A 72,089-nucleotide genomic window follows, 5' to 3' on the forward strand; every position below is an offset into this window, starting at 1 on the left:
TGTAATCTTACAGGTTTCAGTCATCAGACTTCACACTACAGGCACTAAAGAACCTAAATTAATCACAATCTCTTCGGCTAGAGATGAGCAAGGCTGAGGCAAAATTCGGAATGCCATTATGCAGTGTATTAGTAAATTAGCATGTTACTCAGTCTATTAACCACTTAACTGACTTTTTTTTTTTTTTCTAAAAAACGCTCAGAAATTGGTGGCTTTTTTTTATGAGTGAATTAGGTGAAGAAAATGTATTTCAACTTATCCAAAATGATTTCATTAAAACATTTTTAAAAAAAAAATAAATTCGTAAAAAAAAATTTTTTTTTTTTTTTTCAAATATTGGGACATTGAATCACCACCATCAGAACATTGAAAACATAACAACCATCGCAAATTTCCTTTTCACAGCGGTTTCAGCCACCAGGTACACTCTAAGGGGTGAGGGATTTACTTTTGCTAATCACTGCAGCCACTGGGTGGGGGGATTCTGCTGTGCTGAACGATCAGTGCACTGATCGGCAGCATGGCAGACCCTGGGGTAGGGGGCAGGTGAGCAGAGGGACCGGAAGGTCCCTCTCAGAGCAGCAGCTGTGGGAAGATTCTCTTGATGCAGCCGCCCACACTGTTTATCTGACTGGTCGCATTGTTGGCGATCAGATTGGACAACGCACAGCCTGGTGTGGTCGCAAAAAATGGTTAATAGTGCCAGGAAGACAATGGTCAATTCTATTTACTCCCTATAGCTTGTATGTTTGCAAGCAGGGCCCCTTACCCCTCTGGCTGTCTGTTAATAACCAGGGACGAATTTACTAACCGTCGGTTTCTAAACCGACTAACACAGACGGGTATTTACGGCATGTTTGTGTCTAAAAAATGTGTATTTGCTATCCATTGGTTGGTTTTCAGTGTCAATTGAAAACCGATGGCGATGACTCTTGTTTTTTGTTGGTGTGAAATCTGTCGGTTTTGTAACTTCCAATGGAAACCAACGACGAACAGAAAACTGACAAACACTTCCTCGTGCTTTCCTATTGGCCCAAACGTACCACATGCTATTTCTACATCTCAAACCCTTTTAAAAACGTCACAAACCGCCCAAGCAAATTGTGAGGTGGTTGGAGGTACAGTAGTTGGCTTTCGGAGAGTTTAATCATGAGAGCTGTTTGGTGAGTTATACAGTATAGCGATTTCTGAAAGTTGTCTGGTCTTTATGTGTGTAGACTTGTCTTAGTAAAAGGTAGAGTAGACAGCCCAGGAGGTGGAGCAGGAGTCACACTCAGAGGAGGAGAGAGATGCGGCCAAAACAAAGTCCGAATATTCGCTGGGCTGAGGGGCTCACAGCGCTCCCCTCCCAAGCGCTGCAACAAGGTTTTTTTAATTGTTTTTTGAGGGGGCGTGGCTAAGCCTCCCGTGATTAGTCCACGCCCCCTTCACCCGGGCCTGGCCCGGCTCTTGGCAGCCCTAAGTCCGCGTATAGCAAGCACTTCTCTGACATCAAGTGCAAAGTTAAGGAGAAGATGGCACAGGAGCGCAGGTGGTCTCAGCCCAATGTGTGTGCAGTCTATAGCTCCCAGGACATTAGGCATGCCTGCTAGACTATAGAAAGCTACCCTTAGGACATATCTCTGTGACTCCAGGCTGGGAAAGCAGATATAGGTGTAAGAAAGGATCTACAGTGCTGCCACTATCTGGGTGAGATAGTGGCTGAAAGTTGGCTGTTATATGCCCAGCACTTTTAAGCTGACTGACTGGATGGAGCCAGTGGGAAAAAAAAATGCAGAGCACATAGCAGTTTGTGCAAGTCTTAAACGGCAGGTGAGCACACAGCGCTGGCTCAGGCTGATCCTTGAAGAGGTCACCGTCACACAGGTCGGTACAGTTGAGTTGGAACATCTGTATGACCTCGCCATCAGACACTGCATTGAGATTTAACAGCCTACGGAAGAACTTAGGTCTGTGTTGGCTCTGCTGTACCTCATGAAGCTGCTGTTGGTCCTCTGTTTCTGCTTCCTGGTGTGCTGCATATCTCATGGAAATGCTAAGCATAGACTATCATTCAAAAGCCATAACTCCTACAGGCACAGTGCACCTCATGGTTAGAGTGTTTTAGAACTCAAACATGCCTGTCAGTTGGTAGTCTATTATTTGGGCGGGTTGGCAATTGTTTTTTGGTTGGTTTGCAAACTGACGCTTGATAAATCTGAGGTTTTGAGATAGGCTCCACCAATCCCTGCCCTCAGTACATGTGACATCATAACGTTACAAAGATGGGGCCTGGAGCCAGAGCCGTAACTAAACTTTTGGTGCCTTGTGCCAGAAAGAGCATTGGAGCCCCCTCATTTTTCAAAGGGACATAAAGCACCCAAAAAACGGCCATGGCCTCATGGGAAAGGGCCAGGGAAGAGATAGGAAAGGCCAGGAGATGCTGGGGATGAAATAAGAGGAAGCTACAAGCAAGAATGATAATAAATAGAAATTTGACAGGCCCAAACAGCACCCCTTGACCAGTGGTGCCCTGTGCGATGGCACCGGCCGCACTACCCTAGCTACGGCCCTGCCTGGAGCACAGGTAGCTGGGCGCCAGGCATTTCCTAAGGACGTGCCAAGCGCCCCTCCAGGCATCAGGATGCCATTACAGGAAACCCTGCACGACAGAGCAGAGTGCCACTGGGTCAGTGGCAGTGTTGCCTCATTGGCTTTGCTCCCTGGGTTTTGGCACCAGTTGCACGCCTATCCTGGAAGGCTTTCCGGTGTTTTCTAGATTATATCTACTGCATATATTTTTATGTGAACATTTTTTTTTCTAAAAATATTTATGTACTGTATATATTCTATCAGTGAAACAGCGATAAAATTTATGTTAAATTGCAGCAGTGATTTTTTTTTTGATTGTTCCTTAGACTTATTGTTGCAATCAATGATAATACACTCCTTAATATCATATCAAACTGTTGTAATGAATGATTAAAGCAATGATTTTTAAACAAGCATTCTATATTACTATTTACTAAAATGCATATGTACTGTAGTCTAAAGCTGGCCACACATCTAAAGATTATCTGTCCAACCAGCCAACTAGTTGATTGGTTGGAATAAAAATCTGGTAAGGTATGACAGCAAATGACAATCAGCAATTTGCTCCTAAACGCCGGAAAATGGACAAAAACTGTTGTTTGAACAAATTGTTTAGATCAAACATTTAACAAACTTGTCTGAACGACCATTTTCATCTGCTTTCTGTTATTTAGGAGCAAATTGCTGATCATCAATTACTCCCATATGTTAAGAGATTATCATTACAACCAATCAACTAGTTGGCTGGTTGGACAGATAATCTTTAGATGTGTGGCCAGCTTGATAAGTATCAGTAGTACCTGGACTTCCTGATAAAGTGTTCTTACAAACATTGCTTTTCTCCTTATGGCGTGGAGTAATCACTCTTCCCTTTCCTGAACTTTCTTGTGCATTCCTGCAGGATTACTGAATGAATGATCATGATCTCTGTGGATTACTCACCCGAGCATTCTCACAAGTCCTATTCTATCAATAACCATCACACGTGAGTATCGGTGATCCAGCCCATTCCTGTGTTCGCTCTCATGTCACAAGCAGTGAAGCAGAGGGCACACCTGTGTGCACACAGCTTACAAGCGTCAGAGTTTAACAAAGGAAAGCTGTTAAATATATGTCCAAGTCCTCAGTAACTGGTCTTAGTGCCTTGGTCACGGGGATTTATTTATAATAATGCAATGCAACCGCAACTGCGTCTCCGTACGCAACGCAGTTACAAAAATATGATAATGTTAGCAAAGATCACCCGAGCATAAAGACGCCAACTACTGCCTTCCCACCTAAGTACAACTACGCATACCTACCTAGAGATCTGTACCATCGAAGTTCATCGGCGGCCATTTTACCCGTGCGGCAGGTCTGACCTGACGCAGGCCAGGGAGCTCTTCTGCCATGCAGAGCTGCGTATGCACGTCCACGTAACGGCGTTCAAACGGCCAGGCAGGCCTGCGTTTCGCTAACCACCCCCTGTCAACACCCCCAAACGGTCACTGCCTGTCAATCAATCTGCAATGGGCCTCGGTGGTCTGCGTGAACGCACAGCGAACGCACTGCTGCCTTCACGCACTGCGATGCATACACAATGGTAAATAATCACTCGATCTGCGTATGATTTGCAGTTAAGTTCATCTCTGAATCAGGCCCGAAGTGATGTACAGTGAAAATGCACGTGCTTGTGGTGCAAGATGGCGATGTTCTGAAGGATTGAATCAGCTGATAGGAGATGTGCGCAGTGGCGCTGTGTTTTGCACAATATAAGGGGTCTATGTACTTATAATCGCAGCATTGCCGCAATTATTATATATCCATCTCGCCGGGAATATTTTAATTTTTTATGAAAATATCCCCGCTATGTACCAAGGGGAAGTCGCAGGGACTGCGGTTGCGGTAACCGTTGTCCTCGCGAATTATATCCCCGGCATTTCCGGGGCCAGCCGGAGACTGCGAGAGAGAGATCGAAAGATTTCTCTCCTGCCCCTGGAGCCCCGATAGGCTTACACCAGTTTACACCATCTGAAGATGGTGTAAACTACTGGGGCTCATAGGCAAACGCAGGGGGGTTTCCGGTTGCCTGGAAACCCCCCTCCCCAGCCCATAACCACAATAGAAATTATAATTTAATAGGATTTTACTGAATGTTCTTCTCAGAATGACAAATGAAATAAATAGCACCCCTTTTAATATGTGTCAGCCAGTATAAAATACACCTGTGCACCAACTAGGAGATCTGGAAAACATGCACTGTTAGGGGTGCAATGCTACAGACCATCAATAGGGTAAATTAGTAATACAGTATAATACACTATTCAGTGCATAAGAAGACCAATATGTACATATATGTCCAGGGCAGTGCTAGGTTCTCCTGCTGCTCTCAGACTCCCGGACTTGATCCAATGCTCTGGAATGGTGCCCACTTCTGAAATAAAAACATTTAGCTCAGGCAAGATGGCCATACTGCCACATTTAATGGCTTACTGTGATTGCTGGTCTTGGATATGCTGGAATTATGACACACAATATACTTTGTATGATGCATATTAAAGCTGGATAATTCTACCCTCTTCATGGACTGACCACACTCACGCTAAAATCAAGCATTTGGAAACCCCCCTCTAAAAATCCTGCGTTTGCCACTGGGACTAAATGTTGAAAAGGTTCACATTTTGGAGTTTAGGGGGTCATACAGACCCGCTTGCGAGCGCAGGACGCTCGCAAGCGGGTCGATGTTCCCCCACTGCGCATGCGCACGACGGAGGGAGCTCCGTCGTGCGCATGCGCGAGACCCGGCGAGCGACGAGGAATACGTCGCTCGCGGTCTCGCACCAAAGGGGCCGTGCTGTCGATGTTGATTGACAGCACGCCCCCTTTAGTGGGCGTGCCGGGGGCGTGCCTGCCAGACGGAGGCGTTCCCATGGGAACGCCTACCGTCTGAAGCCGGCCCCACTGACATCACTAGTGATGTCAGTGGGAGTGATTTTGGCTCTGATAGAGCCAAAATCACTCCTGGCCTTGCGGCAGCGAGACCCTACCGCAGGGTCTCCGTCGCAAGCCTGATGGCCCATCATCATGGACGCTCGCATATGCTGTGGGTGGTCACCCACAGCTATTCGAGCGTCCAGGAGGACGCTCCATTTTCATGGAGGAGGGCCCTGATTCAGAGCGAGCACTCTGGTCAGAGTGTTCGGCTCTGAATCAGGCCCTTAGTACATAGGGGACAGATTGTAGTCCCCATTGATAATAATGGGGACTATGAACTGAAGTGCTAATTAGCACTAATCCGGAGATTTCTGTGAAATACCCTGCATTGTGCTATTAGTACATAGGAACAATACATAAAATTATGCAGAAACTGCAGTTTCTGCATAATTTTATGTAAAAATCAGCTTGATACATCGGACCCTAATGCACCTAGTTTTGTATAGCAGCATAAAAATAGGATTTCATTTTGCGGTGCAAGATCACTGAAAAGACCAAAAAGGGGTGGATGGGGCTGATTGTGACTTTCGTTGCTTGCTGTGCCGCAGAGCTCACAGTTATTTACTCTTTGTATAAGTCTTTCGTTTTTACCATAGTATTGAGCAGTTGGTGATCGGGTCTCATTCTGTACTTTGTAACATTTTGCATCTGATTCTATCATTTTATACATTTTATACATTTGGCGCCTCATTACGTGGGATACAGTTTTCTGCCCCAAATCGCAGATTTACTATTCTGCAGGGCCAAGTCTGAAAACTCAAACAGCTTGTGATGTGCAGCCATTCGTAAGTCTCTAAACCCCACGCAGTTTATGACACCCGCATGGTAACACCGGATATAAATGAGACGATTTTACCCCTTCCATTCTGTAAGAAAAACCCAGAGCTACACAATATCAAGCCCAGTCGTCAAGACATACCTCCCAACATTTAGATAGGCAAAATCAGGACAAGATAACATGATGTGGGCTAATAAGGTAATGCAAATACACAACAGACAATAATAATTCATTAATAAAGTGAAAGTTGCATTTACCATATTAAGGGGTCTATTTACTAAGCTGTGTTAGGAGGAGACAGAGTGAAAAGTGATAAGAAAGTGATAAGGTGCCAGCCAATCAGCTCCTAACTGCCATCTCACAGGCTGTGTTTGAAAAATGACAGTTGGGAGCTGATTGGCTGGTACCTTATCACTTTTTACTCTGTCTCCTAACACTGCTTAGTAAATAGACTCCTAAGGTCAGTCCACAATCGGCCAATTAGAAGTGGCGCTGCTGATAGTCATTATCATAAATGTGTATATTTGCATCAGCCATCCAACACCAGCAAGAGACGCTCCATCATACATAATAAAAGTAGGCAAGCGTGAACGTACATATGTGAACCTTATGCTAAAAATGATGCCCTCTAAATGAGCCCCATGCGCTTCCATGTCAGGTGGAAAAACCTTTAGCGTACAGTGGGCCTGATTCAGACCCGCTCGCGAGCGCTATGCGCTCGCAAGCGGGTCGATGGTGGCCCAGTGCGCATGCGCACGATGGAGCCGGCTCCGTCGTGCGCATGCGCGAGACCTGGATAGCGACAGGCAAACCGTCGCTCCGGGTCTCGTACCAAAGGGGGCGTGCTGTCGATGTTGAGTGACAGCACGCCCCCTTTGATGGGCGGGCCGGGGGTGTGGCTGCCCAGACGGAGGCGTTGCCATGGGACCGCCTACCGTCTGGGGCCGGCCCCACTGACATCACAAGTGATGTCAGTGGGAGTGCTTTCGGCTCTGTTAGAGCCGAAAGCACTCTAGGGCTTGCGGCAACGAGACCCTACCACAAGGGTCTCGTCGCAAACAAGCCCGATGGTCGCGATGGTCTTGACCATCGCAACCATCTTCCTGGCCGCTCGCTATAGCTGTGGGTGGTTGCCCACAGCTATGCGAGCGGCCAGGAGGCCGCTCTAAAAAAACAGGAGGCCGGCCCTGATTCAGAGCGAGCGCTCTGTCAGAGCATCCGGCTTTGAATCAGGCCCAGTGTGTACAAGTATAAGCTTCACGTCAAATTCCAAACTCCTTCCCTTTAGTGGGTGTGGCATAAGAGATCGTCAGGTATTGGGTCGTCAATGTATAGGTCAACACCAAATAGTTGACAGGCATTAGGTTGACGAGGTCAAAAGGTCTACAGGTACAAAAATGTCGACAGGGACAAATGGTCGACATAAAAATGGTCGACTTTTTTTATGTACCTTAAGCCTAAACCTCCACCTAGTGACTAACCCTAACCCTCCTACTGGTCCCTAACCCTTCGTCAACTGCCCAAACCTAACCTGTCGACCTATTGCATGTCGACCATTTGGCATCGACCTATTCATTGTCAACCTTTTTAATGCCGACATGTCATCTGGATACCCAGATAAACCCTTTGGTACTCTCCCTTTTAATCAAAGAACATTTTCTCCTAATATGGTCATTTAGTCTCATGTATGGTTTATACTATTCATGAGATTACAGGGACATGGGATATACAGCATCAATATTACAGCTGACAATTTTGTATGCGTTAAGCATTAGTTACATCTCCGATGGTTAGGCGCCTGTGCAGAACGCATTCTGGGCATCTGCAGGACAGGTCCTGCCATTACGCTTGCAGACCCTCCCAAGCCGCAGCATGTTTGGGGGGCTGGAGTGGGGGCGTGGCTGGTCACCATTCCTGGGACGAGGGAATGAGTCTGCCTCGATGGATGCAGATTCCTGGCCTCTGAAGTGACCAGCACCCGGTCAGGCTACAGCATACCTGCCGACTTTCTGGCTTCTCCTTCCGGGAGGGAGCAGCCAGATCGGCAGGACAGGGGGGGCGTGGCCGGTACAAGGGGGAGTTGCTGGGCTGGGGACATCACTTGAAGGCGTGGTGGGGGCGGGGTCACGCAATCGCGTCAGTTTGACCCCACCCCCCTATGCAATGCCGATAAAATAGGCATTGTGTTGCAGGGGGCGGGGCCAAAATGACGCGAATCGCGTCACCGGCCTCCTCCACTGCGGGGGTTGCAGAGGTCATTGCGGGGGGGACAGGAGGGTTGGGCGGCAGCCGGGAGAATTGCCTGCCTTCCCGGGAGGTCGGGAGCGGCACCCGATTTTCGGGAGGCTCCCGACCAAATCGGGAGGGTAGGCAAGTATGGGCTGCAGTAAGCTTGAGCCTCCCTAGGTAAACAGTGTCTTGATACAGTATGCAGGAGATATGGAAGCATGCACAGTGCCACCGGGACGTATTCGCAGTACAAAAAGCATCAGACAACTGCGCAGACATTCTCACTGTCTCCACCTCTGATTCAGGCCCAAAAGAATGCTTCTGAGTGGCATTGTGCATGCATCAAGTGTCATTACTGATGTTGCTTGCAGCTGAGGTGCTGGGAGGGGTACTGATCATCCAGGCTGAAGGGGCTTAGTGGGGGCCTGGGTCCGCCGCTCCCCCTCCTCTCAATCCTGTCAGCAGCAGCAGTGCAGTGAGTACAGGGAGGCAGTCTCCTCTGCCTATACCAGATAGGGATGGGGGAGAGCGATTGCATTGATCACCCCCTTCTGGATTTGCCCCTGGCAGAGGGGCACAACGGCTCCCGCCTGTGAAGGGCGCTGCACCACGTTGCGATGCTGCAGATACTGTTTTTGTTTTTTTAAGGAGGTGTGACCACTCCTCTCTTTTTTAGGCCATGTACCTCGTCATTACCTGGGCCAGGATAGGCCTCTCTACAGCTTTGACTCCCAGTAAGGATTTATTCATAAAGTGATTGACAGACAGGGGGGCAGATTTACTAAGCTCTGGAGAGTGATAAATTGGAGAGTGATACTCTACCAACCAATCAGCTCCGAGCTGTCATTTTTCAAACACAGCCTGTAACATGACAGTTAGGAGCTGATTGGCTGGTAGTTATCACTCTCGAATTTATCACTTTCCAGAGCTTAGTACATCTTCCCCCAGGGACTTTTTCTGGGCGGCAACGTCTCAAACGGGGTGGTGGCGAGTCAAGCATCCCAGTTCTGGCGCCCATTCTGCATGACCATAGGGATACTCAGAAGTCCGATACATCGACTGATCTGCAGCCGAGCTCCGTCTTTGTAAACAGTCGGCTAGGATTTGTGAAGCCGCTGGTCAGTGTCTCAGTACAAATCCCAGCCGGTGGAACATTTGCATATATTCGCACAGTCGCCGCGTACATATGGCCTGGTTCAGACCTGCTCGTGAGCGCATAGCGCTTGCAAGCGGGTCGATGGTGGCCCAGTGTGCACACCGCACGTGTGTGCAAGCCTCGGAGCGAGTGAGACCTCCACTCGCTCCGGAGCTCGCAGCAAAACGAGGCGGCTGTCGATATTGATCGTAGCTTGCCCCGTTTTGTAGGCGGGTAGGGGGTGTGGCGTACCAAACGGATGCGTTCCCGAAGGAACGCCTGCCGTTTGTGGGCGTCCCTACTGACATCACTCCTTGTGATGTCAGTGGTGGACTTCCGGCTCTATTAGAGCAGGAAGTCCACTTGGGATTGCGAGTGCTGAGACCCTACCACAAGGGTCTCCTCGCAATGCCGATGGTCACGATAATCGCGACCATCGCCAGGCCTCTCGCACAGGCTGTGGGTGGTCACCCACAGCTGTGCGAGCGGCCTGGAGCCCGGAATTTAAAAAAATAGGGACGCCTTATGCGATGGGATGTTTTATCATGAGTGGCTTTGAGCCGCAACCTAGAGTTCTACAGAGCATCCAGTACGTTGTTCTCAACTCGTGGTTTAAAGGCTAGATTCAGAGTTTTACGCATTGCAGCTATTTATGGAATGATATACGAAGCACTTCAGCTCTTACTAGCCCCAGTTTCATGCTGTCCGGCAAACTTAGGAGCGGTTTGACTTTACCACCCACTATATGAAACTGCAGCGGGAATTTTGTAGATTGCAATGTGTCCAGGCCCCTTACCTGGCCACCGTAAGCCATTAGGTTCACAATGTGAGAACAGTCAGTAGGTGTTTTGGGGTTTGGGGGCTGCTGGAATGAGCAGAGTAAGGTTGTCTGTCATCAGCTTTAGGCTTGGACCTGCACCAGCGTGCAAAGTGATTATGTTTGCCACAAGCATTGCAGCGTTTACTGAAAGCAGGACATTTGTGGTGTTCATGGAAATGGCCACATCCACAGTTCTATTGCACTTCGTAGCATGAATACTGTGTACAGCTGTGTCCAGTGTTCATTCCTTCTCACGTAATAATGTGCACCAGTTACATCCTTATAGGCCCACACACAATCCTGTCCTGATGAGCACACTTGTTAATGCACCATCATTACATTATATTGCTAGTAGTATCAGTCTGGAAGCATACAACTGGGTACTCTCAGAGGGGCTGTGCACAGTAGTGATAAAAGCACGTCTGTCCATTATAACATTTTTCACTAGTGAGCATATCTCATACCTCAGCATTGGCTAGGTTGAGCAGGGTCACAATTGCCTACTCTCCCAGAAGGTGCGGGAGGCTCCCGATTTTTCAGGTGGCCCCCTGCACCGCTGGAACAGTGGGCCTGATTCAGACCCGCTCGCAAGTGCTTGAGCGCTCGCAAGCAGGTCAATGGTGGGCTCTGCGCACGCGCAGCGGCCGCACTGCGCGTGCGCAAGCCACGCAGCGAGTGAGAAATTCTCTCGCTGCGTGGCTCACTACAAAAGGGGCGGCTGTTGATGTTGATGGTGGCTCGCCCCATTTTGTAGGCATGGCGGGGGGATGGCTTCACAAACAGAGGCGTTCCCAAGCGTTCCCAGGCGTTCCCAAGCGTTTGTGGGCGGCCCCACTGACATCATGAGTGATGTCAGTGGTGAGCTTCCGGCTCTATTAAGAGCCAGAAGCTCACTACCGCAAGGGTCTCGTCGCAAGCCCCGATGGTCGCGTCAAGACCATTGCAACCATCACCTGGCCGCTCGCAATAGCTGTGGGTGGTCACCCACAGCTATGCAAGCGGCCAGGAGGCCGCACGAAAAAAAAAAAAAAACGCCCTGATTCAGAGCGTACGCTCTTTCAGAGCGTCCGGCTCTGAATCAGGCCCAGTGGCCAGATCTCCCACATCCCTTCTTAGTGAAGTGGGTAGGATGGGGAGATAATACTGGGAATCGCCAGTCCGTAGGGAGGGGGCACGGGTAAAATAACGCGATCCCCACAGACCAGTGGCATAACTACAGTAGGTGCAAGGGGTGCGGCTGCTATGGGGCCCGGACTGACCCAGGGCCTAGACCTCCCCCTGCACCAACGGTGCCAGGCCTCGGTCCAGGCCCCCCCTGCACCTTCCTCACTCCCCTCTCCTCGTCTTACCTGTTCCATGGTCGCATCCTCCCGGTCTGCTCCGCCCCCGGCTCTCCTCATTGACTGATACTGGGAGGAAGCGTGGCCGCCTCCTCCCAGCATCAGCCAGTGAGGAGAGAAGGAGCCAGCCGGGAGAGGAGGTGTGCCTGCCCTGCGTAGCACGACCACGGAGCAGGTAAGTCGAGGAGAGGGTAGTGAGGAAGGTGCGGAGGGGGGTGGGCTGAGAGGAGGGGACAGGGGTCCTAGGGGGGCCTATGAAAATTTTTGCTAAGGACCCCCCCTAGGTCTAGTTACGCCCCTGCCACGGACCCACAATTTGCGGCAGTTTGCTCTGACGGGGGAGGGGGTCTAATGACGTGGCAGTCCGGCTCCAACTCTTAAGTGGTCAGCTGTGTCTCCCTTCCTGGCTTCTCTTTGTTACACTTTCCTCCTAGCAGGAAGCTATAACTGTTTTATAATTGTTTACCGGTTTGGGAAAGTAGTGCACCTTAGTGGGGCTCTGGCCCTGTTTCAGAGTTGTGTGCTACCGCGCAGCTGCTGCGTCTTTGTTTGCAGTAATATGCTAGTGCCGCAGGAGGCGTCTAGTGTAAAAAGACGTTTACTGCTGGCATTGCAGATCCGAGAACTGCGTCCAGAGAAGCAGCATCGGATCACTCTGCGTGGCCATTGGTTAGCTGAGTAACCTTCAGATTACTCAGGATGGGTGGTGTTTCCACGCTGCCGGGGCCAGTAAAGCTGCGTCGGAAGACACAGACACTGGCCTCGGCGCGCCTCAAGGGAGGGGTCGACGGGCCACCATTTTACCGAGAATGCTGTCCGTTGCCGCCCAGTCACAGTCCCCAAATGGCCTGAGGCTTAGGGTGGAACTTCGAGCAATCTTGCAGTACAAGATCTGCACTTGTGCAGTGCGGCATCTGCACGTGCACAGATCTCGCACCATCGGAGATGTATGTAAGCCATCGGGTTGGCGTACATCTCTGAAGAAGGCCCTCTGATAACTAAAATGTAAAGAAGGTAAGGAATAGAAATCCAGGTGATCCCAACGAGGCATACAGTACTGTGGCAGCATTGGTACTAAGGACCCGATTCAGACCCGGTCGCTATGATGCATTCGCATGCAGCCGTCAACAGCCAAAGTATGCAAATCCCGCGATCGCTAGAAAGACATTAGCATGCCCGCCATGTCTTTACGAGAGATCGCGGTATGTTTTTATACACCCACAAGCCTGACACAAGATGCCTACTTTCCCTTAATAACATACGTAATCTCCAGGACGTGTATTCAACAATCGGTAACATCGAGTAACATCGGACCCATACGCAGCACTTGTGGCTGACCATACCCTACCATAAACACTGCGAGTGCTTCAGTGTGTAATTCAGCCATGTGATGTGTATGCTGACGCTGAGGGCCTGATTCAGAGCCAGACGCTATTTGCGCTCGCTCGTTCAGAAAAAGGGGCCAGCTATTTAAATTGAGCGCTCGCTCTTTGCGGTCTGTTGACGCCTCTATGTCTGAGCGAGCGAACGAAACATGCGCTCGCTATTTTGTAAGGACGCCCCCTGGCCGCTCGCATCCTACGTCATCTCTGCTATTTATTTGATTAATCGAGTACATCGAAAGGCATCTGAACTGCTCGCAGTGCTTGTGGTTGGATTTTCCTACCGCAATCATGCGAACAGTTCAGGCTAAGAGACAACCAAGTGACGTGGCCAATGACGCTGCTTTGTTAATTATGCACACCCTTAAAACGCCCGTTTTGACCGTTTGGCACGCCTGCGTTCGGATCTCCACTCCCCGTTTTCAAGCACCTTCCCCTGTTACCACCCACAAACGCCTCATCCTGTCACTCAAATTAGCAGGCACTCGCTATTTTGCGAGCGCTCGATTTCCGACCACACTGACTGGTTGACGCATGCGCATTACGACCCATATGCATGCGCAGATGTGCGAACATTGCTCGGAGTGAACAAGCTGCCGCTTACGAGCGGCTCTGAATCAGGCCATGTGTCTTAATTATGCACGCCCCTGAAATTGTGTTCCGACGCAAAGACATGCCTGCGTTCGCACCACCAGACCCCCGTTACCATCGACCACCCCTTGACACCACCCATATATGGCACGTCCTGTCACTCATGCCAGCGATGCATCAGTGTACAAGGGGCGACCGCTTCCCGATCGCATGGACTAGTTCGCGCACGCTGCGTCTTATACGCTTGCGCAGATTGCAAGCATCGGCAGTCTGCGTGCGAACGCAGCCTAGCGAACGGATCTGAATTAGGCCCTAGGTAGAAAGCAAAAATATGAGTGACAGCCTTGTGAATCAAGGCAGCCTGGCCTGTATGCACTAAAAAAAGTAGGACTCCCATTCAACTTTCATAAAGGGTTCGTTATCCACTAAAATCTACATCTGCGGATCAGCGAAAATGTAAAGACATTAATATGTTGCTTGGGTGACCTATTTTCCATGTGTCACAACAATGCAAGCCTAGCAAAAGAGCAACCACAAAGAGCATGACACCTAGTTAGAGGCCCAAAACAGTCAAAAATATATTAAGTTCCTTAAATGAGAGCTCCAAGAAAATATTCAATTCTGCTAATAAGAGAAGTCATGGCCCCTTCCCCTCAATCTCACATTCTTTAAACAGTTGCTTAAGTAATTGCTTCTTTTGCCGCAGTATCAAGGACTGAATTGAATGGCACAAACCAACCTGTTATTTATTGTCACTTCAAAGACCACCAGGGGCGTTTTAAGAGAGGAGAGGGGGGCGTGTGCAGACCCTCCCGTCTGACAGCATAATAGATTCTGGCTTGGTGTCAAAATCTACTGCGCGTGCCTGGGTCTCCAGGAAAATGGCCGCCACGCTTTCTTCCCGGGGACATGTCTACTGGGCATGCGCAAGTCACCAGGAAAATGGCCGCCGCAGGGCAGCACTCTGGAGACAGCGGAGAGGTAAATATAGCTATATATGGGTGCAGAGTGTGTGGAGTGGGCCCCCCCTGGACCCAGTGACCCAGGTGTACCGCACACCCTGCACCCATTATAAATACGCCATGGTTCCCTTTCAGTTTTTGGAGTTTGTGGAATATTAGGTGGCCCATGGGGCCCCTAATAATAAAACAAATGGGGAAACTAATGTGTAACAGGCCCATAACGGATCATGAATAGGCCCCTAGGTGTGTACAGTATATTATAGGATATATATAAAGTATATGAAAATGCTCCCCTCTCGGCCACCTATATACATCTTGATGCACACTGAACGATCTCGGCCAGTTTGGAGCTCCGATTGGGGCCTGGCCAGGAATGTAGATGTTTGAGACAAAACTTTTCGTCTCTTAAAAAAAAATGAGTCCTGAAGCGCAGGAGTATCAGTCCAGTCGTGGGACTTTCTATGTACTCTCCCGTGCGTGCTAATGTGGAGGTTCAACCAAAATATGTCTGCCTATCACTGGTCAACTTGCACTAACAGAGGGCCTGATTCAGCAAGGATCGCAACTGCTAAAGCGTACGCAGACGGGCGATTGTTGCATGTGTATGCAGTGAGTGCGCAGACCCATCGCAGAGTGATTGACATGAAGTACCGTTAGGGGGTGGTGACGGGGGAGTGGTCGGAGAATCACAGGCGTGCCAGTGCGTTTGAACGCCGTTGCAGGGGCGTGCATAAAATAGCCACTGCGACGGCATACGCAGCTTGAGCTCTCACTGCGTGCAGGAAAGTTAGCCATTTAGTGGTAGGGTCAGACCTGCCTTAAATGTGTGAGTGGCTCCGATGTAGTGTACTTCGATGTTACCGATGGTTTGGCTGGAGGCATTACGGATGTGCGAGAGGGGAAGAGGGCGTCTGCAAGTTGTCAGCGAGAGTGCTTTGCGATTGCAATTATTACGATACTTTCGCAGCAGAACTGCGTGCCGCTATCGCATCAGCGATCCTTGCTGAAACAGGCCCAGAATCCATAAGTCCAAACAAGTTACAGCTGTTGGAATAAGTGCACAACTGAATTTTCTTTGCTATAAAACGTGTCTGGAAACATCCCACAAATACATCAGCAAAACGTCTCTCTCTTTCCTTTCCATTCTTGAAAATGCCCTACTTTTATTCTTTGTCTGACTCCTGAGCCGGCTGCTTACATAGCCCCCGACACCCCTCATCAGGAAGTGGTTACGTTCAAAATGTCACAAGAATAGTGAAATTATCAGCTTATCGCCTAACGTTGTGCCTTGTCTGTTACTGATGCTCTTTTTTAGACCTATGATTCCAATTTTTGAGCTACAATTGTTTGTTTATAACACTTTGATGGATTTTAAAAATAGCATAGTGCTAATGAATATGTAAAAACAAGGCGATTATGTAGCCAGTAAAAAAGATGCTATAAATCACTGTTGTATCTTCAAAGAGAAGAATACTAAATAGGGAAACCATGTTAACGACTTTCTAAAGCTACCAAAATAATCTAAAGTAATTGTTCTTTATGTAAATAATACCACAACACCAACGCTTTAAAGTGGAATATACTATTTATATATTATTGATACATTTCTCAGTACAATTTTAGCCTGACTTTACACAGCATGTTCCTGTGACACAGTGGGGCATATTCAATTGGCCGCACGTTCTTCTTTTCCGCTGTGCGGGAAATTTTCGATCAGGCGCGAGGTTTCTCCCTTTCAATTAGCCGCGAGAATTTTAGCTGCGGTAATTTGTACAGGAATTAACGCAGTTTCAGAGCAGGTGCAAAGTTGGGGAAATAAGTTATTTTAAGGTAAAAATGTTAGGACTTGGTTCAGAACCCCTGGGACACCTCCCCTAATGATCAATTAGTTAATTAGAAGTTTTCAATTATCTTAATTGGGCCAAAAGATGTGGGAAGGGTATATGGGAGTGCTGTATGAATAGGACAGGTATTATTATTATTATTATTATTATATTATTATTATTATTATTATTATTATTATTATTATTATCCTTTATTTATATGGCGCCACAAAGGTTCCGCAGCGCCTTACACAGTACATAAATGAGCACACAAGAAAAATAGTTAATAGTAATACAAAACAATGTAGGACAAGGACACGGTTTATAAACATAGCTTAGCTGCATAACACAACCAGCTGGGCCTCAGCAACCAGGTGTTAGGTGCCGTTGTGGGGAGTTAGGAGTAAATGATACTATAAGTAGGGGGAGGAGAAGCACGTGAGGGACGAGGGCCCTGCTCGTGAGAGCTTACATTCTGAAGGGGAAGGGCAGACAGACAGGGGTGAGACAGATGGGGTATATAGTGAGGAAGGAGCATGGAGCAGTGGGTTAGGATATGTGCTGCAGAATCATGTGTATAAGATGACCTGGTGTTATGTCAAGATTAAGTCCTTCATTCATCTATCTCTATGACAGATTATGATTGTGTGTTATTCACATGAGAGATGTACAAAATAAAGTTGTAGCACTTTAATTATTGTGTGTTACATTTTAGCATCTAAATACATCCTGATAAAAAATGGATATATTATGGGACTGTCCTGCCAGGTATATGGGGGTGCTGGATGGGACAGGTATATGGGGGTGCTGTATGGATGGGACAGATATATGGGGGTGCTGTATGGATGGGACAGATATATGGGGGTGCTGTATGGATGGGACAGGTATATGGGGGTGCTGGATGGGACAGGTATATGGGGGTGCTGTATGGATGGGACAGATATATGGGGGTGCTGTATGGATGGGATAGGCATATTAAACATTGCAGGTGGGAGTTACAGGTGTTATTTTGTTTAATTTAAATGGCTTCAAATGCATAAAACATCAGCCTATAGGAATTTTTATGTACCCCAAATTTAACTACATCATGTATTTTAATTAAAAAAACAAAAACGCTTTCTTTAAATTTTTTCACTGCTATTAAAAAAATGCACATATCTGCCATATGAACAATTTCAAAAGCACTAAATATTTTTCTTGGGGACAGTAATAGACATCTATACTGTTATCCAATATTATTATTATTTTTTTTTTTTTTAGGGTACAGGCTGTAAATATTGTGCACAATTTTTTTCAGTTGGATAGCGTGAGAATCAGGAGCGCGCATAGCAGCAGTATTCAGAAATTGGTCATGGTAGATGCGTTAATTTTTGCTGCAAAAATCTTGCGCCCTATTGAATATGCCACAATGACTTGTCCATGGGTACAAGGAGTTGAGCTGACATTCAAAATTTATTTAAAGCAAATCTCTCAGTTTTATTATTATTCTCTGCACTTTACATGTATCTTAGGGCTTCCGAGGTGCAGATACGCATTGCTGTGGATCTGCAGACTACTCAGTATGGCACGGAAGTTAACCAGATCGTGGCTAAATGGGTGAATCTGGGCATCAGGATGCTCACAGATAAGAGCCGTGGGCATATAGGAAGCATACATCGCCGTAACAGGGTGGCAGTGTGCCCCCTGAGCACATGACTACATAACGTCGCACCGAGGAGACGGGCCACCAGCATCGGGAAGTACAGCACTGCCCAAAATTCTTGTATTAGTATAAGGTATTAAATCAGACTGCTGGCATCTACACCCACTTTGCGTGTGACCCAGAATGAGTGCAGCCTTCTGTAAGATGAGTAGTTAATGAAGGAGAGGTAAATAGTGAAGGATGTGCAATAGCCCGCAAGGGAACAAGATATATAAGAGATGGGCTATGCATATTAAAAATTGTATAAAAAAACCCCCATAAACTGTAATACTGATCATTGTAAAAATAATAATAATAAAGATAATAATAATAATCTTATATATGATCACTGTAATAAAACAAGTTTAATAATAATCAAACAAATGTAAAAATCTGTAAATTTCTTCTACCTCAACATCAGCGCTGCTGCTGTTTAATACTGTACAGAATAAAACAAATCCCTATTGACTAATATGAATTAAACATGACAAATGTTAATAGAAATTGACATAACATTGAACATAAGCAATAATCAAATATAACCACCTAACAAGAGCTTACAATGCCACACTTAATACCAATATATGAGCAAATCTGATACTGTATTAAAAAATTGAACTCCTACAAGAAACTTGCAACAGACTTTTCCCATGCTAATAAATTAAAATGAATGCTCTTAACTTTGATAACTATATAACAAAAAATCCACCAAAACATAAATAGGAAACTGAATAATATAAATAAATACAATTAAATGAATACAATAAAATAAGACAATATATAATTAAATGTCTTAAATAAAAATAAATATGAAATATGTCTAAAACTATTAATAATAAAAATATAAAATACTTCCTAGAAATTTACAAGTACTGCAATTTCCTGTACTATATTTCTAGCAATTCAACGACTTACTAGGCAACCAATTACTCAAACTACCCTCATGGCTGTTTCTTTCTAAAAATTAAATACATCTAGGTGTTAATATTCTCTTTAAGATGATACACTCTCTTAGATATGACTATAGGCTATTGTGGGAGGCGAGTTCTCAGAAATGGATCATGGTGCAGCATTGAAAAGTACTTAACCAAATGTTTTCATTAAATATGAACATTTGTTACATTTAAAGGTCATTTTGGAATACACCTTCAAATTGTTTATTTTATTTTCAGGAAAAGATCTCTACTCAGTACCCTAACTCCTTCATAGTTTTTTTTAAGCAGAACACTAAGATATACTCTGTCTTAATTATTAGATATCTACAAACGGTTGTTCAAAGTTTGCATAGATGAACAATTGACTTATTTTTAAATCTAAAACCATATCACCAATTTATTATCCAAACTGGTAGCAATGTGTGGCAATTTTATTTGAATGCAGTAAAGTCCGGTTTTACCCGAAATTAGCTGAGGCATACCAAATTTCAGCAGGAATGACCCTAGTTGAGAGCTTTAAAGTGCTGTACGACTGGTACTGAATTGTCAGTTGGGAGATATGTTTGTTCAGAGCTGCTCTACATAGCGAAGCAGTGATGAATAGTTGGCATACGCCAGTGCCACTGGTCCATATAGCAGTGAAAGGATGGTAGCAGCGGCACGACTGGTGAAGCGATCAGGCTAGCACTGAATGCATGAGCAGCGCAATCAATAATAATAATTCAGATTCAAATAATCACACTCATATTGGCGGAAACGCCATCTTGAAAACAAGCTTCCTCTGAAGACATCATCTGCTCTATCTATAAAGATTTGGAGTAGGTCCACAGTTAGGTTGGTTTTAGGTGATCTCCGTGGTGGTTTCCGATGAACAGGGGTTCAATATTCATTCACCATAAAATGGATTTGCTGTTTTACTAAAATTCTCTATATGTAACAGTAGCTCTCTCTCCAGGCAGCAATCTCCGACATGTTTAAGTCAAGCCCAAACATCCCATTTTGAGTGGTAGGAAACAGACATGCATCTTTGGAAAAAATAGTTTCCACTTAAAAGGAAAATAATTTACTTGTTTTGAGTAAATGTCAATGTTTTTCTTCCCCCAAAAGGGGTCTGTGCCATAAATGTTCAAATTAGATGTAAAACACCAAGTTACCTCTGGTGTTTAGGAGTCTGCTCTGGCCGTTCCAAATGAATTCCACTTGATAGAACATGCAAAGAGCAAGAACGCAATAAAGACGAACAAAGATTCCTCATCAAACAGTTGGAAGCAAGGACACACTTCTGCTAGAAGATTTTGGGGCTCAGGAGAACCGTAAGTGTACTTTGATTGACCTGTTGCATGTTAAAATGTGTTTATTTAACTTTAGAAAGGATCAGAGGCCCTCATTCAGACCCACTCGCGAGCGGCTGTCCGCTCGCAAGTGGGTCGATGGTCCGCACTGCGCATGCGCACGACGGAGGGAGCTCCGTTGTGCGCATGCGCAAGACCCTACGAGCGAAGGACTTTCCTTCGCTCGGAGTGTCTCATCAAAGGGGGCGTGCTGTCGATGTTGACTGACAGCACGCCCCCTTTGGTGGGCGTGCCGGGGTTGTGCCTGCCAGACGGAGGCATTCCCAAGGGAACGCCTACCGTCTGAAGCTGGCCCCACTGACATCACTAGTGATGTCAGTGGGAGTGATTTTGGCTCTGATAGAGCCAAAATCACTCCTGGCCTTGCGGTTGAAAAACTCAACCGCAGGCTTCTGCTCGCAGTTTCAATGGTCGCGATGGTCAAGACCATCGCGACCATCATCCTGCACGCTCGTATATGCTGTGGATGGTGACCCACAGCTATATGAGCGTCCAGGAGGATGCTGCATATTAATGGAGGTGGGCCCTGATTCAGAGCGAGCGCTCTGGTCAGAGCGTCCGGCTCTGAATCAGGGCCAGAGTGCATACTTCCGGCAAGAGAGAGACATTAAAATCACAACTCACAATGGGGCCTATTCATCACTTGGGCCTGTTACACATGCAAAAAAACTAGTTTCTGCGTGTGTAACAGGCCCATAAGTGATAAATAGGTCCCATTATGAGTTGCATTTCGGAAGATGGCATTGATTCTCTGGAGTCCCGCTCCTATCTTCCACACGTATGCGCAATCGGCTAGACGGGCACCGATAAGTATCACTGCTACTTATTGATTGCAGGGCAGCTGCTTTTTAGAGCATCTGTCCCCGCATCGGAGCAATACTGACTTGCACAGATAATTGAGTATCCACCAGTGCAACTTGCGGCAAGTTGGATACTTAATCATCGGGGACCATCTGATAAATCAGCCGCACTGTATTATATGATCCTATCTAAAAATGAATGTAGGGGCGGGGCCATCGGCACAGGCGTATCTATAATGGGTGCAGAGTGTGCGGAGAACACGGACACCTGGGTCCAGGGGGGCCCTGCACCGCACACCCTGCACCCATAATATTACTTACCTCTCCGAAGTCCAACGTCAGTGCGGGGGTCCGGCGCTGTAAAACAACTGGAAAATGACCATGGCGGCCATTTTCCCGTTGTTTGCGCATGCGCAGTACAGGGAAAATGGCCGCCGCGGCCATTTTCCCGGTGACCTATGCATTCATTATAGACTCTGGGCACACTCTAGTGCCCAGAGTCTATAACTCCGGCGCTGGCCGCGCACAGCTCAGTGCGCTGCCGGACGCCAGGGGGAGAGGAGGGGGCCCGTGTCGGAGACTGCACACAAGCCCCCTCCTCTCTAGAAACGCCCCTGGCCATCTAATCTCTGTGACCTAATGAGGAGTAGTGGGTTTCCCAACTTAACCCAAAGGAAATAGAATTGAAAAGAGGAGAGTATGGTTCTCAGTCAGACCCGGTCGCAAGCGCCGTTGCGCTCGCAACCGGGTCGATGGTCCCCACAGAGCATGCGCACGACGGAGCCGGCTCCGTCGTGCGCATGCGAAAGACCCGGCTAGCGACGGATGCTCCGTCGCTACGGGTCTCGTAGCAGACGGGGCGAGCTGTCGATGTTGAGTGACAGCTCATCCCGTTTGCTGGGCAGGCCGGGGGCGTGCCTGGCCAAACGGAGGCATTCCAGTCGGAACGCTTGCCGTTTGGGGGCGGCCTCACTGACATCATTGATGATGTCAGTGGGGAACTTCGTGCTCAAACAGAGCAGGAAGTCTCCTGGGGCTTACGAGAGCCCAGACCCAACCTTAGGGTCTGGCTGTAAGCACCGATGGTCGCGATGGTGATGACCATCGCGACCATCACCCTGATCGCAAGCTAAGCTGTGGGTGGTAACCCACAGCTTAGCTTGCGACCTGGAGGCAAAACAAGAAGTGCCCACCCTCATTCAGAGTGAGCGATCGCTTCTTGCGATCGACTCTGAATGAGGGCCTATATCCGGCACTGAGAAGACCAATTTATAGATTAAAACATCTTTGTGACATTTCTGCTATATAAAACTAGTCCCAAAAGGCCCCTACACATCTAAACAATATTTTGAACAATATGGCTGATTCCGACGCATCGGAATGACAAATTGTTCATATCATTAAGTGTGTATGAACTATGCGCGCTCCCACTGTATTGTCCGTTGCAACTTCAGATCTCTACATGCAGCTCAATCTGTCAATCTCGATAATAATTTCCTGCATATCTGCAGTGTGTACGCACAGGGCTTAAAGTGGTCCTAGAGAGATGGTGGAACTCACCTCCCCCGCCTGCTACTCCACCCCCCCCACACACACACAGTAGGCGGAGCTACTCTGAGGCCAAAACAATGTGAAGACTGATCTTTATTCTTTGCACACACAAACACACGGTTGTGTAGAGGAAACTTTAAAGTGAATGGCCGGGGAACTAGGGTCCAGAAGCTTTGGGGGCTATGTCAGTGTGTAATACATTTTAACTGCTTTTTTAGCACCCCTGCCATCAGCTGAGTCTACAATGTTAGGTCGCTTAAAAAGAAAAAACAAAGTTCTCTGTCCCACCGTCTCGTCAGCACCATCTTCTTGTGTTTCACAAGCATCAGAACCCCATTCCCGTGTCTTTACTCCAACACCCCCTCGTGTCTCTCCAGCTTACCCACTTGTCTGCCTCACCATCAGTTCCCTGCCCCTGTGTCCCCCACCAGCAGCTCCCTGCCCCTGTGTCTCCTCTCCCACCAGCAACTTATACCCCGGGTCCCTCTAGCAGCAGCTCCCTGCCCGTGTCTACTCTCCCACCAGAAGCTTATCCCTCCCATGTCCCTCTAGCAGCAGCTCCCTGCCCGTGTCTCTTCTCCCACCAGCAGCTTATCCCCCCCATGTCCCTCTAGAAGCAGCTCATCTTCATGCCTGCCCTGGCACTTGCTCCTCTTCATGGCTCTTCAGTGCACTATGCAGCAGCAGTGAAGGCATGATGTCACATACGCTGTGCTGCAAAAGGAGCTGCCGGGATGCAGGGCCACAAAGTGAGTGACAGGGTGGGCCAGGCCACGAGCGAAAGAGGAGGAACATGGAGCCAGAAACCAAGGATGGGGAGGCGGCCGTCACAGGACAGTGGTACTCTGTCTGTAGGACGTGGCAGAGGGGGAACTAGCCATCACTTGACAGGCACTTCCTGGACACTCCTCTCCTCCATTTTGTTCTAGCATTGTGATGGAGATCTGCAGCAGCATCCAGGCTCGATCAACCCACACATCATTGGTATCGGTGAGTATTAAATGCCTCTCTGGGTGCTGCTGCTGACCACCAATGTAATTATATGCTGCTGAACAGCTGACCACCAATGACCCAGCTGACCACCAATGACCCTACTAACCACTAATGTTTTTATATGTTGCTGACCACCAATGTAATTATATGCTGCTGACCACCAATGACCCTGCTGACCACCAATGGCCCAGCTGACCACCAATGACCCTACTAACTACTAATGTTTTTATATGTTGCTCACCAACAATATAATTATATGTTGCTGACCACCAATGACCCTGCTGACCACCAATGTTGCTACTAATGGTCCTGCTGACCACCAATTACCTTGCTGACCACGAATGTTGCCACCAATGGCAATGTTACCACCATACTTTGCTGACCACCAGGTTACCCCATGATGTGCATTTTTATAATACACCCATTCTTCCCAATTTTGCAGTTCGCTTGTGGCTTTCTGAGGCCTGTAGTTTTGGGTGGGATGTAGTCAGCAGTATCCCGACCGGCGGCATCCCGAAGGTAAGTATCGTTGTTAGCATCGGGCAGTTGGAGGTTAGGCATTCAGGGGGAGGGTTAGGCACTAGGAGGGGAGGGTTAGGCATGGGGCAGGTTAGGACTAGGCACTAAGGGGGGAGGGTTAGGATTAGGCACTTGGGTGGGGAGAGGTTAGGATTAGGCACTAGGGGGGAAGGTTAGGGTTAGGCACAGAAGAGGGATGGTTAGGGGTGTTAGCAGTAGGACACTTACCTTTTAGTGTTGGGATTCTGGCAGTTGGGATGCCAACCCTTTTGGGTCGTGTCCCTACATGCACCACTATCCAACCTTGTGTAAAACGCTGCTGACCACCAATGTTACTGCCAATGACCCTGCTGACCACCAATGACCCTGCTGTCCACTAGGTTACTGTTATGGAAAAGTGTCTCACCAGATAAGGCAGGAAAACTTGGCTAGATGAGTTGCCTGCCAGGAGGGCAGGATTACTTGGCTAGATGAGTTGCCTGCCAGGAGGGCAGGATTTCTTGGCTAGATGAGTTGCCTGCCAGGAGGGCAGGATTTCTTGGCTAGATGAGTTGCCTGCCAGGAGGGCAGGATTTCTTGGCTGGATGAGTTGCCTGCCAGGAGGGCAGGATTTCTTGGCTGGATGAGTTGCCTGCCAGGAGGGCAGGATTTCTTGGCTGGATGAGTTGCCTGCCAGGAGGGCAGGATAACTTGGCTGGATGAGTTGCCTGCCAGGAGGGCATGATTTCTTGGCTAGATGAGTTGCCTGCCAGGAGGGCAGGATTTCTTGGCTGGATGAGTTGCCTGCCAGGAGGGCAGGATAACACAGGCTGAAAATAGTTCAGGTGTAAATGTACAGTTTGATTACACACAGTAGGGCTGAGAAAACTGTAGCTGCTGATTATACAGAGGAAGCACGGACCCAAAGGCTTGGGCCTGCATACACTGAGCACAGCATGTGGATGGTGAAATAGTTCAGGTGTAAATGTACAGTTTGATTACACACAGTAGGGCTGAGAAAGCTGTAGCTGCTGATTATACAGAGGAAGCACGGACCCAAAGGCTTGGGCTTGCATACACTGAGCACAGCATGTGGATGGTGAAAACAGACAGCAAGCTAACAGCAATCAGAGCAGAGTGGAACAACAGTCTTGAATAATTGAGCTACCTGCTGAAGCCTGGAAGGCAGCGTGGAGGGAGACGGAGAGTGGTAAATAGAAGCAGCGGCTGAAGTGTAGACAATCACGGAGGATAGCTGGAACAACCAGACCGAGCTGTAGGAGGAAACTCTATAACCGGCGAGGGGGAATGAATCTGGAAGCTACAAATAGGAGCAGCCAATCAGCAGCATATGGAGTATGAGTCACTCTCTGCAGCATCCCCGATGCTTGGTAATCAGCGGAACCGGATTCTGAGTCAGTGTAGGTCCCGAGCCGGTGGGGAACAAGCCGCTGCCACGGCTTGTGACAGTTACCCCGAGATGTGCATTTTTATAATACGCCCGTTCTTCTTTTCAATTTTGCAGTTTGCTTGTGGCTTTCTGAGGCAAACAGTTTTGGGTCGTGTCTACAGAACCGAAAAGGCATTTTCACAGGTATGTTACTGTATTTCCCTACATGCACCCCTAATCAACCTTGTGAAAAACACTGCTGACCACCAATGTTACCTAGACAAGTGAATACGTATACGTTGCACCTTATTGAACCTTGTGTAATGTTGACTAATAAGTTTCATTGACACAAAGGTCACTGCTCTTTTATTTATCATTTTATAATTTTATTTATAATGCCTTTTTTTTCTGTGACCTTTTAAAAAGAAGACAATGACCTTTGTGTGAAAGAATTTTAATTTTTAGTACTCTTTATAATTGTTGTTTACGGAATAAATTAAAATGCACTTTACATTATATGGCTATTAAAAATAGACACATGTAAAGAAATTTAAATGATATTAAAAACTTAATTAAAAAAAAATTACAAACAACTCAACGTTAAAAACAGTACAAACTGTACAAAACAGAAACGGCATTGACTCAAGTATGTTACTGTATGTCTATGCATGCACTCCTAATCAACCTTGTGTACATTCTGCTGATCACCAATGTTATGTTACTAGCCACCAATGACCCTGTTGACCACTAGGTTACCCCGTATGTCCATTTTTATTATACACCCAATCTTCTTTTCAACTTTGCAGTTCGCTTGTGGCTTTCTGAGGCCTACAGTTTTGTTTCTACAAAACCAAAAAAGGCATTGTCTCAGGTATGATATGTCCATGCATGCACCCAATCAACCTGGAGTAAAACACTGCTGACCACCAATGCTACTGTACCTAGACAGGTGCATACGTAAATGTGGCATCCCTATTGAACCTTGTGTAATGTTGACTAATAAGTTTCATTGACATAAGGGTCCCTGCTCTTTTATTTATAATCCCTTTTTTTCTTACTGTGAACTGTAAAAAAAAAAGACAATGACCTTTGTGTGAATTAATTTTGTATTGTTTTTTTTTTAGCACTTTTTAATATTTTTGTTTAACTAAACATTAAAATGCACTTTAAATTATATGCATATTAAACATTTATAACGAATCTAAACTTTATTTAAAAAAAACATTAAAAACATTAACTCCAACAACATTAAAAACAGTAAAAATATATACAAACAACATTAAAAACTGTAGAAATATCTACAAACTTTTGCAATTTCAAATAAAAATTATAGTTCAATTCCTTTAAAAAAAACATCTGTTTAAAGACATTGATTAGTAGTCATTGTTTAATTGTTTTCAAATGTTTTTTGCAATGAGTTCCTGTGTACAAAGTTTTTTTATTTTTTTTTTATTTGGTAGCTATGGCTATAGACAAAGTCCATGAATTCTGGACTGGCTTTATCGAGCTATACAGAGAGAAGCAGTGTCTTTGGAGAGTGAAGGCAAAAGGCTACTCCAACAAGCAAAAAAAGAATAATACCCTCCAGGAATTGACTGATTACAGCAAAAGTCACCACAGTGCAGCTTCCATCGATTGGGTCCACCAAAAATCCAGAATTTGCAGACCGTGTTCCATAAAGTACAGAAGAAATGTCGAGCTTCAAAGTCATCGGGAGCAGGGGCAGATGGCATCTACCATCCAACTCTGTGGTATTATGGGCTGTTACGGTTCACCCTTGATGAGAACCCTCAGCGCCCATCTCGGAACTCTTTGGATCCTCACCTTGGAGAAGATTCAGAAGATTTGGATGAAGCGTCCAGCGTTAATTTGGTAAGCAGAAACACAGTGCAAGCACACCATGCAAAATGTTCTATAATCCATAATAATGTTCAAACTTGTCCTCTATAGTTTATTATATGCAGTCTCCCTGCCATGGCACTGCCCCCACTCCATTAAAATAGGTCAGCTATTCCTCCTTGACCTGTTTTACGCTTGCGGTGCCCGTTCCTACAACCCCTGATGCTGCCACCGATGACCACCGATCCATGTCCTCTGCCTGTTCTGGGTCATCTGGCACAGCTGTGACTGTTGTTCTGTGTTGAACGGTTTTCCTTCTTGAAAATTATGCATAGCATGCCAAGATCTTGTCCACTGAAAGGTTGATGGCTGTGTGGAAGATCCTGAAGCGATTTGCCAAGGATGCCAAATGTGTTCTCCAAAATGCGGCGTGCAAGCCTGTAGTTGTAGATACGCTTCTCCTTGGTCAGTACTCTTTGTGTATATGGCTTTATAGTGTGCTTGTGTAGTGTGAAGGCCTCGTTAGCTACAAACACAAAATTAAGCCAGTGCTTTGTTTCCCCAACCATCGGTAAATTGAGGCTTTTGAAGGCGAGCCTCTCGTAGAAAGCCGTCTGTTTGAAGGACCCACCATCGGAAGCACAGCAATTCTTGGCAACAACCACAAAATAGAAATTTGTAGTTCACATTGACCACAGCCATCAGAACAATGCTGAAGTAGTTGTAGTAATAGGATCCAGTGTTAGCAGGTGGGGTTATGCGCACATTCTTGCCATCTATAGCTCCCCCGCAGTTAGGGAAGTTCCACCATTGTTCAAATTCCTCAGCAATGCTTTGCCATTCCCCCAATGTTTGTAGGGAACTAGAAATAAATAAAACAAAATTTTTTAAAACATGACCTTTATGCATAACTTTATTTTTTTTTACAGATTTCAACCCCTGGCCTGGACATTGATATCACCCAGGAAATAAGCGGCATCGTCGCCAAAAGTGAGGGTAAAAGTTCGACTCAAGCCATACCACCCACCCCTCAAGAAACGGCGAATTGCAACAAAAACCAGGCCGCAAACAAGCACTGCCGACGATGAATTTGTACAAAAAGCAGAAAACGTGCTGTGGGAGGGTGGCAAATGGTTCTGGAGCAACAGCTCTAATTTGAAAGGCTGACATATAATCTGGTGATTCGTGGCAAAAGTGGCCAACAAACGCCACGCACGTTTATTTGTGAGCCACGTCAACATAGAAAACAGAGAAGTTTTTGGCATAAATTTGGCCAAAATTTTGAGCTTACCCACCATCGTCAAGGTAACCTCATCGGGTAAGTCCCTAACACTATGGGGGTTCATGTCTGGGGCATGGGGCACCCCCAAACCACACCAGCCAAACCACCCCAGGGCACCACACAAAATTAAAAAAAATAAAAAACAGCAGTGAAGTGTGACGTGTTAGGTAAGTGACAGTTGCTGCTTAGTGTTGGAAAAAAATTAAAAATAAATGTGTGAAAATGTAACATAAACAAAAAACAAACAGAGTGATATAAAGTGTTAAAAATAAGTGTTAAGTGGTGATGCCCCAAAGAAGTCCAGCCAGAGCAGTTCAAGGGGCCTAGTGGGTCTTTTATGCAGGGAGGCTTGTTGTGCCGCCTCACGTACCTAGTGGGAAATCTAACACTGATCATGGATCTTAAAACCAGGCAGGATCAAAATCACAAACATACCAGTTTTGCTGATATTCTACTATCAACATCCAAATGGCAGGCTGACGCTGGCATGCTTCTGGGCACTAATGCATTTACTAAAATGTCCCTGTGATTATGGGAACGTTGCACTGGGGAAGTGAACAGAGGGCCTGATTCAGACCCGCTCGCAAGCGGGTTCATGGTGGCCCAGTGCGCACGCGCGAGCCCCAGAGCGAGCGCAAAAAGCACTCGTTCCGGAACTCACTACAAAAGGGGCGGCTGTCGATGTTGATCGACAGCTCGCCCCATTTTGTAGGCGTGGCGGGGGGGGAGGCTGAGCAAATGGAGGCGCTCCTGCAGGAACGCCTGCCGTTTGTGGGCGGCCCTACTGAGTAGGTGGACTTCCTGCTCTAATAGTGCAGGAAGTCCACTGGGGCTTGCGGAAACGAGACCCTACCGCAAGGGTCTCGTTGCAAGCCACATGGTCGCGATGGTCTTGACCATCGCGACCATCATCATGGCCGCTTGCATAAGCTGTGGGTGGTAACCCACAGCTATGCGAGCGGCCAAGAGGCCGCTACAAAAAAAAACAACACACGCCCTGATTCAGAGCGAGCGCTCGCTTCTTGCGAGCGGCTCTGAATCAGGCCCATAGTTCCCCTGACACAAGTATTCAATGCATCCCGACCCGCTGCAGAACGTTAGTAGAAGTGGTGGGCCAGGCCAGCCCAGGTCATCGATACAGCGGCAGCACCACGCCCCCTATGAGGTGGTGCCCCTGACCGACACTGCCTTTTTGCATAGAAACACTGGAACGCCTTTAAGAGCAGCTGCCTATCCTACTGAAAACATGAAGTACCACATTATGCAGCGCTATTCATATCGGCAAAGGTGGTTCAGATTTGAGTGCACACCCAGCTGAAGGAAGGTTCTCTGGGTCTGATTGTGCATGGGCACCTGAAGATTGTTCTTTTGGGTAGAGTTATACCCCTTTTCCACCTAAATTCCGGGTCTGACCCGGAGTTGGAACAAAGGGCCTGATTCAGACCCACTTGCGAGCGGCTGTCCGCTCGCAAGTGGGTCGATGTTCTGCACTGAGCATGCGCACAACGGAGGGAGCTCCGTCGTGCGCATGCGCCAGATGCGACGAGCGAAGGACTTTCCTTCGCTCGTTGTGTCTGATCAAAGGGGGCGTGCTGTCGATGTTGATTGACAGCACGCCCCCTTTGGTGGGCGTGCCTCCCTGACGGGGGCGTTCCTAAGGGAACGCCTCCCTTCAGAAGCCGGCCCACTGACATCACTAGTGATGTCAGTGGGAGTGATTTTGGCTCTGATAGAGACAAAATCACTCCGGGCCTTTCGGTTGAAAACCGCAACTGCAGGCTCCGGCTCGCAGTTTCGATGGTCGCGATGGTCAAGACCATCGCGGCCATCAAACTGTACGCTCGTATAGGCTGTGGGTGGTGACCCACAGCTATACGAGCGTCCAGGAGGACGCTCCATAGTTATGGAGGCCGGCCCTCATTCAGAGCGTGCGCTCTGCTCAGAGCGTACGGCTCTGAATGAGGGCCAAAGTTCCTATCCGGATCAGACCCGGAATTTTGCCGGCGCCGACTCGGGATATTCCCGAGTCAGCACCGCTCACACCGCAGTCGGGTCTGCATAGACCCGGCTTTTGCGGAGTGAAAGTGGTCGCTTGGAGATGACGTCATCTCCAAGCGCCACTGAAGCCGGACCAATCGGCCGGCTAGCAGCGCACTCCAGGTCATCATGACCCGGAGTGCGCTGTTCTCACAGCAGGGTTTCACGGGCTGAGCCAGTGTTAAACCCTGCTAGTTACCTGGGTTGGATTGCCGGGTCACTCGACCCGGCAATCCAACCTTCTTCCCTTTTACACCAGGGAGCTGCCCGGGTTAACCCTTCAAAAACCCGGGTTTTAGCTCCGGTGTAAAAGGGGTATAACTAACCCACGGCTTGTCTTTGGTCTACTATGGCATATATTTATATAATGGTCTCTTTTTTGTTTATTTATCCATCTGATAAGCAGGTGGTAGCATTACAGTACAATAATCAGATATTTATTAGTACTCACCTATGTGCCTATCCATTATTATTAATTCCTACTGGCCCACAGAATTTAAGGATCTGGTTTGCCGCAAGTTACTGCAGCAATTCAGTATTGCTCCAGTCCTAAAACAGCCTCTATGGAAAGCAGCTGTCCTTGTGAGCTAATTAGTAGCAGCAAAAGTTTACACTGTCGGGTTCTGTTGCCTGCAGTGTTGCTACACATGTGTGAACCGAGTTCACGCATGCTCACCGCGAGGTCCGGGGGAGATGGAGGGATCCCAATGGATCTGTCTTCTCAACATGGATCTAATTCCAATAGGCAGGAGAGGGGCTCAGTATACTAATGCCATCTGAAGATAGTGGTAGCTCCTGCAGTCATGCTCAGAAAACGTTTGAGTTTTCTGGCGCTCTGCTTCAGTTCTGCAAAGTAAGCAAGATATATCCGTGAGATCTCCTGCGTTACCAATATACTGAATAAGGTTTGAAACATTAGACAAAATTATGCCTAGAATAAGATTTCCTCATAAATGAATGATGACTAGGCCCCTTAAAGTTACAAGGTGATGCAAGATTCAGAGGTCTATTTACTAAGCAGTGTTAGGAGACAGAGTGAAAAGTGTCATTTTTCAAACACAGCCTGTGAGATGGCAGTTGGGAGCTGATTGGCTGGCACCTTATCACTTTTCACTCTGTCTCCTAACACTGCTTAGTAAATAGAGCCCTTAGAGCAGCTTCCATCCTCCTGACATGTCTCCAGATGCTCATTTTATTTAGTTTCTGAAATTGTATCACTGATTTGAAAAATGGAACAATCTTTTTTTTTCTAAATTATTTAATAGGAGACACTAATACCCCTTTCACCCAGGTTGCACCTTTTCTACATGAGTCCATCCCAGTGCGACCAGGGTGAGACCCCTTTCAGACTGGCGGCCCGACGTCACCCGCCATCACGTGCTGAGGCGGCGTTTGGAGATGACCTTTCACCCAGCAGGGGGTAGGAGTTACACTGTCACCCACCAGGGGGTGAGATCTACATGTCACCCAGCAGGAGGGGGGGGATGCCCTGTCACCCAGCGGGAGCTGCCCTATCACCCAGCAGGGGGCAGGAGCTACACTGTTGCTCAGGAGTCGAGAACTACACTGTCACCCAGCAGGGGGCAGGAGCTACATTGTCACCCAGCAGGGAGCGGGAGCTAAACTGTCACCCAGCAGGGGGTGGGAGCTACATTGTCACCCACCAGGGGGTGGGAGCTACACTCTCACCCAGCAGAGGGCGGGAGCAACACTCTCACCCAGCAGGGGGTGTGAGCTACACTGTATGAGAACCAGCTTGACAACAGGAGGGGGTGGGAGCTGCCCTGTCACCCAGTAGGGGGTGCCCAGTCAGTCATCCAGCAGGGGGTGGCAGCTGCCCAGTCAGTCACCCAGCAGGAGGAGGGAGATACACTGTCACCCAGCAGGGGGGTGAGAGCTGTCACACCGCCGTGAAGATGGATATCTTATGTTTGCAGACACAATGGTGCTCCCAGGTGCCCTTCCTTGCCTGCATTGGTTAGTGGGAATAAAACACAGCATGCAAACCCTGCAACAGGCAACTTTATCTTCCTTTTAAACTATCAGAGAGGGGACGGAGAGCCCAGCGCCGAGCACAGTGCCAGGCTGTATAGGTGAGTGGGAGCGGGGCTGCAGATCCCGGGTATACTGTGTCCTGGATCCACCCCTGGCTGCTGCTGCTGCTGCTGCTGCTGCTGAGATCACTGAGACATTCAAAGCAGCAGCGGATCACACAAGTGCATTGTCCTGTAATCGATTGCCGAGCGCCAGCCTGTGTGCACTGGCCGTGTGTCTGGGGAAGGCTGGCTGGCGGCGGCGGCTGCTGCTGGATCCGTTTCTCTGGGTTTGACCAGCTGTCCCGGGCTAACCCCTGCTGCCTGGCTCTGCTGCTGCTGCTGCTGAAGATGGAGGAAGTAGGAGCTGGAGGATTATTACCCTGATAGCTACAGCAGCAGCGCTGCCCCCCCAGTGCCCCAACTCCGCCCGAGGCTGGCAGCACAGAGGGATGGCAGTGTGGCCCTGCATGCACTGCTGAGGTGAGCGCAGGCTGCTGTGTGCAGGTGACTGGGGGGAGGACACTAACTTGTTATTATGTATCATGGTGTCAGTGCGCTGCTGAGGACTTGTTGCTGTCAGGATGAGAAGAGACGGGGACTCGGGGAGGGCTGCTGTAGTGTCACCATGCCTATTACCCCGCCTGTCACCATTCCTATTACCCTCCCTTTCACCCTCCCTGTTACCCTGCCTGTCACCCTCCCTATTACCCTGCCTGTCACCCTCCCTATTACCCTCTCTGTCACCATTCCTATTACCCTGCCTGTCACCTTCCCTGTTACCCTGCCTGTCACCCTCCCTATTACCCTCCCTTTCACCCTCCCTATTACCCTGCCTGTCACCCTCCCTATTACCCTGCCTGTCACCCTCCCTATTACCCTCTCTGTCACCCTTCCTATTACCTCCCTGTCACCCTTCCTATTACCCTCCCTATTACCCTCTCTGTCACCCTCCCTATTACCCTCTCTGTCACCCTTCCTATTACCTCCCTGTCACCCTTCCTATTACCCTCCCTATTACCCTCTCTGTCACCCTCCGTATTACCCTGCCTGTCACCCTTCCTATTACCCTCTCTGTCACCCTCCCTATTACCCTGCCTGTCACCCTTCCTATTACCCTCTCTGTCACCCTCCCTATTACCCTGCCTGTCACTCTCCCTGTTACCTGCCTGTCACTCTCCCTGTTACCTGCCTGTCACCTTCGCTGTTACCTGCCTGTCACTCTCCCTGTTATGCTACTCTACCTGACACCCCCTCTGTCATCCTCTCTGTTATGTCACCCTCCCTGTTACCTTGCCTGTCACTCTCCCTGATACCTGCCTGTCACCTTCGCTGTTACTTGCCTGTCACTCTCCCTGTTACTTCCCTGTCATTCTCCCTGTTACTTCCCTGTCATTCTCCCTTTTACCTGCCTGTCATTCTCCCTGTTACCTGTCTGTCACCCTCGCTGTTACCTGCCTGTCACCCTCGCTGTTACCTGCCTGTCACTCTCCATGTTACCTGCCTGTCACTCTCCATGTTACCTGCCTGTCACTCTCCCTAATACCTGCCTGTCACCTTCGCTGTTACCTGCCTGTCACTCTCCCTGTTACTTCCCTGTCATTCTCCCTGTTACCTGCCTGTCACCCTCGCTGTTACCTGCCTGTCACTCTCCCTGTTACCTGCCTGTCACTCTCCCTGATACCTGCCTGTCACTCTCCCTGTTACCTGCCTGTCACTCTCCCTGTTACCTGCCTGTCACCCTCGCTGTTACCTGCCTGTCACTCTCCCTGTTACCTGCCTGTCACTCTCCCTGTTAACTGCCTGTCACTCTCCCTGTTACCTGCCTGTCACTCTCCCTGTTACCCTGCCTGTCACTCTCCCTGTTATGCTACTCTACCTGACACCTCCTCTGTCATCCTCTCTGTTATGTCACCCTCCCTGTTACCCTGCCTGTCACCCTCCCTGTTACCCTGCCTGTCACTCTCCGATACCTGCCTGTCACCCTGCCTGTCACTCTCCCTGATACCTGCCTGTCACCTTCGCTGTTACCTGCCTGTCACTCTCCCTGTTACTTCCCTGTCATTCTCCCTGTTACTTCCCTGTCATTCTCCCTGTTACCTGTCTGTCACCCTTGCTGTTACCTGTCTGTCACCCTTGCTGTTACCTGTCTGTCACCCTTGCTGTTACCTGCCTGTCATTCTCCCTGTTACCTGCCTGTCACTCTCCCTGTTACCTGCCTGTCACTCTCCCTGATACCTGCCTGTCACCTTCGCTGTTACCTGCCTGTCACTCTCCCTGTTACTTCCCTATCATTCTCCCTGTTACCTGCCTGTCATGCTCCCTGTTACCTGCCTGTCATTCTCCCTGTTACCTGCCTGTCACTCTCCCTGTTACCTGCCTGTCACTCTCCCTGTTATGCTACTCTACCTGACACCTCCTCTGTTACCCTCCCTGTCATCCTCTCTGTTATGTCACCCTCCCTGTTACCCTGCCTGTCACCCTCCCTGTTACCCTGCCTGTCACCCTCCCTGTTACCCTGCCTGTCACTCTCCCTGATACCTGCCTGTCACTCTCCCTGATACCTGCCTGTCACCTTCGCTGTTACCTTCCTGTCACTCTCCCTGTTACCTGGCTGTCATTCTCCCTGTTACTTCCCTGTCATTCTCCCTGTTACCTGCCTGTCACCCTCGCTGTTACCTGCCTGTCACTCTCCCTGTTACCTGCCTGTCACTCTCCCTGTTACCTGCCTGTCACTCTCCCTGTTACCTGCCTGTCACTCTCCCTATTACCTGCCTGTCACTCTCCCTGTTACCTGCCTGTCACTCTTCCTGTTACCTGCCAGTCACCCTCCCTTTTACCTGCCAGTCACCCGCCTTGTTATACTACTCTACCTGTCACCCTGCCTGTCACCCTCCCTGTTACCCTGCCTGTCACTCTCCCTGTTACCTGCCTGTCACTCTCCCTGTTACCTGCCAGTCACTCTCCCTGTTACCCTGCCTGTCACTCTCCCTGTTACCCTGCCTGTCACTCTCCCTGTTACCCTGCCTGTCACTCTCCCTGTTACCTGCCTGTCACTCTCCCTGTTATGCTACTCTTCCTGACACCTCCTCTGTTACCCTCCCTGTCATCCTCTCTGTTATGTCACCCTCCCTGTTATCCTGCCTGTCACCCTCCCTTTTACCTGCCAGTCACCCGCCTTGTTATACTACTCTACCTGTCACCCTGCCTGTCACCCTCCCTGTTACCCTGCCTGTCACTCTCCCTGTTACCTGCCTGTCACTCTCCCTGTTACCTGCCAGTCACTCTCCCTGTTACCCTGCCTGTCACTCTCCCTGTTACCCTGCCTGTCACTCTCCCTGTTACCCTGCCTGTCACTCTCCCTGTTACCTGCCTGTCACTCTCCCTGTTATGCTACTCTTCCTGACACCTCCTCTGTTACCCTCCCTGTCATCCTCTCTGTTATGTCACCCTCCCTGTTATCCTGCCTGTCACTCTCCCTCATACCTGCCTGTCACCTTCGCTGTTACCTTCCTGTCACTCTCCCTGTTACTTTCCTGTCATTCTCCCTGTTACTTTCCTGTCATTCTCCCTGTTACTTTCCTGTCATTCTCCCTGTTACCTGCCTGTCACCCTCGCTGTTACCTGCCTGTCATCTTCCCTGTTACCTGCCTGTCATCTTCCCTGTTACCTACCTGTCACTCTTCCTGTTACCTGCCAGTCACCCGCCTTGTTATACTACTCTACCTGTCACCCTGCCTGTCACCCTCCCTGTTACCCTGCCTGTCACTCTCCCTGATACCTGCCTGTCACTCTCCCTGATACCTGCCTGTCACCTTCGCTGTTACCTTCCTGTCACTCTCCCTGTTACTTCCCTGTCATTCTCCCTGTTACTTCCCTGTCATTCTCCCTGTTACCTGCCTGTCATCTTCCCTGTTACCTGCCTGTCACTCTCCCTGTTACCTGCCTGTCACTCTTCCTGTTACCTGCCTGTCACCCTCCCTTTTACCTGCCAGTCACCCGCCTTGTTATACTACTCTACCTGTCACCCTCCTTATCACCCTCCCTGTTATGCTACTCTACCTGCCATACTGACAATGCTGTATTGGAAATATTGGGAATGATGTGACACTGGGGACAATAAGATATTAGAAACTGTGTGACACTGGTGATAATATGATATTGGGAATGGTGTGACATTAAGATATTAGGAATGGTGTGATTGGTGACAATATGATATTGGGAATGGTGTGACACTGGTGACATTATATTAGGAATGGTGTGACAAGGTAATATTGGGAATGGTGTGACACTGGTGACAATATGATATTAGGAATGGTGTGACACTGGTGACATATTAGGAATGGTGTGACACTGGTGACAAGGTAATATTGGGAATGGTGTGACACTGGTAACAAGGTGATATTGGGAATGGTGTGACACTGGTGATAGAGTGATATTGAGAAATGTGACATAGTGGTATTGGGACCGATGTGACACTGGTGAAAATATGATATTTGGAATGGTGTGATGCTGGTGACAATTTAGTATTGGCAATATTGTGACACTGTAACATTGGGAATAGTGTAAAACTACTAACTGGGAATGTCATAACAGTGTGATATCCGGCATTGTGTCACAGTGTCAGATATTTCTGAGACTAGTGATCGTCTAATATTGGGAAATATGTGACTGGTAATGTGACATTGGGAGTGGTATGACACTGGTAACAGCGTGATATTAGGAATGGTATGACTCTGCTGATAATGTGATACAAATTGTAGTGCTGTTATGTTGTTGATAGTGTAACAAAGTACATATGTCTGACAACTGAAGTAGTTTGATTATTGTGAGATGTGACAGCTCTAATGGACACATGGAACAGGATCAGGACTGATTGCTTCTCTCTGAGTACACCATATAATTACCGAAGCTGTATAATGTACTGGTCCAGCTACAGAACTGCCATGACATGAGCAGAGTATGGGGGTCATCCCCCATCTCTAGCCATATAATAATAATAATTGTGTCATGAATGGCACATGGCATTAGAAACCCATGGGCAGGCTAGGTGCTTTTTATCCAAATGCATTACAGTCACCCCCCGATGGTCTTGCTCTTGGTTCCTCATCACACCCACCTTGCCCTGAGTTTGGAGCTGGTCTTTTCCTGCTTCCCTCCCTGTATTCTTCTCACCCCTACCTCCTCCCCTTTCCTCTCCTTTTCTTCTCCTGATTTTTCTCAGCTGCTTCAGAAATAACCGGTGGATCCAGTTTTGTTTCTTGTTAATCTCATTGCTGGAGCGATGACCTCCCTCTCCTTCTTGCTTTCCTGAAAGTACGTGACATTCCTAACTTTCTGCACTAGTCTGCCCTAACAGCTCTACCCTGCGCTGCTCTCCTCGTCTCTGCTGCCCTCCTGTCATCCACCCACCCCAGGACTCGCCAGTACTCCCGTCATCCTCTTCATCTTCACCTGCTAACAGAAACCAATGGGACAGTCCTACACATGAGGTAGTTACATCTGCAGTGTGGATTGTCACCCCCAACCCACATATCTATTCTTGTCACACACACGCACACATACATGTACTGTGGGACTGACACACATACTTCTATTCGGGCTCTAGTATGTCTTTTATTAGTACCTGCCCCAACGGCATCACACTATCTATCTATCTATCTATCTATCTATCTATCCCATTTCTATCTATCTATCTATCTATCTCATATCTATCTATCTATCTATCTATCTATCTATCTATCTATCTATATATCTATCTATCTCATATCGATCTCACTCATATCTATCTATCTATCTATCTATCTATCTATCTATGTATCTATCTATCTTTTGTATGTATATACTATAAGTTCTACTGGTCTGGCTTGGTTTCTGTAGAAAAAAAAAAAAGTCTTGGGGTTATATTTACTAAGGTGCGGGTTTTCAGAAACAGAGATGTTGTCCATAGCAACCAATCAGATTCTAGCTGTTATCTTCTAGAAGGTGCAGATAAGTGTTAAGTAGAATCTTATTGGTTGCTATGGGCAACATCTCCGCTTCTAAAAATTCACCCTTTAGTAAATTTACCCCTGAGCGTAAATTATGTTATGTGATTTCGATGTGCGTTTTCCAGGACATTAAGATGTGTAGCAAATCTAACTCCTCGTTTGACATCACCAACTGGTCAGTTTTATCTGTGGTGTAGCGGTAAAACCTGCTCGCTGATTGTGCCATGCCTATCCCCTTATCAGTTACCCCACTGTATCTAGCCTTGCTTCCTGATTTTATCACTGCCGGTTACTAGGCGTCTAAGTGACAAGTCACGGGCAATTGTACTCAAAAACCTGCTGTGTATTTTATGTGTACAGAAGTTTTCCATAGTTTTTTTTTTTTTTACATGGTTGGACTGTAGCGTGTTGAGACAAAGGTGTTATCTGTTGCTGGTGACAGCAATTTGATCTGTCTGACAGGGAAAAGGCGAGATGAGAGAGGTGGAAAAGTGCTTATTCGGTATATGCAGCAGTTAGAATTTTATATACTTTTTTTTTTCTTTTTTTTTTTTTTTACTTTTTTGGGAAGTGATTTGGAGACAAGACTTGAAGCAGCCCACTTTCCAGTAAGTAATGAAGAAATTCCAGGAGCAGTAGCTAAATATACTTGGTGGATCAATACAGAAACGGCTGCTTGTGAATAATTTAGCTGGCAGTGCTGGAACAGTTTGGATGCTAAAAGCGAACAGGGAAGAGGTGATAAGAAAATTCCTTCTCATGTCCTATAATGTAGGTTTGAGCTCCGGAGTACTGTACGGTAGTTTGTGCTTATTTGTTATAGTATGTATGCTATATGCTGCTCACAGGAGGAATGTGACAATAATTCCACAGGTTCATGTCACACTTGCAGCCCAATTTCTGTGCTCTACTCTATGTCCTAATACTTGTGTGGCAGGTCGTGCACAAATACGCACAGCCCATAAATCCTTATGGCATCAAAGCCCTCACCTTGATGGACAACTAGATATCCGTTCACATACACATTGGCTTGGGGGTAACTTTTTATTTTTTTTTAGTTCTATTGTAAAATTGCTATTCAAACAACTTTTCTAAAATTGCTCTAAATGTAAGTTTTCCAACAGAAGAGGCTTGCACAGCGCACGGAAATTATATAAAAAAAACCAAAAAAGATGTTTAACAAATTTCGGGTTGCTAAATGGTATGATCCCAACGCAAATGATGCTGTCTGTAAAATTGGGTTGCAAAGAGTTAAGGTGGTCATTACTTTCCTATAAATGTTTTGTTTAATGTAATGTCCAAGCGATCAGGAAGTAATCACAGGCTGACCACATAGTGATTTGGTTCCATATACTGTGCCCAGTAGGTTTCTACTCTGCCATGTAAGCCAATACATTATTTAATCTGGCACGCCATTCCCATGTCCGTCAATCATAGCATAGACAGCATTGTAGAGGAAACAAACTTACGTACTCAGTATATTATGCACATAAGCATGAGACAGACACTAGTACATCCTTTTGTGTAAGCGGTATCAGGTAAGACACTTGCTTCTGGTTTTGTGATTGATGCAAGAAAGAACTAACTTTGGACATTGCTGTTGTGTCAAAGACCCCAAGTTGCTAAAACAAGATGTTACATCACCTACAAGTAGTTTTTTTTTTTTTATAAGACAATATATGTAAATGTTTTGTACATTGATGACAGATGGCTTACTTTGAACTTGAAGCCTGTGCTACAGAATTACTGGCAAACGTAGAACTCTGCAAGGAATGCACATTGAGATTACTCCTACTTATGTGTAGCACCTTGTTGTGATTGTGAATCTGCACCATTATATAATTGGTAAATAGAAGTCTAACTGTGTGATGTAACAGGTCTTTTGATGTTATGGTAACCTATAGCGCGTTGTGCGGAGTTGCAGCTTTTTGCTGGTTGCAAAGGGGTTAAGTCACATAACACAGGAAGACTATAGCTTGTCACAGCAGTCGACTGACAGTGGGACATAGGTACATGTATGCTGTGCTCCTCCAGGGAGCCCATTTGCTCATTAATTTTTATTGGGGTTTTTTAATGATTTTTTTTTTTTTGTTATGCATTTGCTACGCCTTTTTTTTTTTTTTTTTTTTAACTTGTCTAAACTAATTTAGCTTTTATCTGGCAATGGACATCTGACTTTCAGCACCTGCCGTATAAAACTCATGTTTCCTGAGAGGCCTGACACCTTGTATAGTAAACTGTATAATAGCGTTTGTTAATTTAACCTGCCCCACCCCTTTTAAAGAAGATTTTTTTTTTTTATTATTATTTTTTTTTTAAATAAAGTCAATCTAATTACCACATTAATCAATTATTTGGATTTTTTTTTTTTCCATTTTATTTACAAAACTTATTTAATTTCAGTATCTGCTTAATTAGCAAAACCATGCTATGCAGTTCATGGAGACGAACAACAGCAAATCTTATGAGAGAGAGTATCAGTTACCCAAAAACTTAAAGCAGGCAGACTCCTCTGGAGTTCTACATCCTAGAAAACGAAAGGCATGGATGACTGCAGGCCGCCCAGATATATATTCAGTACAGCAGAGGCAACAGCAAAATGTAAATACATTGCAAAAAAAAAAAATAATAATTACCTATTGGCTGTGGAAAGTTTCCAGATTTTTTGAAGATGTCCTATTTTTTTATTTTTTTTTTCAGCACGGCTTATTTACTATGGAAACAGAGAGACCTGATGGATATGTAACTAGTAAGTGACTATTTTATTCCAAAGTTTTGTACCACTACTATTTGTGCTAATACCTCTTGTACCAATGCTATTGATATAATAAGTATATGTAGACCAGTTACATAAGTGCATATTGGAACATACAGCCGTTCTTCGAAACAAGACGGTAGCTGGTAGGTTAGGAACATCCTTATCAAATATTCAACAAGTATTTGCTGTCACAAAGATCCCTGCCGTCCACATTTCTCAATGCTGTGTGCCCTGGAAGTGGGCGAGTAAAAAGCTGTCTCTTTAAAACTCCAAATTGATGTTTTCTTTATACAAGATCACCCTGTAGTAGGTAGTTTGATTTATACATACACCTGTTAATAACCCTTTCATTTGATGACCACAAAGTTTTAAGCAGACCTGGATGATTGCTTATTCTCTTGACCAGGGTTGGTTGGTGCTCATTTTCTTATATTGCAATGGTGCACCCATCATACCTGGCTTCTTATTAAGTCTAGCTGACTCTATATGTAAGTAACTGCCTGGTTTAGAATTCTGCATTGTTTTGTCTAGGCTGTGTCTTAATTGCAAACTCTATTCTTTTGGCATTCCCCTGATTATGCATTGTTTGTTTATGGACAGTAACAGGGTACTTTGTTGGAGCTGCAGGCTGTAAGAATTTAATAATAATAAAATAAATACTATAATGAAATGCAACATTGTCATTCTTGTAGCCAATATAAAGACATCACGTTTACAAATAAGATATTGAATTGGGAAATGCTGTTAACAGGTGCCCTTAATGTATTTTGCTAATGCCTTTCCTTATAACTGGGGGTTATAAGCAGTAGTACAGTGTTAAACTTTACCCATTCTGCTTTCTTATTACTATGTATGTAAGTTTATAATATCACTGTATCTAAAACTTGATAGCTGTTTATTTTACTAACATGAGCCATTTTAAAATTTTGGGCCATACCCTATTAGCTGCGATAACCCGTTTTTCCCCCGATAAGTTTTCATTTGTGAAAACTTTTCCCCCAAAATGGTTATCTGGCAACCCAATTACCCTGCGGTTTTCGCGGGTGCGAAATCGGCATTGGAGTCATCGCGATTCAGTATTCAAGACCCCTGGAGCAGGTAATAAGTTTTGCGAAACCCCTATTTTTGACTTGGTGCAGAAGCACTGGGACACCCTCCTTAATGATTAATTATGCAAAAAATAATTTTAATTAGCTTAATTTGGCCAATAATTTCTATGTACCCCTAATTTAAGTACAACATTTATTTAATTCAAACAATATTGCTGTCTTTCATTTTTTCACTGTTAGATAAAAATGCATATAACAGCCATTTGACACAATATAAGTACCCCCCAACCATTTAATTATGGCCACTTCTATAATGTTACGCAATATCAGTTTACCTTTTTTGGGGGTACAGTCTGATTTCCCCATTTTCACCTGTACTTAACGCCTGTCATCCCTGCAAGATTTTTCGGGCGAATGCATTAACGGCGGTTTTGTAATAGGATTGCCCGTTAAACAGGAGCAGCGCATACATGCAATAAGTGACATATTCGCACAAACCGTGCGATAAGTTTACACCAGCACAAACTTATCGTTATCGCTGCTAATAGGATATGGCCCTTTGTCTTTCTAAGTTGTGAGCTATACTTTTTATGTATTGTTGCAGTAAATATGACATTGTTTAGCAAATTGTGAATTATTGTATTATTCTAATATACTGTAGGTACTGCCAATATCAACAGCCCATCTTTAGGCACTAGTGTCACTAGTCCAATTTTCTGTCACTTATTATTATTAAATATTACATTTTAGAAAACCAAAATATGTATTTGTTTTATATTGTTTATTTGACATTAATGAGTTATGCAAAGTATTATGAATTTTTAAAATGAAAGCTGCCAGCCGCTGTGGCATTCTAACACTGGAAAGGTGGAACTTTGTGCTTATTTTATATCACTCCCCAATTTTGTGATATGATCTGGAACCGATTAACTGTATACACTTGACTTAACTAGTTCCAAGGATGTCAACTCTGCATGTCCGCTGTGAAATATTATCCTCGCTGACCAATATTTGGTGTGTGATTTAATACAGGTTGAGCCTCCCATAACCAAATATTCCAAAATACCTGTACAAAATTTTTGTAGTGCAACTCAGTCATACCCCTTTTACACCGAGCTAAAAATCCCGGGTTGATGCGCATCAACCCAGGATTTTGGTTGATGTAAATGGATCCACCCAGGTCCAGGGACCCGGGGATCCAGCACGGGTATTTTGCAGGTTTTGGCCACAGGTCGTTCCCATGTCACCCTGCAGTGTAAACGGCGAGATCCACGTCACGATGACCCGGATCATGCCGCATGCTGGGTTCAGTAGCGCTTCAACGCCGGAAGAGCCGGGTCACTGCAGACCCGGTCCCGGTATGAACTACGCCGACTCGGGAATATCTTTGGTCGGTGCTGGGGAAGTTCTGAGTCTGATCTGGATTGGAAACCTGTTCCAACCTCCGGGTCAGACCCGGAACTTTGGTATAAAAGCGCTATTAGTCACCTTTGCTTTCTGTTGGTTCAATGTACACAAACTTTAATGCACAAAATTATTAAAAATATTGCATAAAATTACCTTCAGGCTGTGTGTATAAGGTGTATATGAAACATAAATGCATTCTGTGTTTAGGCTTGGATCCCATTCCCAAGATCTCTCATTATGGTATGCAAACATTCCAAAATACGGAATATTTCGATATCCAAAATACTTCTGGTCCCAAGCATTTTGAATATGGGAGACTCAACCTGTATAGTATTTTAGACCCGTAACGTGCCATGTGTAGGGTGTTTATTTTATCATCCATCTGTCTGCCATTATTCATTCTCTCTCGGAGCGGTGGGAGTTATTATGGGGTGGCTGCACGCAATATAAGAGAGTGTTCCGGCTCCCACTGCGCATGATGGAGACTGGACAACTTACAGAATAATAGATTAAGGATACTGTACAACCTACTCTAAATCTTAGCTGTCCAAGTATCCACATATCAAAGACTGATTATATAATTATTATTATTATTGTTCTATATTCTGTGCTCATGAGCTTATGTATAGTACATGCTACAGAGATGGTGGCAACATAAAGGCACAAAAACAGGCCAATGGAACTCCTAGATGACTTGTAATATCCACACTTCTCCTACAGTAGAGGACATGCTATTTCTTCTATTACACTCTATAATAGACACACACTCGCAGCCACTGATAATTCTTTAGAATTTACCCTCTAGTCTAGAAGTAGTAAGTGAGTTAATTGGAGTCACCCAGTAGTTATGTAACCATATAATTAGGCAATAATCTCCTACAGTACCTAGTTTGTGGCCATTAGCCACTTCTGAGTTCCTTAATGTTAGGCGGCCCTTTTATACAGTCCTAGATCATCTTTATATAGATGCATACTAATACATAGAAGATGGGCTAAAAGTACAAAATATACATTTACTAGCAGGTTTTATTTAGGTTGAGATAACACCGTAAACTGCACTAATCTGAATACAGTCATTAAAAATACAGAATTCACTAATAAAAAAAGCAAGAAATTAGTGAAGAAACTTGGGAACTTCCTTCATTACAATCTTCAATTCCTGCATTATACAAATATTGCTAACCAATTCCAAAGCACTAACCATTACAGTGCATATGTGTGTGTGTGTATATATATATATATATATATATATGTTTAGAGAGAGATTACAGCGCCAACTGGGTAGAAATCCTCCTAAATTGTGTTTTAGTTGTGTGTTACTTATCTCACACACATATACTTTAACCAAACCAAAGATTTATAGATGGTTATCATGCACTCCCCCAACGATATGGGTGTCAGCTCAACCAGTAAAAACAATGTATCAGTGGTAATCTGCTACATATATAAAAATGGAGCTATTAGAACTGGAATAGAGCGCCTAATGTGCTTATGTACCTTTATATATACACAAACGGTATTAATTGATTAATGAACTGTGTAAAAGTGCTATAGTGCAACAAATAATATATTAAGGGATACCTCCCAAACAATGAAATACCCGAAATAAATATCAATCAAATTCATATAAATGTGCAACCGTGCATCAATTATTAAAGTGCAAAAATATGAAAGTGCAAATCAGACAATATTAAAAAATAATAGTTTTAATCAAAATCAGCAATAATATCCTTCCACATGAAGGATAAAATACATAAAAATTAAGAAAACAATTGCACGTCTGTATATATATATATATATATATATATATATATAAAAATACCATAAAAAATCAGAATAAATAGGGATTTAAAAAATAAATATAATCTGATAAAAAATGGCAAGTTCATGAATGGGTAGAGAACAGGAGCATCCAACGCGTTTCGTCCGTATCCTGGACTTCTTCAAGGTACACAGTTCATTAATCAATTAATACCGTTTGTGTATATATAAAGGTACATAAGCACATTAGGCGCTCTATTCCAGTTCTAATAGCTCCATATATATATATATATATATATATATATATAATGCAATTTGTGTAGGTTGTACCTGGTGCTCTGATTGGGCTGTAAAACCTACTGCAGCTCAAATTGTTCTTAAAACTGTTTCCCAACTTTTTAGTCAGCTATGTCCACCTCTGACACTCTGCGGTGTCATCTCAACCCCCAAGCACGTCTTCAGCTGTGTTTTATGTCCCTTTTATTTGCTATACTCCGCGTAGATTTAAAAAAAAAAAAACACATACATTAGGTTTATCTGGATTAATTCAATGAATATTGGTGAGTCCCCCAAAGTAAAGTATTAGTACAACGCAGTTTTTTTTTTTTTTTTGGTTCTATCTTTTTAAGATGGATGCTTTAAACGTTCTAGAATCTAGCTGATAATAATTCTTAGCTGAGAGAAGCCATAAAAATCCCTAAGCAATGGAATGCCCTTCTAGCTGGGAATTGCATCCACAGGAAAGAACATGTTAAGACTCTGGAAGAAAACATTCTGTGAAGAGCAGAGGGATCCTGTTGCAGATATGATATTCCTCAGGAGTTTGTTTAGGAAGGCGCGATGGACGTCCCCGTCTGTGCTGAGACTGCCATTCTCCAGATTCCAAGTATCAAGAAACATAGTATACAATATGAACAAATAGCTCCTACTAGTGTTAAATTGGACAGATATGGACTTTCGCCTTGCAGACAGTTTTTGATTGGATCATTCTTGGGCAGGCCGATCGTTTTGTGCGTTTCTGTGTAGCTGGCTTCTAAATATTCAAAAATATATCCAGAATTTTTGAAGGACGCAGCCATCTTTCTTTCTGGCGGAGCTCTGTTAAAGTTAGAAATAATGTGTTCACAATTTTAGCCGTCTCCACCGTTTAGTTTTCCTAGATGTGGTATATATCTTTATTGTCTCTGACCTGATCCATCTATTTGATTTTGCATCTGCTCTCGACTTGAATCCACAATTACTTCTTGCTGCCAATAGGGAACAAGATTTTTTTTCCTCCAGATAGATTCGGTGTACTAGGGATCCATAGGCGCAATCTGGCCCAGGCAAAAAAAAAATAAAAAAAAAAATATGCGTGTCATTTTTAAACAATTGTGTGATTTTATTTTTATAATTTAACACTAGAAAGATTGTCACCTGTAGTGAACTTAGTATGTGCTCAATAAACCACTGTCACTGACCATTGACATTTAATATGCAAGAAAAAACAAAACAAATAAATATATATATTTATTTACTGTATACAGGTTGAGTCTCCCATATCCAAAGTGCTTGGGACCAGAGGTATTTTGGATATCGGAATATTCTGTATTTTGGAATATTTGCATAATATCATGAAATATCTTGGGAATGGGACCTAAATCTAAACACAGAATGCATTTATGTGTTATATACGCCTTATACACGCAGCCTGCAGGTCATTTTATACAATATTTTCAATAATTTTGTGGCTCAAACAAAGTTTGTGTACATAAATGAAATTCATTTATGTTTCATTTGCACCTAATACACAAAGCCTGAAGGTAATTTTATACAATAATTTTAATAAGTTGTGTACATTGAACCATCAAAAAACAAAGGTTTTACTCTCAGAGATGCTCCAAACATTCCGTATTTCTGAATATTTGGATATGGGAGACTCAACATACATATATATATATAATAAAATATACATACATACACACGCTCATAGTGCAATAGGTAAACATTGTGCTCACCTTTGTTTTAGAAACTTAAACCCATAATTGCCTACTTTTGAAAAAGCATTTCAGGGAGATTGTGAAGTAACACCTATGAGCGCGGTGTTACAGTGGGCGTGTCCTGCTACATCTGAGAGGCGTGTCATAAAATTGATTTACAACCACATGTAAATGAACCCCAAAGCAGTCAGTAAGATCTACTTGTTGATGGAAACACACTGATACTTTTTTGAAATTGCATGTAGCCATAGGGATTCATTGTGTCCTGTAACCAGAGCAGGCAAATTATACTATTGATCTCTTCAGGGAGTCGTGGAGATTGCTACTATGTCAGAGAATCTCCCTGACAATCAGGGATAGTTGGCAATTATGGTTAGACCTCATATGAGTCTGTGCCACAATGAGACGTAATCTCCTTATCCAGGGGTGTGTGGGAATTCCCTCACTCTTTGGAGTTTGCCAATCAGATACTCCGTGACTTCTGGGTAATTCCATCTACATTTTAAATATTGCATGAATACATTCCACCTGCTATAAAGTCAGATAGCCCAGAAAGGTCACTTAAAAGTGGCATATAAAAAAAAAAAAAAGACACATTTTTGTTGGTATTTTTCAGCAGATTGACACAACTTTGCAGAGTTTCAGACAATGGCTATGAAGGCCGCTGGTTTTGCTCCGTTATAACTATAACAAAGCGGTAAAATACAACAGAAATCAACAAATGGATGTTTACAATAAACTCAAAGAGAGATGCACACTGGGTATCAAGTGAAGAATTTATTCACATAGATCTGCGTTTCAGATACACCAAAAGGGGACATTACGGGAGCAGAGAGAGGAATTTGGATCAGTCGATGGGGGAACAGGACAGGACACTTAAGTTTTTTTTGTTTTTTTTTAGAAAAATAATACATAGCCTAAGGACTTTCTTTGACACATTTAAGCTCTTGAATAACACGTATGCACATTGCAGTCTGTAGAGGTGGCAGAGGATTATACATCGCTCGTATTGAGTTGTAGCAGGCAAGTGGTCATTGTTTCCACGGCCTTACTATTTGCATTGTTTAGACCACACCTAGTAATAGCACCGTGTGGACTAAGGCCCTGATTCAGAGCCGGACGCTCTGACAGAGCGCTCGCTCTGAATCAGGGCCGGCCTTCTTGTTTTTTAGAGCGGCCTCCTGGCCGTTCGCATAGCTGTGGGTGACCACCCACAGCTATAGCGAGCGGCCAGAAAGATGGTCGCGATGGTCAAGACCATCGCGACCATTGGGCTTGCAACGAGACCCTTGTGGTAGGGTCTCGTTGCCGCAAGCCCCAGAGAAATGTCGGCTCTGTGCGATGTCAGTGGGGCCGCCCCCAAACGGAGGCATTCACATGGGAACGCCTCCGTTTGGGCAGCCACTCCCCCGGTCCGCCCACCAAAGGGGGCGTGCTGTCACTCAACATCGGACTGGGCCACCGTCGACCCGCCTGTGAGTGGGTCTGAATCGGGCCCTAAATGCTAAAAAAAAAAAAAATCACATACGAGATTGTGCACCTGGATCAATAATTCTCTGCAAAACGCGCTGTGCGTAAGTGCATTCAAATTGCATAAATACTACTTCTGCTGATCGATCCTTTATAATAGGTTACAAATAGTTACCCTGTTGTCCCTATCTGAGCATCCTGAACTATCTATATGGACTGTCTTCTTTATACAAATGAATCATTTTCACATCATCTTCTAGTACTCAGAGTTACAGCGCAATTCAATTAGCCACGAAAATGCGATAACGTTCTGTTCGCTGTCTTCACACACCGTTCGCCTGCGAAGTTTGCTTATCACTTGTATGCGCGCTCCCATTTTTCGTGCAATCCAATTCCAGAAGTGGCGATGAAGCATTTGCGCGTAAGTTCTTCCTGGTTTTACCGGCGATAAGTATAGGTGAAAATGGCGAAATCTACATGTACCCCAAAAAAAGGCAAAGTGATATAGGATGACAATATAGAAGTGTATTAGTGGCCCTAATAAAAGTATTTGGGGTTCCTAAATTATGTTAAACGGCTGTTTATATGCATATTTCTAAAACAGTCAAATAATGATAGAAAGCCAGGTTTTTTTTGCAAAATAAATGTTCTTTTTAAATTAGGGGTGCATAAAAATACCTATAAGTATATATTTGTGTCATTTGAAAGACACTTTTAAAAAACTTTCAAAATGCACCTTACACCCATCTGCAATCTTACACCTGTTCCATTCATGCAGCACCTCCATACACCTGTCCCACATCAATAAACCCATTTTCCTGCACTTTGGCCCTGATTCAGAGGCGCTCGCTCTGAATCGGGGGTTTTTTTTTTCACCGGCAGCTCGCAAGGCTGTGGGTGACCACCCACAGTTTTAGCGGGCTGCCTGGCGATGGTTGTGCTTATCGCGACCATCGGGCTTGCGACGAGACCCATGTGGTAGGGTATCGTCCACCGCTAGCCCCAGTGAACTTCCTGCTCTAATAGAGCAGGAAGTTCACTAATGACATCACTGCTGATGTCAGTAGGGCCTCCCACAAACAGCAGGCGTTCCTTCAGGAACTCCTCCGTTAGTCCAGCCACCCTCCCTGCACGCCTACAAAACGGGGCGAGCTGTCAATTACAATCGACAGACGCCCCGTCTTGTAGTGAGTCCCACAGCGAGTGAAAATTCACTCGCTACGGGGCTCGCGCACGCACTGCCCGGCCATCGACCCGCTTGCGAGCGGGTCTGAATCAGGCCCTTTGCACTTTGTCAACCCAAAAATGATGTCAGTATGGCCCAAATTAAGCTAATTAAAAAAATATTTTTGCCTAATTAGTTATTAAGGAAGGTGTTCCAGTGGTTCTGAACCAAGGGCCTGATTCAGACCTGCTCGCTAAGATGCGTTCGCACGTAGCCCTGCCCATGTTTGCAATCTGCGCATGCATATAAGACGCAGTGCGCGCGTGTGCGAACCAGTCACTGCGATCGCCCCTTGTACACAGACTTCTCGCTAGAATGAGTGACAAGAAGAGCCGTTTGTGGGTGGTGACAGGTGATGGTTGATGGAAACGTGGTGGTACAAACGCAGGCGTGTCTGTGCGTCTGAACATTTCAGGGGCGTACATAATTAAGATGCAGGGTCAGCATAAGCGTCACATGGCTGTATTACACACAGCAGCACTCGCAGTGCTTACGGGAGGGTATGGTCAGCCATAAGTGCTGCATATGGGTCCGATGTCAGTCAGTTACTGATTGTTTACTACACTTCCTGGAGATGACGTATGTTACTAAGGGAAAGTGGACACCTTGTGACAGGCTGGTGGCGTCTAAATACATACCGCAATCGCACGGCAAGACATAGTGGGCGTGCTAATGTCTCTCTAGCGATCGCGGTATTTGCATACTTTGGCTGCGGACGGCTGCGTGCGAACGCATCCTAGCGAACGGGTCTGAATCAGACCCCAAGCCCCAACATTTTTACCTTGAAACAGGGATGTACCCCAACTTTTCACCTGCTCAGGAGGTGGTGAAAACTTATTTGTGAAAACTGCATGTCAACATGCGCACCTGCGAAATAGGATTGCGCGATAAGTATAAATTCGCACGATAAGCCATTTTGCGTGAAAAAGCGACTTATCGTGGCTAATTGTATTCCTCTTTAGTGTTTGTAGTCTTACCGCCTCTAAAAGTAATACTTTACATCACATGTTATCAGGGATATTTGGGGAGCTGTCTGTACAGTAAATACGGTTTCATCAACCTGTCCAAATGCCACCATAAACACTGGGGGCAGGGCCCTGAGCACCTGTCCAGCACCAGATATCTTATGCTATAGAATTTACAAGAGGAGGGTGTGGCTAGAACAACTTCTACTTGTTATACTATAAAAATTGCCTTTAGAAAAAAGCTATATAATCAGAATAACACAGAACCCTCCAAATACATGCAGAACAGAAAAAAGCTTAAAGCAGAAAAGTCCGGTTCATTGTTTAGTAATAATTTCTATGTAATATTTTTTTAACATGAATATCCCATTTTTTTCCTGCGTTGACTTTAAAAAGTTGTTGCCTTTTAAATGTTGCATTCCAGGCGTCTGCTAAGATCTTGCCCCACAGGCAGAGGAACCCTAACAGGTCTGTTCTTTACTTTACCAGGTGATAATGAGCTTGTGCCCGAGAGGGACCACTCAAACATGGCCATAGACCTGACCTCCTGCGCACCCAATGGACAGCATTCCTCTCCCACCCATATGGCAAGCAGTAAGTCACCCTTCAGTATTTTTTTCTATCAGTAGATTTGTGACTGCTCCATGTACGTAAGGGCGAAACATTACTCCTGGTCTAAATTGTACATTTCCACTAGTTGTTGGATAAATGAAGAACAGTGACTGTAAATTATTTTTGGTTTACATAAAGCAGCTTTTTTAATTCATGCACAAATTTCTATGTCCTGGCCATATAATTATTATTCAAACCAGTATTTAGCAATACGTAAATTACAATCTTTTTTTTTTTTTTTTAGCCTCAGACAGAGCAATTGTCTGATTTAAATGACTTAAATGACATTCCTAGAAAGCTTATTGCAATATTACATAAGCAGACGGCAACCGTTTTGCTGTTCTAGTGGCGTGAGAAAGGCACGTTGATGGCAAGGTAATAGTGTGCAATATAATTAATGGTTTATATGTGCCAGTTCCTGCAACTTTTACTAATTACATTGCTTCATTTCTGCCTGCCCCTGTGTTTTTCAGTCATGTATTTATGCAATCAGGTAACTTTTTTTTTTTTTTTTTTACATCGCCCTGAGATGCAGCTCAGTGTCATATTCCAAGGCAACATAATTATACTCTGTCTAATATATAAAGACAGGGATTAAAAGTACAGAATTCATCTAGACGGATAAAGCAATATATTTAGTGAAAGTTGGAGTGCAAACCAATCAATTGTCATCTGAATGCTGCAAAAAAGAGATGCAGGGGGCGTTCGGATGCTGACAATGTCTGCCAAGTACCGTCTTGGTGGTCCACCAGCATCACCAATTTTCCCTCGCACTCCATAGAGATGTACAGGAGAATTGGAAATGTTTTGGTCCCATATTCTGCCTTGATGTGCACGTCTGTATGCCGCAGAGAATAAGAACGTGCCGTGGTGACATTATTTTCAAGATTCTGGAAGGCGATACAGTTTTATTACTAGAGAACCCCAATTCCTGGAATGAAGGGACCCTCCAATACTGCCTGCACACACCGGCCTGCGAGCTGGTTTCTCCAGGGAAATGGTGCTGCCTGTACGCATTTCACTCATAACTACAGTATACAATATTAGCAGTATAACTAAATCTAGAACTGTCCAGTTGGTGTCCTAGAGCCGTTGCTTTAATTCATATGCATGTACATGCAGCCAAATAAGCAATGTGCCTCCAGATCAGCATACAATACTATTCTACAATGATCTTTGGGCCTGATTTAGAGCCGGTCGCTCTGAATCAGTGCGTTTTTTTTTTTTTTTGTGTGTGTGGCCCCCTGGCCGCTCACTTAGCTGTGGGAGACCACCCACAGTTATTGCGGGCGGCCAGGTGATGGTCGCGATGGTCTCAACCATCGCCACCATCGGGGCTTGCGACGAGACCCTTGTGGTAGGGTCTCGTTCCTGCAAGCCCCAGTGAGCTTTCGGCTCTATTAGAGCCGGGAGCTCACCCACTGACATCACTCGTGATGTCAGTGGGGCCGCCCCCAAACGGCAGGCGTTCCTTCAGGAACGCCTCCGTTTGGCCAGCCACCCCCCCAGCCCGCCTTCAAAACGGGGCAAGCTGTCAATCAAAATCGACAGCTGCCCCACTTTGGTGCGAGACCCGTAGCGACGGAGCACCCGTCGCTAGCCGGGTCTCGCGCATGTGCACGTCGCAGTGGCTCGTGAGCGGGTCTGAATCAGGCCCTTTGATTTATGTGTGTGTGTGTATATATATATATATATGTCTATCCATCGGTTGAATACTACAAGTTTTATTTTATTATATATATATGGGGGGTATGCAATTAGTTGCTATATTTCCACTATTCTCCCGATTAATTTAGTTTTCGCAGCTATCGCGGGAAAACTACTACTTTCGGTTTCGTAGTTTTCACGGTATCCAATTGCAAGCGAGCTTCCGTAAAGATCTCCCGAATACAGACCAGTCGTGCGACTGGGGAGTGGGAACTTATCGCACTATTTAAGGGCTAGTGGGGCGTAGCCCTTGACCAGCGTGTTTCCATTATTTGCCTACACAGTTCCCAACATTGCACAATTTATCCTGAAAACAATTATTCCATTTTAGTATATTCGCTGTATGTGTTTTCTTGCAAAATGAAAGTTTTATTTAAATTGGGGGTGCATAAAAATGGATATAAGTATATGTTTGGGTCATTTTAAGTCACTTTTTTTTTAAAAAAACTTCAAAGTACACCTCTAACGCCCACCTGCAATCTTAAATGCACCTATTTTATTCATTAATCAACCCCTTATATCTGACACACGTCAATTAATCCATTTTCCTGCACTTTGCACTTTTTCACCCCAAAAATTACATGTCATTATTGGTGGAATTAAGCTAATTAAAAAATTATTAAAGATTTAAGTCTGTGATAAGGTGCCAGCCAATCAGCTCCCAACTGTCATCTCACAGGCTGTGTTTGAAAAATGAAAGTTGGGAGCTGATTGGCTGGCACCTTATCACTTTTCACTCTGTCTCCTAACACTCCTATGTATTATACTATATAAAGGGGGAATTGGATCCCATATAGAGTTGTATAATCCCAGTTTAGGCGCTCCCCAATGAAACAACGTTACCATTGTTAATTCCATAGGCCCTTTCTGGCAAAGGACCTATTTGGGGATTAGCAGCCTTATTTGACAGATAATTTATACCATCTGACGACTGACAGTCACTAGCGCAATATTGGTATTTATATTCATATATACATACCAGTCCTCGATTTGGCACTCATGAGGAAAACCATATATATATATATACTGGTCCGGGTGCCCTCCACAACGTACTTCTCTGCAAGGTGCTCTGATCAATAAAATCCTAAACGGCGGCACTCCGGAAAAAAACCACATACGACAAAAGGCTTAAATGGCAAAGTTTCAGTGCCTTTATTAGCGCTTTTCTCAAGCCTATAGCGTATATAGATATATATATTTATAATATATATAATATAGAATTTTGCCTTTTTTTTCCACATTCTTTCAAGTGACTTCAGCATACGTTCTAGCGTTATATTAAATAATCATGAATTCCAATTTAGTGTCAAATATCATTTAAATATTCATTGCTCCATTAGGTTTCGGTCAAATAATTATTTCCATGTGCCTGAAATACTTAAATTAAAAGTGTGCTGGATAATTATTTTTACTGCGACAAAACGATGGGATTGATGGCTCCACTTTGCAGGAAGCATTAAGTTTAACAGTTTTACACGGTTTCCATTTTCTGAAATTCTAATGAGGCCTCTCGAGCTCCTTCAGCAAGACAAACGTTCCAGGGCTGTCCGATTAAACCGCTCCACAATCATGAGTAACTATCTTTCTGTGGTCAACATCACTATGATCTAATTTAAATAGTTTTGCAAGATAGAGGGTCTGCAATAATGTCCAATGGCAGGGCTAATTCTTTACGGTACATGTCAATATATCAAGGCTTTATTATGTTATGTAAAGGCCACGCCACAGAACTGTCACTTGAAGGCAGCTGACGGTACTTCTGCCTCAGCAAACCTGGTCAATTACATACCTGTCTCTAGAGAACCGTACACCTCATCTACTGGAACAGCGGTGTTAGTTTCTCCTGGGATCCTAGCATAAGATAACAGGAGCAGATGATTCCAGCACAGATGCTGCTGTACATTGCTGGCATGCTGGTAGATTTTCTGTACATGTTAGGCATAGTAACGCTATCCTCCAAATGACAGTTTTATAGAGGGATTTGCCATTTACAAGCTGTAAACTTTTGCTAGTTAGAAAGAAACGTACGTCACTCCGTTTTCACGGGGATCACTATAAACGGATGAAAGTTTATTAAATGACTTTTTAAGAGGTTTGTGGAAGTTGTGAAATTTCACTTTATAAAGACGATAGATACCCTTGGTTAAATCACAATATTTGCAGGCTGGTGGTATCGGGGGATGTGACCCTCACATCTAGACCTGACCTATTGCATTAAATATTGCAATCTTGCTGAGGGTATCCATCCAACGTCGTATATTAATAAGCCTACCTAATATCTAAATTTCCTTAAAATACTGTAATGTTGTTCAGGTTTTCTATACTTATTTTTGGAAGCACTTTCACTGATTGAATTCAACACTGAGTTTAGTCATTGTTTTCTTTTTTTTTTTTTAAATACCAATTATAAACTATATATTAAAACGTTAGACCCCATTTGTGATGTGTTCTGTTTGAAAAAGTGTTTGGTAAAGCTTTTTTATGTTAACTAGGACAGTTAAGTGCACCTGTTACAAAATAGCACTTTCAACCGTAAATGCATGGATGTGTTTATGGAGACTTGTAAATTGCTTGTTATGTGTTTGATATGCCAACATATTATGCCATTATGTGCCATTATCTTATGCCATTCAGTGCCAGTAATCACTAAACGTCTACAGCAATGCCTCCGTTACACTAAATTCCTGGCTCTGACCCGGTATTTGGGACAAGCTGTGTGCACTGCCTTTCAGACCGCTGTGGCGAGCCGGGTTATTCCCAGGTCGGCGCCGTTCACACTGCACACGGGTGCCGGTACCGGTCTGCCGGCACTTGTAGATGACATCATCTCAGAGTGTCAGAAAATCGGGGACACTCCATCCTGTAAACGGAACCCGTGTCGGACAACCCAGGTTACCCGTTTTTACTGCAGGATTACACAGGTCGTTCCCGTGTTAAGCCCTGGAAACTACCCGGGTTGGATTGCCAGGTCATTCGACCCGGGGATCCAACCCTTGCCCCATTTAACAGCTAGCAGCAAGCCGGGTTAACCCGGCAATAACCTGGGTTTTAGCTGTGGTGGGAAAGAGGTATAATTCTCCATCTGGTATACCCAGGACAATATTATAGGACAAACTTTTTTTGTTTTGTTTTTTACTATACTTTCCCACTTTCACTCTAGATGGAGTGCATGTTTGGATAGTTTTCCTACAGTGTCACCTGAGACACTAATTCATAAAACATTTGGTCCGGAGGTCACCTTGGTTGTTACGCTGTAGGAGACTCCCGCATAGAACTTTGTCGGTTATGGTGGAGGAAGTCAGTCTCCGTGCTCTCTCTGTGTGTGTGTTTGCGGTATCCAGGACCTTTTTCTCCTTCCTGCAGACTTCATTCTCTGACAAATCCATACACAATAGCTGAGTAGACGGGAGAGAGCGTCTGCTTTAGAAACGACCCTACCTAGCTGCATTTTCTCAGCCTCAGCCTGTGACAATGGGAAGTTGAAAAACAAGTTGTTTAATGGGACAACAGCAATGATGTAGAGAAGCTGCATATTTTCTATACATAAGACAAAGGCAAACACTATACTTGGGAGTTAGCCCCAATACAAACTAAGGCAAAGGTTCTCTCTATATATCCTGATATTGCAGGAAATTTCAGGAGCGTCACAGCGAAAGCACTGATGTGAGAGTCGGGTGATCAGATGTGTGTTTTGCTGACAGCTTCTCAATGGCTGCATTCATATAGTGAGTTATTAAGTGCGGAACTAAACCTTTATTAACGCCTGGTGTGCCACAAGGAAGGAGCCAATTTCGGGAAGAGTATATGGTCTGAAGAGCTTACAGTCACCATGGCACGGTTTCCGAATAGGTTGCGATAGAATAAAAATATATTAAGAACTAACTGCAAGCAGTATAAAACTGGTGACTACACGATTGAATTTGTATTAAGATGGGGTTAAACAAATTGATGCTGTACATTTTAACCCGTCGTGGCTCCATGCAGGCTTCAAAACACTCAAGTCATATGCTTAACTAGGATGCTGGGATGTGTAGTTCCACAGCAGCTAGAGTGCATTAGGTTGCCTACCCTGGTGATAAACATTGATACAGACAAAGGTGCAGATGTGTCAGTTCAGTCAGCTGATGTCTATATTGTTATTAGATCTCTGGGACTAAGATGACTTGAAGTATCTGAATACCAAACATGGTACTCACCGTGGTGTTGTACATGGGCAGACCTGAAACATTTCTGAAACTCTTAACGGGCATTTAACGGGCAGACGCGTTTATTCCTGTGCAGTTGTGTAGACACGCTGGGCCTGATTCAGCATGGATTGCAACAGCGTAGGCAGATCGTTGGATGGTGCGTACTGCGCGTGCATTTGCAGCGCAGTGCGCGAGTTAGCTTTGCGGTCACTCAGGCAGCGTAAAAGCCATTGCAGAGTGAGTGACAGGCTGTGAGCGTTACAATATTGTCAGCGTACGCCATTTCTAGCAATTATAGCGGGATCGGCATGAAGGACCGCCGGATTTATGTCCCGACACCAGAAGACCGGCACCAGTGAAGAGCCCGATTGGTAAGTAAAGTAACTATACCTAACCCTCCCTTAGGGGTGCCTAACCCTAACCCCCCCCCTAGTGCCTAACCCTACCCCCCCCCTCCCAGTAAGTGCCTAAACCTAACCTCCCCGCAGCCTAAAACTAAACCTCCCGGGGGGTGCCTAACCCTAACCTCCCCCCCCTAGTGCCTAACCCTACCCCCCCCTCCCAGTAAGTGCCTAAACATAACCTCCCCACAGCCTAAAACTAACCCTCCCGGGGGGTGCCTAACCCAAACCTCCCCCCAGGGGAGCCTAAAACTAACCCCTCCCCCCCTAGCCTAACCCTACAGGGTCCGCGTCCGCCGCCCGGCTTACCTTCATTTGGTATGGAAGGCGTCAGGCTCCCGGCGTAGGGATAATGATAGGCGTCGGGATTTTGACGCCTATCATTAGTCCCCTGTCGGGATTGCACAGTCGGGAAGCCGGCGGTCGGCATTTCAACCGCAGGTTTCCTGACTGCATCCCATTATAGCAACCTTATTCACGTTTCAGCAACCATAAGAATCGGATAAAGATCACTTTAATTACTCATGTTAAACTAGCCAAGCGGTAGACTATATGCATGAAATGTAACTGGTCTGTGTCTGATTATCACTTACTGTATGTTAAGTTATTTTCTTTACTGCCCCTCCAATAAATTCTACAGGTGTATTAGGACCCGCACAAGTAGTTTGAGAAATATATATTTTTTTCCCTTCTGTGATTGTTCGATTGAATTTATAATATATTATTTTAGCTTTATGCTTTTATATTTTTACCTCGAAGTCTTGCAAGAATCACAATGTAATTTCACTTCAGTGCATTTGTTTCATGTTTTTTGCTGTGACAATACATTTGAATTGAATTTTACTATATATTAACTTCTCCAGCATGTGTGTTAGGCAGAGAATAATGAGAATGACAATTCCTGTATAGCATGAAAAACTGTTCGGTTGTTCATTACTGAAAATAATGGCTAAAAAATTTTTTAGCGACAAGTCTTCAAATCCTGGGAATTAGGCAAGTATAATTATTAGTCGGTGTGTGTGTATATATATATATATATATATATATATATATATATATATATATATATATATATATGTAATTTATAATTTCCTAATACTCTGTACATTGCACAGCCTTACGGTACTTCAAATGTCATTGGATAGGTTGGACAATCGCCTGCACCTGCTCTTTAGTCTCAAATTCTTGTCATAGGAGGAACTATCTCACCTAGACACTTCCAGGGATCCAAAGTTTTCTGTACCAGTGATCCCAGTGGTCAGAGTGAGATAGCAAAGACCACATCACTACAACAATAACACCCTTACTGATGGGAATGCTTAAGCAGTCATGACCCAAATGATTGAGGATGTGATAATAATACATGTTCATTTACAATAAAATGTGATTGGGGTATGTGTGCAAAAGAAAATAATGAGTACAGGCAAAAACGCTATATTTTTAAATCATTCATTGCTTCTTGGGTGCTGTACCTATGCCCAAGATGTATCCTTGGTTTTTTGTTTGTTTGTTTTTTGTGCTCTTCTTGTTCTATAGACTTCTTGTTTTTAGTTTTTTTCCGCTTCTGGACTTTTGATCCAAGATACATTGCGGATAATACTTAAAATAACAAAATCGTTTTTTTTATGTTTGTTTATTTTTTTATAAATTGATTGACATCCACTCTTCATCTGCACCATTGAGGCTATTTTATAACTAAGGATTCTAGTGCTACCAGCTGATCTACATGCAATGTAGATTTAAAGGTTCTGTTCTTGGACCTCTACTATTCTCCCTCTATACGTACTCTCTAGGTGAACTCATCAGCTATTTCGGCCTCCAAAATCATCTCTATGCTGATGATACTCAGGTCTACCTTTCCTCCCCTGACCTCTCCCCCCCTCTCCTCACTCGTATCTCTAACTGTTTCTCTGCTAACACTTTTTGCATGTCTCAGGATTTTCTTAAACTTTATATGTCTAAGACTGAGCTGATCAATTTCCCACCTTTCCCACTTAACCTCACTTTCCACATTTCATTATCAATTGATGGCACAACTATCTCCTCTAGCCCCAAAGTGCGCTGTCTTGGAGTTATCCTGAACTCCTCCCTTTCCTTCAAACCACATATCCTGAACCTCTTGCAGTCCTGTTGTTTCCATCTCAAAAATATTTCCAGGATCAGACCCTTTCTCACCCAGGATACTACTAAGATCCTAATACACTCACTGGTCATCTCCAGATTGGACTACTGTAACCTCCTCCTATCTGGCCTCCCTGACTCCCACCTCTCGCCTCTCCAGTCTGTTCTCAGTGCTGCTGCTTAGCTCATCTTCCTCTCCAAACGCTCTACACTTGCCTTCCCTCTCCTACCATCCCTCCACTGGCTCCCCTTCCCTTTTAGAACCTAATTCAAGGTTCTCACACTCACGTACAAAGCCCTCAGCCATTCCTCTCCCATTTACATCTCTGACCTCATCTCCCTTCACTCTCTTGTCCGCCCACTTCGTTCAACAAATGCCCACTGCCTTTCATGTCAACTGATTACTTCCTCATACTCCCGCCTCCCAAGATTTTGCCTGCGCTGCTCCCCACCTTTGGAACTCCCTCCCTCTTTCCCATCAGACTCTACACCTCTCTACAATCGTTCAAACGGGCTCTCAAGACCCACTACTTCATCAAAGCCTTCCAGCTGTCATCCTAACTCCCTGCTACATGTTCCTTCCTCCCTGCCTACCCCATCTGTGTCACACCTGTTTATCTGCCAATCCCTTTTAGAATGTAAGCTCTAATGAGCAGGGCCCTCTACCTCTTGTGCTTCCCCTTACTTTAATTGAATCTACTTCTTACTCCCCGCTAGGGCACCCAACACTTGGTTGCTTACACTCTGCTGCATATCTGGGTGTTATGGTCGTAACCTGTAATGTAGCAATGTATATTATCCATGTACTTGTCCTAGATTGTATTGTACTGTAAGTTGCTGGTCAACATATTTTATGTACTATGTAAGGTGCTGCGGAACCCTTGTGGCACCATATAAATAAAGGATAATAATTATAATAATAATAATAAAACAATTGAATACTATTGGTAAAGCCTGATTAAGGAGTGATTACATTGCATCTGTCTTTTGGTTCATTTCTTCCTACTACTTTACTTTTGGTAAAATCCAAATTAGTTATTGATGTGGGCTATCCTGTGGACTGCGGGATATCGTCGTGATCATTCCGGGCCAAATGTAACTTTATACAGTTTGATACAATATAATGGAATTTCCACACAGTCATTTATACTCATTTATATAAGATCAGCTATAAGATAAGGATTGTTATCACTGAGGTTTATAGGAAATGTAAAGTGGGACTATTGAAAAAATTCATGAATTTAGTAAATCAGAAATGTATCACATTTTTATTTCTTTGTTGTATGTTCAGATGACACCATCAAGGTATCATGGTCATCATTCACACACTGGGGCCAGTGCGGATCTTCCCCGTTGTCGCTCTGTGTCTGCTCTAGAACCATGTGTCCCAGAGCAACCAGGGTCCAGCTCTACATCGCCAACTACAGGTGATGCAGAATTGGACCCAATTCAGTCTCATCTCCACTTGAGTCTGAAAGGACGGAGCTTGGCTGCAATGGGGCGTTCTCGCATAGGTATTGTTCTCAGGAGGGTATATCAGTGGAAATGCAGGTTATGCAGAGTTGTGAGCACCAGTAAATACAGCTGTTTTCAGATGGATATTTTGCAACAGGGATTGGTCTTGTGCAACTGTGTACTGATAGTGATACACACAGATATGGGCGGTCTGGCTGCAGAGATGCGTACAGCTCTGTGTACGGAATAACATACGCATTTAGGGCTGGGGGCAAAGCTAATATGAAGCAAGTAACTTTTGCACCTGGGACAAATGCACTGCAAGGGGTGCAATGCAAAGACATTTAGGGGTAAATTTACTAAAGTGAGAGTTTTTAGAAGTCAGTTTTAGAAGTGATGTTGCCCATAGTAACCAATCAGATGGTAGCTATTATCTTCTAAAAGGTGCTAGTTAAATGTTAAGTAGAATCTGATTGGTTACTATGGGCAACATCACTTCTAAAACTCACTTCTAAAAACTCTCACTTTAGTAAATTTACCCCTTATTATTTTGCATGCAGGGTTAATTTTGGCTGGTTTTGCATGTACCCCTCAAATGCTGGGCAGCTTTATATTTACACTGCAATTTAGTTTTTAGCTAGGACGTGCCCCTCTCAAATCTAATGCTGGTAAACACACTTGGCGATATACCGCTTGTTCTATCGACGAGTTGTGATATCAGCCCAGACATATCAAGCGGCTGATTGGCCAGTGTATATAACTGACCCGTCGGCCGCTCTGATGACGGAACGGTCTGCTGACCGATCTGTTGTCTAACTGTGTACCCAGCATCGGCTCCACTGTACGTCCCAGCAAAGTGCACTAACCTAATATGTAGCAGACTGCTCCTACCTGACACTTAAGTGAATAGTAATTAGAGTGCTCCTGTTAAAAGGACTGTTACATAGCAAACACTGCAGAGTGCAGATTGTGCCGGACACTAAAGACGGTATCCAATTAGCAGCGCTTAAGTAGCGCTGTTAATTGATCGCGGCGGGGGATTTCCTACTAGCCCCGAATTACTGCCCGATGCCGGCACTTATCTTGGATATTTTTCGGGACCTGGTGTGTCCTGAAAAATAATCAGTTTTTAGTGCCGTTTTTTCACCCCCAAAAAAGGCGAAAACACATAGGTCTGCGGAACCTATGTGTTTTCGTGAGCTACAGTATATCCTATTATTTTGTTCAAAATAATAGGATAGGGTGAAAAGAAACAACGGCAGAAATGGGGATATTCGGTGAAAAATCCCTGTTTTTTGACAATCGGGATCCATTAGTGCCCGAACAATGGGGGTCATTCAGACCCGCTCGCAAGCGGGTCGATGTTCCCCACTGCGCATGCGTACGACGGAGGGAGCTCCGTCGTGCGCATGCGCGAGACCCGGGGAGCGACGGGCTTTCCATCGCTCCGGGTCTCGCACCAAAGGGGGCGTGCTGTCGATGTTGATTGACAGCACGCCCCCTGTGGTGGGCGTGCCGGGGGCGTGCCTGCCAGACGGAGGCGTTCCCATGGGAACGCCTACCGTCTGAAGCCGGCCCCACTGACATCACTAGTGGCTCTGATAGAGCCAAAATCACTCCAGGGCTTGTGGCAGGGAGACCCTACCTCAGGGTCTCCGTCGCAAGTCCGATGGTCGCGATGGTCAAGACCATCACGACCATCTTTTTGGCCGCTCGCATATGCTGTGGGTGGTCATCCACAGCTATGCGAGCGGCCAGGAGGCCGCTCCATTTTCATGGAGGAAGGGCCCTGATTCAGAGCGAGCACCTCTGAATTAGGCCCAATGTTCGGGGCTAACTGGATACCGCCCTAAATCTGTTCATCTCTGTTTTACTTTTGGCACTTTTGTTAGACCCAACGTTCTAGCAGTGTCTTTTTCGTTCTTTCACTTTAATTCTTTGTATATTTGTAGAGCAGAGCAGCAGTCACATAAACTGCGCTGCTATCGCCCGTCGCCTTATTGCGTCCGAGGTCCTTGGGTGTCTCATTTGCATATAAAGAAGACCAGTGAACTAATAGTGAATGGCGATAATGCATTAGTGAATATTTTCTATTTGAATGATATTATTGTATCTCAATATTAACTGCTAAACAAGCCTGATTTAACATTTGTTAACAGTTGCCGTTTTAAATCCATTGGTCAAACCAGCAAATCTACCTTTGAATGTCGTTATGTGTTTGTTTTTTTCCATAAGTTGCTGGGACACGGGATCCGATAAGAGCCAGTCCTGGCGGTCAGTATGAAGTAGTGATTGCATACATGATCACTGTAAGTCTGGGTTCGGACCCCAGCCAGGCCACTGTGCATGCGTGATTATCCAGCTGCGTATGCAGACATATTGGAATTGCGGACAGCTCCAGTCCACCGGAGAGGGATCGCAATATCCTCTCCGGCAGGGCTGACCCATTGAAGGTAATAGGGTAATGTCATCTATAGATGAATGCACTTAGCGGATCTTGTTACATATCGCCCCCATAGAAAATGATCTCTATCTCCGATATCGCCTATATCTCCTGCTTTCTCTTTTTTTACATTTAAGGGATGTACTTAATTCTGCACATGTGGAAACTGCAATTTATAAGGGAAGAATTGTTTAACAGTAAATACTTCTATGTGTTAATTTATTATTAACATTTATTCACGTAGTGCCATATTCCGTTGCGCTTTGCAGTTTTTTTCGTTTGTGATGATGTTTGCTCGCCATGTTATCCTGTTAGTTGTAAATGTAACTTTGAATCCCAGACTAAAATAAAACGAGCAATATGTTTAATATTGCACAGTTTATGCAGGAGTATATGTGTAGTGGCTGCGATGTTTCTCCACCTCCGCAATGGCCACTGTGTTCCTGCAGAGTGAAAAGTAGATGGGACCGTATGTAATAAGGGTCTGATTTTGTAAAAGTAAAATTTTTTTTTGGGGGGGGGGGGGTGGAACTTAAGCTTGGCTTTGCCCTTCAAAAACTTGATGCTTTAAATTCTGCTGCAAAATCATTGGAAAATCACCTCGGAGCCATGGACCTTGGATGTGATGCCATTATCAGTGTAGCCATGTAGCGTACATTGCAGAAACCGTGGGCCTGATTCAGAGCTGGGCGCTAATGCAGCCGTGACCGCGTCTTCTTCCGCAGCGCGACTGCTTCTTTGGTGCTGATGCCGTACAGAGACGCCCAGTAGCTGCGGCGCTAATACACCACTCTGCGCATTAAGACGCACCATCGATCATTGCATCAGTCTGATCATGACGCAGGATGTCCGCCTGACCGTGGCCACCGAAATCGGTGCAACTACGGAAAAAGACCACCCCGGAACACCCACTAAAGTTGCCTCTCTCTGTTCCCAAATTTGTTCTACCTCCCCTGACGGTAACCATCGGGACGCATGCACAGACTGAAAACGTAGGCCGCTTGTGTCCGTCATCGCCAGCACCTCCACCTCTGAATCCGCCCCTGTGGATAGTAGCTGTGACCTAACATGCTTCTGATGAGATACATTTGCTGTTACTGAATGTCTTAGCATAGCCAGTGTGTTTGGACCCAAACTGGGATCCTAAAAAGGCTTACGCGGTGCTCTGATAGTCCGATATGCAATTAATGATATCGGGGACCTTCTTTTAGGTGTATCAGAACAATAACACCCTGTGAGATCATTGACTCACTTACACCTGGCCAATGAAGATAGTGTACCAGTGTTATACCCCTTTTACACCAGAGCAAAAACCTGGGTTTTTGCTGGGTCTACCCGGGTCGCAGCTCAGTGTAAAAGGGTCCCTGAAAAATAACCCAGGTCAAGTGACCCAGCAATCCAACCCAGGTAGCTACCAGGGTTGGACCCAGGATGGACCTGGGTAATGGTGCAGTGTAAACGGTTCAACCCGGGTTATCTGACCTGGGTCATGCCTAAAATGAGCTGATTGGTGGTTGTGGGGCATTCACCTCCCACTTTTTATGACCTCACAGGTTTAGCAGGGCAGACCTGAGTTCAGTGTGAACAGGGCTGACCTGGGAGTAACCCAGATCGAAGCTGCAGTGTAAATGGGTCTGACCAGGGTTGGAACCATGTCCAAAAACCCGGGTCGGACCTGGGTTTTTGGTGGAAAAGAGGTATTATAGACATCCAGGCTCCTCCAGATAATTGTCATTTATTTGTATCCAGGGCAGTAATAGATAACTGAAGGTAGAAACACCTTTTAAGGTTTGTTTTTGATAAGTGACAATAATGTATCATTGCCCATTATCCCGGCTTTGTTTTCAACAACAGGGTTGTACAGATCAATCACTGAGCACACAAGTCCATATTGCGGGCAGTTCATGTCATCCTTCCACTGCGCACGCTGCATAGCCGAGCATATGCTACTGTAAGCAACTATCGGGGATTCGTCTCATCCACATGTTCACTCGTGGCTGAGTTGGTATAACCGTAGGATAAGTTGTCTTGAGCGCATGTGTTTGGAATGGCGGGCTATTCAGACGTGAGCGAACGCTGAGATCCTGTTGAGTTCCGGCTGAGCTCTTGCGCCAAGCAAAGAGCTGGTGCAGATGCGCACGGACAGAGATGACGGCTACTTTCACCAGAAGGCGCATAGCGCCCGGTGCGGGAAGTATATATGCTGCCAGCTCCTAGTACAGTCTACATGCGTTTCCGAGCACGCAATGTTACTGCACAGATCTACTTTCCCTTTTTCTGGCAATTATGGTTTCTTTCATTCCTCGTTGAATGTGAGATGTGATGGCATTTAATACCAAGGATGTGTGCTGTAGTTGTCTCTTGGCTTATGTTGCGCGATGGATCATACAGGGACCTTAATGCAATCGCAACCTAGATCGCAAATGCTAAAATCCGCTAATGTCAAACGCACAGCCGAGCACAGGGACTGCCACTGCTGCCTTCTCATATCCGTCCGACGCCGACGTGCAACAGCGTAAACATCTGTAACATCAATGGGCACGAAGCACGTAGGTCAAGTCTGACCCGTCTCCAACGCTGCGTCTCTAATGGGACGCAGAGGGCTCTCAATGGATGATTTATTTTATGCACGCCCAGGAAATGGCGTAATTAATGGTTAGATACACCTGCGTTTTTGTAACCACCCCTACCCAGGTTATTGTGCAATCTGTTAGTTCATTTTAAATTGACAATATTACACAAAGACCGTTTTAAAACATTTTGCAACATATTTGCTGCTGAGAAAAGCTGCGTTCATTTTTACGAATATCATATTAAAACATTAGTAGTCTGGATTAAATATAATTATATCCTATTCATAGTGTTTTCATAAGACTACAGTCTCTTGTTAACGCTTGCTGTGCTCTGAAAGTAGTCATTACGTTGGCCACTAATATCTCCTTATGGCTGGATGTATAAGCGAGTCTTCGTTGGGGAAAAGTCTGGGTTTCAGTTGGAGGCAAGGAAATCAAGAAGATCCAGTTATGATTTATCGTCTAAACAGCCCTTGTCAAATTCCACCCTCTTAGAGGTATTTTTCCTCCAATCCCCTCCAGCAACTGAGTCCTTATGGGTGAAGTTTGTAGTTCTGTTTTGCAATTATAATTACTCCTTTGTAATCCATCGATCTGTCTAGCCATGTACTTCTGTCTTTCCATATAATTGCCTACAGAATAACTACACATACTTCAATCTTTGATGTTGACGGTCATACTCAAAATGATGATTAAATAAACATGATAGAATTCTGCTCAACCTGACACAGACGTTAATGGCTGTTTCATTAAGTGTTAATGCATCCGACTCAGCAGTGTGTCCTTTCTCTACTTGCCTTATTTACTTATATCTTTTCAATAGGTCTAATTCAGATACTATGTAGATTTAATTTGTTTTTGGGTCAGTTTTGTTGCGTGTAATAACTTTGCTGCGATAACGACACTTTATATTTGTGTTGACGTTATTGTTCAGTGATTTATTAAGGGGTTAATTGAGCCCGGTCTTAGAAGTGAGAACCTCGTCAGATGTCTGACTTTTACTAGTCTTGACCTTAGAGGTGGTTTGCTCCAATTGACAATGGGTGCGGCAGCAAAGGGACAAAATCTTGGGGCGGCCGTAGGGAGAAACTGAGCCGCCCAGGACTGGAAAGCTGACACGCTTGCCGGGAGTCTGGGAAACATAACTTCTCTCCCACTCCCTAAAACATTTATATGCATTGATGGACAGCTCAGGTGAGATCTGCACACGATAAAACCTTTCATCTCAGCAGCTAAGGTGCAGCCACACTCTGGAATTTTTGAGGGTCACCCAGTTATTGAGTGAATATTTTTTTATTTCAGCAGAAATTATATAACTACCAAGGACATATAAATAAAATATTCCCTTTATGCAAATGCAAAATGAACTATGTGGCAGACAGTCTCTCAAATTGCTACGATCTACATAATATTTGTTTATTGTTGATATCATTTTACGCAGCACTATACAGAGTATATTTCTCATTCACATCAGTCCCTGCACCATTGGAGCATACAGTCTAAGGGCCTGATTCAGACCCGCTCACGAGCGCAGGCGGGTCGATGGTGGCCAAGTGCGCACGTGCGGCGTGCGAGCCCTGGAGCGAGCGAGACCTTCACTTGCTCCGGAGCTCGCAGCAAAACGGGGTGGCTGTCGATGTTGATTGGCAGCTCGCCCCGTTTTGTAGACGGGTAAGGGGGGTGGCTGAACAAACGGAGGCGTTCTCGAAGGAACGCTTGCGTTTGTGGGCGGCCCTACTGACATCACTCGTGATGTCAGTAGTGGACTTCCGGCTCTATTAGAGCTGGGTCCACTTGGCATTGCGAGTGCAGAGATCCTACCACAAGGGTCTCCTCGCAATGTCGATGGTCGCGATAATCGCAACCATCGCCAGGCCGCTTGCACAAGCTGTGGGTGGTCACCCACAGCTGTGCGAGCGGCCTGGAGGCCGGAATTAAAAAAACAAGGGACGCCCTGATTCAGAGCGAGTGCACGCAAACAGCGTGCGCCTCTGAATCAGGCCCTAAATTCCTTAAAAACTCGGATTGATTTTGTTAGAGTTAAGGATGTGCAGACTCGGATTACTTCAGACGTTCCCGACCAATTCTGATTATTATTTTTTTTCCCCGCCAAAAATCGGGTCTCAGAAAGAGGCAAAACGTCATCTTTCATGGAAAACATCATTGTTCTTGGACAAAAGTCTGTTTTTCCTCTTTCGGAGACCCGATTTTGGGGGCGGGAAAATTCCGAATTTGTTGGGAAAATCCGAACTAATCCGAGCCTGCACATCCCTAGTTAGAATACAATTTACCTGCCATGTATGTGTTTTGGAATGTGAGATGGTTACTGGAACACCCACGCAAACACGAGAAGAACATACAAACTTGACACAGATAGTGCACTGAAGGGAAGCAATGCTAACCATTGCGCCACTGTGCTGTCCACCGTTTGCAGTGCTTTATGGGTGAATCAACCGTAAATAAAGGCTGTCCACATCCTGTAATGGACAGACTTCCCCAAAAGTCTCTTTTCTCCTACTTCTGGAAATTCATATTTTAGTTAGCTCTGGCTAACTACTCCCAAATAAGTTGGACAGTATTGTCCCCAAAGAACAATGACCCCTCGATGTTATTTGTTGCTCAGGAATGAAAAAGCAGTATAGAACATAATGAATATATATAGCTAATTGTTTTAGAATATTGTTCTGGTGTTACTGTTTCTGCAACAAGTCTGTTTGACTGACAAAAAATATTGATGTTCAAGTTATTCGCGGGAAGCAGCTCAACGACGCCTACCCTTAACCTTCGGCATGCTGAGAATAGCGACATTTCCGATGTTGACATTCTGGGGATGTGAACCTGGTGCATGTCGACATGTTGAACCATGCTAGTGTCGACATTATTAATATCGATCATGTGACTTAAATACTCATGTGTGGTTCAGATTCTCCATGTGATTTCTTATGAATTTATTCGTTATTGCAACATGTGCAGAACCTTATAAACTGCATTGCGAGTATTGCCCCCCCCCAATACCCTATATCTCCACGTAGGGGTTTATTTTTGCGTTCCCGTAACTCCTGGTTGCTGGAAGATGCTATGGATTTTTCATCATATTCTGTTGAAGAAGAAATTAAGGAAAATAGAATAACACCAAATGTGTCCCTTATAGGTAATTAGGGTGATTTCTGTTAAATAGGAAGAGAACACAGGGCCTGATTCAGACCCGCTCACGAGCACATAGCGCTTGCAAGTGGGTCGATGGCGAGCAGTGCGCATGTGCGGCGTGCACACTGCGCATGCACGAGCCCCGGAACGAGTGAGAAATGTTGATCGACAGCTCGCCCCGTTTTGTAGCCGGGTCAGGGGGGTGGCTACAAAACGGGAACAAGCTGTCGATCACTTCCTTTTTTATTTGTATTCTTAATATGCAGCTGCGACTGCTCTTAACTATCTCTTTTACACTTCTTACTATAGCGGTGCCCTGGGGCGGCTTAGCTGGGCCAGTTTGGGGGTGTCCTGCGCTCTGGATTTGAACCCTAGTATGTTAGGGACCTACCAGACAGAGGTTACCCGGATGTGGTGGGTAGGCCCATAACCTTGGCCAAGATTATGCCAAAAACCTCTATTCAGTGCAAAAATTTATTTATTTATATACAATCAGTTAATTTGGAGTTGAGCACCTGTATTTATTTTTGTGTATAAACTGTTATTTGCATTGGGTTTATTACCTGGCTGCTCTGGGCTCCTAAACTCTTGTCATTCAGGAATTCGGATAGCACCCCGGTCCTGCTTTGTGTTGCAGTCACCGCAGTCTCCCTCACTGCACTTGCTCACCCCTGGAGGCAATAGACCAATACATATATACAGATGTGTCCGCTTACATCCTTGCCGATCACGCTACAAACGTGCGCACACATCACACCATGCGATTACCCGCAGCAGTGTACGCTACGGTACGCCATTGTGCGGACTGCGATCTCACCATGCAATCCTATAGAGCCGCGGATTGCGAACGCAGCAATAATTGAAGTGGACATATCTGTATCTCAGTGCAAACTTGCGCAGCTGGCAAGCCGCCGTGTCGTTGCAGCGCTACCTTTTTAATGTGAATTTAGATGATACCTGCTGCCGTTTAGAAAAGGCCAGGCACAGCTGTCTACTGTACTGTGCTCATTACCGGCAGTCCTGTATTGCTGAGTTTGGCCTTTTTACAATTCCGGAATGCAGCTCCGCACTTGTAAGTATAGCAAAGAGGTTATCCGATTGGCTTACTAAAAAGGTCCGCTAGGTTGTATCGTGCTGCCTTGTGGCTTTTGCAGTGCAGTGCAGCAAGAGTTAATCCAACTCTTGTGTTTGTGTTACAGTTGAAATCATACTACCCATCCCATCCACCCCATTCCTTAACAAACCTTTTCGCCAGTCCCCTCCACACCTTCCCAGCTACTCCAGGTTATTCTGGCTTCTGGCCAGAACCTGTCAAATAAAAGGCTTTTTTTTTTTTACAAAAATTCCCTCCCATCTGTCTTTTCTTCCCACAGAACAAGTTTCTGGTCTTTCCACATTTTCTCTCAAACAATTCCAAGGTCATATCCGGGTGGATTTCATAGTGTTTGACTAGTTTTTTTTTTTTTTTTTACCACGCTGCTCATTCTTATCGCTCCAGTGACTGTAAATGGGAGCAACTACTTGTATCGTTTATTCTGAGGTCACACTGGGCATGATTCAGAGATGGACGCAATGTCTATGTTGGGCAGATTGGAGCAATTTTTTGCCACTGTGCATGTGCCAAAGTCTCCCTGCGCAGTGATGGATTAGCAACAGCGGTTGCAGGAAGGATTTTTTTGCAAAGTGAATGACAGGTAGTCGGCATTTTGGGGGGGGGGGTTAAAAAAAACGCAGGCGTATCGGGACCGTTTTCTGGGCATGCACTAATGAGCTTCTGCAAGTTCGTTCCCAGCAGTAGAGGCCACGGCGTCTTAGGAGTGCCGCTCTGTTTGAGACAATGTAGT

General features: G+C 45.2%; 1 long non-coding RNA gene across 3 annotated transcripts; it reads left to right on the top strand.

The window, feature by feature from the left end:
* The first annotated feature begins 33,146 nt into the window (after positions 1–33,146).
* LOC148474994 (uncharacterized) lies at positions 33,147–52,194 on the top strand. 3 transcript variants are annotated; one of them, XR_015872794.1, is made up of 4 exons: positions 33,147–33,478; positions 41,389–41,586; positions 41,686–41,734; positions 52,089–52,194. It is a non-coding gene; the product is annotated as an uncharacterized LOC148474994 (long non-coding RNA). The 3 variants fall into 3 exon arrangements; XR_015872796.1 differs by lacking the exon at positions 41,389–41,586; XR_015872795.1 differs by lacking the exons at positions 33,147–33,478; positions 41,389–41,586 and adding an exon at positions 38,357–38,487.
* Positions 52,195–72,089: the final 19,895 nt, after the last annotated feature.

Source organism: Taudactylus pleione, unplaced genomic scaffold (assembly GCF_031769625.1).
Source record: "Taudactylus pleione unplaced genomic scaffold, aTauple2 ptg000791l, whole genome shotgun sequence".
Lineage (NCBI taxonomy): Eukaryota > Metazoa > Chordata > Amphibia > Anura > Myobatrachidae > Taudactylus > Taudactylus pleione.